We start from the raw sequence: 61,101 nt of genomic DNA, 5'->3' as shown, positions 1-61,101 counted from the left end.
TAATTATATAAATTGTTAAAACAAAAAACAAAAATACATTTAAGACTTTAAAAAATGGGAAAACCATAAATTAACTTTTTACTTAACCTTAATTAATCTGGCTGGCGAGGTCGTGGCTAGCGAGGATGCTGGCGAGGCGAGGCGAGGACACCGGCGAGGCGAGGCGAGGACGCGAGCTGGAAACTGGCCAAGTGAAGGCCGAGCGAGCTGGAAGCTGCCAACCGCAATAATTGACCACATGAAGGAGCAGCAGAAAGGCTAAAAGAACAGTGTTGAGCGAAGGAGCAGTGCCGAGGGACGTGATTCCGATGAAGAGATCTGTGCACTTTGGATGATAATGGAGATGCCGCCACTACACAAACTCTCTCAATGCTATGATGGTGAATCTCATGATCGGAACTTGCAAGGCGTCGAGCTTAGCTCAAGGCGATCCAGCTGAGGTTGACCTTCAGGTTGCAGCTTGACATGGTTACTTGACACGTGGCAACCCACAAATAAAGAAGATAGAGATGGTTGTAATCATCAATGTTTGGCTTTATTGTCACAATTGTTGGTAGCCCTCCACCTCAACTTGATTTGGATGGATTTGACCCATTTAAAAGGAGGTTTCTCCTTCCTTCATAAAAACAATTCATATCACCATAACTAGTTCTTTGGTCTCAACGTGCTACGAAAAAGGATTGAAATTAGTTCAAATGCTAGACTATGCATGGGGTGGTAAATTTTTATCTTACATAAAAATTTCTTTGGAAAAACTTGTGGGACTCTATTCCAACTTGGAAAAAAATCATGGTAAAGTATATTGCTGATACCCCTTGTTTAGGATGTAAATCATTTGAAGAGCCATTACTTCATTTATTCTCAAAATGCCCCATCATTGGTGGATAATATAAGCTTATATTATCAACCAATATTATAAGCTTATATGCATGCAGATGAGCTAAGATGTTTGTGGGGCTTGTGTAAATAAAGAATACAACATGTTGGGTGGGAGATAAATTCTCTTTGATACTCAAAACCTAATTGAAATTATTATTAGACAATGTTTGCATTACGCCATGTCTCTTTGTAACTTCAACCCTTGCAAAGAGAGGTTGTGGAAGTCACTCACAATGTCAAAATAAGGCTATTGACTTCCATCTCAATTTTGTATGTTCAAATTCAATAGGCTGAGCAGGACCCACTTAATATAAATCATTAAAGTTTGCATTTTGATTGTGTAGAGCTACACGACAAGAGGCCCTTGCTTCTCTCAACTTTGTTCAGTAGGGAAGTTACAATTCTTGGAGATGAAATACTTGATGAAATATTGTGACTCATTGGGTTTGCGGGGTGGAGGCATGACTAATGTTGCTTTGTGGTTTCTTTTTTGCAATGGCTCTATATTTGCTCACTATAGCTATACTTCTTATACCCTACCTCGATTTGTTTAGGACCTCTGATGGTTCCCATATTGTAGGATTTGTTGGTTACGGCTCTTATTATCTATGTAAATCCTATGCTTCTAGTTTTTTTGGACTCCTTCATCCATGGACTCCAAGTGGAGGAGTTTACATAAAACTTTATACTTTTTTTCCCTCTTAGCAAAAACAAATGTTAACATATTTTCCTTTGGCCATAATTGGCATCATGCAATGTTGTAGGCCTACTTCTCATGCTCATATAGTGCCTTGTTGTGCTTGTTAATGATTTCTTCAATTTCTTCTCCGTACCAAGATGGGCTTGTAGCTTCAGTGGGTTGACTTTACGAAGGGTCAAATTGTGTAGTACCTGTCACCATGCCTTGAATAGGGTCCAATGTGGGGGCTAGCATGGTCACTTTCTCTTTTCCCTTTGCTAGTGCTATAGATTATTACTCTTCTAGATTGGCTTTTATAAAGTTATCATGCTTAAGATTAGCCACCTAGAGTTCTTGTGGTGTCAGTGCAGTGTATTCTGTCCTTGAAGCATTCAAAAGCATTTCGAGCTTCTCTATCCCTTTTGATGCACTGTCCTCCACTTGAGATCTTGCTCTTGTAGCTAAAGTGACACTAGTGGCTCTAGGCCTAGATAACCTTCTATCAATTGATAACTTAATGGTCTGTTTAGTATTCTCTAGTCTCTATTGGGTCAACCCTACAATAACTCCTCCAAGTTCCAACTTTCTACCCTAAGATCTTGAATCTCCTTATCGAGGGCCTTGCAGCTTTCTTCTTTCTCTCAGGCTTCTCTTAAAGAATAGAAATTTCCACCTCCTTAACTTGAAGATTAAGATTGAGTTGCTCAATTTTCTCTTTTAGCTTACTTTCTTTGACTACTACACCTTCCTTGTTGATTCGGATTGTGTCCACTACATCTTTTAATAATTGTTCATGTAGTTCACTCTCTTCCTTGTACCATTCTCCTTCACTTTTGGCCCTCTTTAGATTAGCCTAAAGATGCTCTATTTGCTTGGTGAGGTAGTGTAGTTTCACTTGCTACTCCACCATCGTGGCGCCTTAGCTTGGTCCAAGAGCAAATGTTCCCTTGATCTTGTAGTGTAGCGATTGTTGTTGCCTACGTTAATGCTTTTGCTTCTTTTCTTCAGGGAATCAGTTAGCACTTTAGGGTTTTGGAAATCTTGAGATGGGTTTGGATTGTATCATGCATCAAATTTTAATAATACTCCCTGACTTGCTCATTTAGACACGTTTCTTGTTTTCGCTCATTAAATTGATCATAAAAGGCTTGGTCTCTTCTCCTCTTCTAGCTTCAGAGTGTCTCATCCTCCCAATGGGTCTAAGCACACCTATGGATTTTTGCATCCACCTCAGCTTGATCCTCACCTTCAATTATTATTGGCTTTGTGGAGGGTGTGGCATTGTTCTTGGAGGAGCTCTAGCTTTGCCCAAGGGCTCTTTGCCTTGCCATTCAGGTCTTTCCTTTTCCTCCTAGTAAGACTAAGCTTCTTTGCGTGCTCTTTGTTGCTCTACCTATCTCTTCTAATACTTCCATTCTTATTTCTGATCACTTTTAGTCCATCCTTGCTCATCGGTGAGGCCAAAGGTACACCATGCTAAAAATCATGACAATCATCATCTTCTTCATGATCGGTGTCAGAATGATCTAAAAAGCCTTTTTCTTCTTCTTGGGTGGGTGGAGGCCTTGGTTGACGTGGCTTTTCGCTTGTTCTAGCTTGCCCTTGATCTTCATGGTGATTTGAGGAGCCTAGTTGGTCCATTTAGCCCCTCATCTTGTGGTGTTTCCATGTAGAAAGCTTCTCCTCCTTGGACCTAGATCTCTCCTTCTTCCACTTGTTTGCATGCTTCCATGCTTCTCCCCAAGTCTTGTTGTAAGAGTGTGGCTTTCTCTCCATCGTATCAATATTGGGGACTAGCTCTGGTAGCATATTCATCAATTTCAATGCCTTATATGCAATCCTTGTCACAACAAGAGAGAATCTCCTAGATATTGGTTTGGCTTTTGCTTATCCTTTGACTATTTTTCATTCACTTACTAGCCGCTACCCTTTACATCTCATTCAAAATATAGTTGTCCATATCATACTTCACTAATAACTCATTGTTGTGGGCCATAGTAGAATGTATATCCAATCTAAAAACCCTAGCGTTCTGAAGTTGTGAGAATAAGACATATTAAAGTGTTGCATGTGCAATTGTAGTGCTAGCTTTATATCTTGATATATTTGAGCTACTCAAAACTAGGATTGGCAGAGTAGAGGAAATTGCTCTCATATTCTTGGTGGGTAGTCTGAATGCTTCAAACTCAACTTCTCCATCTCTGATTGCCAAAGCTTCCTTACCATTTGTGGGGTGAATGTCACCTCAACAACCGGATGGCCATCAAATCCAGCTAGCAAGAATTTGTTGTTGTTGTCAACAGAGTGTAGTAGCTCCCATGATTTTTTGATGTCCATTCCTTATGGTGGCAATTCAAAGAAGTCAAGCATGTTTGTTCTTTGGAACAACTCTACCTTGTGGGGGTCCTATATCTGTGTACATTAGGTGTAAGAATCCCTAATTTTAAGGAATTAAGACTAATTTTATTGTGGCATAAGGAGGCACAGCTCATAAAGAAGTGTACTTTCTTGCTAAAAGTAGGGGATCTCTCTAGGCTCCCCCTCTAGGCTCTAGTTTCCCTCTCTAGGATTTTCGTATCTCTTTATCTTTCCACATCATCAATCTCGTCTATTAGTGGGGCCCAAAAATAAGAAAAATCCATTTACATTCAATTCTACCCTTTCAATCTTATTTACTACACTTTAATGACATATTTGAAATTCCCACCAAATTCCACATCAACCTCAAAAACCGTTTTCATTCATTCTCCCAACTTTCCACACCTGCAATACGATTCTCTCTCTTTCTCCCATTCTTGCAGTATCTGAGCCATCTATTTGAGTCTCTCCCAAGCTCTCCTTTTCCATGTGAAGATATTTTTTCTCTCTAGAGGTACCATCTTAGAGTTACTATTTCATCCATACATATTCATAGACCCCCAATTCTTCTTGTTATGGCACTCAGAGAAGTAACAAACACCTCAGATAATCCATCACGAGTGAGGAAGGTAGACTTGCATGTTCGCATATTGAATGAATATGCACCTATCAAAAAAGAACGTCTTAATGAACAAGACAGGCAAGAGAAAGAAGACAACAGGGTCGGAGTAATGTGGATCTTTGGGTTGATGGATATTTATATCCTAATGATCCTTCTTTGAGCTACTCTCCACCTTTCACAGATCTACCATCATTCATTAAATTTGTTGGAGAAGGTGAGAATGGGCTGCTTGGGTACTGTACTGTTGACTTTCTTTTATTTTCCTACAGCACATTCTGTATGCTCATGGTGCATACTTCATGGATGAGTATGGTTCTCTTGACATGTGAGATACCGAAGGAATGGAGAAATCTCACTATTAAGCTAGAGGTGTATATTTTAAAAACACCCGCCGTCACATGGAGGGGGGAAGACTCGTACAAATTACCTCAAGGAGATGTTTAATTGGTTTTTCAAATACACTTTTGGATGGAAAGTATCCATGGAAAGGGCTCGTACAAGAAATTTAGCAAGGGTAGCAAGAAATCATGCCAAATGAGGAGATCATCAAAGTGGAAAGCTAGCACAGGACCATCACGTCATGCGGCATGGAGATCTTCACGAATTCGAGTAGGAAAAATTTGGAAGGTTTCACATACTAAGAACTTGGATTGTAACAGACAGCACTTTGAATACCAACACAAAACATGGAATTTTGTTTATTTAGCCAAAACGTGGTTTTCATTTCATAAAATTAAAAAAATCTGACTACAAAATACAAGATCTACTTGCTTTCCAATCTGTTCTCTTCTTCTTCATCCCCTTTAGGCATTTCTCCTCTATACCATGCAAAAACTTCTCGACTATAACCCTTGAGTGTTTTGACATCTACTCTGGCACCTAGGGCGGCATAGCTAGCATAGCAAAGGAAGTATTCGATTCTAGAAGGCCAAAATCTAGGACCATATCCAAAAATACGAACGGTAGCACATTTCTCTATGAGCATGACCTTATGTGAATTATAAGAGACAAATGCATAACCTGTATATCTAGATAGTGCCTTGAATGCTAGTAAGGGAATTTAGACATCCTTAGAATACTTGCTGTGATAGACAATAAAAATTTCCTTGTCAATAGACGAGATGTAGTGTGCAAAAGCGGAATCTTGTCCCATTCTTCCACGAGCAGCTCCACCACGTCGTCCAAGGAAGCCGTTTGCATCATCAAGCTGTATCTACATTGACATAAAAGGCTTGACAACATGAACTCTTGGAAACATAAAAAGATAACATAAAATATCCTAAGCCATAATTAAGCTCAATCTGCATTTATATATGGGATTGATTACCTTTTGGTTCTCATTCTCTTCCAACTTGGCCACATCCCAAAGGTTAATGGATCCTTCTTCATTGTCTTGATGATCAAGCTGAGAGGCAAAGACCCTCGACCAAACTGTGTAAGCCCCATCTCCTTTTGAAGACTCTGAAACTCCTCTTCACTAGGAATAGAAGCTTCTCTCTCTTTAGCTTTGTCAAAGCATAAAGACATGGCCTCAGGAGCTTCTATGAAGTTCTCAGTAACCTCTATATATCCAAAGCCAACAAATCCTCTTTATATTCATTCTCTACATCAAGTAATCCTCTGGCAGCTTCACAACCATCTGCTATAACTGCCAGGCAGTAATCTTTCCTAAAATTACAGAGCTTTTGAAAATGGAAAATAAGCAAATAACTCTTCCCATTTATAAGGAAAGAGGGAAGCCCAGGGATGACAAAATTTTACTTTATGCGCTCTCCTTGCATAGAACAACCCTCATCAATGACTGTAGATGCCTTCATCAACGAACACTATGCTTGGAATGCAATCTCATCATTAGATAAAAGGTCCATGACCTCTTCGTCTCACTAGGGGGAATTCGAGCATAAAAAGGGCCCTATAAAAATCCCTAATTTTAAGGAATTGAGACTAATTTTGTTGTGTCATAAGGAGACACAGCTCATAAAGAAGCGTACTTTCTTGCTAAAAGTAGGGGATCTCTCTAGGCTCCCCCTCTAGACTCTAGTTTCCCGCTCTAGGATTTCGTATCTCTTTCTCTTTTCCACATCATCAATCTCCTCCATTAGTGGGCCCTGAAAATAGGAAAAATCTATTTACTTTCAATTCTACCCTTTCAATCTTATTTACTGTACTTTAATGCCATATTTGAAATTCCCACCAAATTTCACATCAACCTCAAAAATTGTTTTCATTCATTCTCCCAACTTTCCATGCCTGCAATACGATTCTCTCTCTTTCTCCCATTCTTGCAATATCTAAGCCATCTATTTGAGTCTCTCCCAAGCTCTCCTTTTTCATGTGAAGATATTTTCTCTCTCTGTAGAGCTACCATCTTAGAGTTACTATTTCATCCATACATATTCATAGACCCCCAATTCTTGTTGTAATGGCACTCAGAGAAGTAACAGACACCTCAGATAATATATCACGAGAAGTGAGGAAGGTAGACTTGCATGTTCGCATATTGAATGAATATGCACCTATCAAAAACGAACTTCTTAATGCACAGGACAAGCAAGAAACAAGACAACAGGGTCGGACTAATGTGGATCTTTGGGTTGATGGATCCTAATGATCCTTCTTCGACAACCTGCTCTCCTCCTTTTCAAAGATCTACCATCATTCATTCAATTTGTTGGAGAACGTGAGAATGGGCTGCTTGGGTACTGTAGTGTTGGCTTTATTTTATTTTCCTACAGCACATTTTGTATGCTCACACTACAAGGGATCGGGCTCATACCCGTGCTCCTAGCCGCTAGAAATGACTTGTGGAAAAAAAGTAACGGGCCCGTGTATCAGCGCGTGTATCATTGCGGCCAGAGACATGCATGTAAAAGCGCGTGTATAGAAATAATCGGACGCGCTTATACACGGCCGTATACACGCGTTCTGTCAGTTTAGCTGCGCTTAGACGCGCTAATAGGAGGGTGTATACACGCATTTTGTCAGTTTAGCTGCGCTTATACACGCGTATTTCATAGATTATCCGCGTATATACACGTGACTTTTCCATATTTGATGCGTCTATACACGCGTATTTCATAGATTATCCGCGTATATACACACGACTTTTTGCAGAGTTGACGCGTCTATACATGCAAACAGAGAGCAAAAAAAATAATCCAGAGAGTGCTATTTGGTACCTGAATGCTGTTCCAGCATTCCAGCACCCAATAACACTCTCTGGATTTTTTTTTTGGTGCATTGCACCATCCACGAGAAAGATTTAAGACAAGAACGACATGAATGCATACATTGTCAATACACGATTCAAGACAGACACGAATGCAATACTATCGGTTCACGATTCAATATTACTATCAAAATTTTATGTGTACACATATATACAAGGGAGTCCATATGTCGAAGTAGCCCATGGCTTCAGTTACAAAAATATATATACAACCACATTCTCAATATGGAATGTGATACTATAAGTCTGAGTACTACTCAGACCTAGATGATGACTCGCTACTCCCTCCATGATCAGATGAGCTCACATCGGTCGGAATGTCCGATGAGTAGTGCTCACGTCCACCCTCTGCAGTGGCGGCGGGTGGATCATCAGCAGCTTGTGCCTGTTCAAGTAATATATAGTATATAAGTATATATATATGTAATTCAATAAACCAAAATCATTCGTTTAGAGTTTTCAAGTACCTGTCGACCATATGGTCTCATGGCCATCTCAAACTGCGCGTCCGTAATACGTCCCTCGGCTCTGAAGAGGGCCCATGTGTCACGTCTGCTATGCCGGCGAGCATACCCAGTATCGTGGGTTGTGGGCTTCCTCCTCGCCGTAACCCGTCGCTGTATCATAATCAACACAATTTGTAAGATTAAAACAATCATAGAATCAATGAATTAAGTAAACAATCAAATAAAGTGGCAAGATACTTACGAACTCTGCCTCCCATGACTCGACGCCGCCAGATCCGAAATGCGAAGATCCAATGGTCTCCATCTGGATCCGTCGTACCTCCACATGTTGCCTGCTCTTCACGCCACCTCTGCTCGTTTCTTTGCCTCCTTCCACTCGCGTTTGTGTGCGAGTGGTAGGTTTCTCGGCAGGATAGCCACCCGCAGCTACATGTAGCCCATCATCGTACACGTGAGTTTCTTAAGGTGAGACCTTTTATTACTTAAGATCTCCCTTATTCGCGTCCTTCCCCATACATCCGAGAATGTCGCATGTGGGAGATTGGGTTACCGACTATGTACAGCATCTATCACCTCCCCAACTAATCGACTATTTTGATATTTGAATCTAATAAAATAATTTCTATACAAGTTTGATACTACTCCACGCATGTACTCCATTACCTCTTTCCCCCTCGCATCCATCACTATCTCGCCCCTATCCGTCACATCATAGCAAATCACTCCCTCCACCTCTCTCATCTCCTCCTCATCCTCATTGTTTCCTCTAATGCTTCTCCCTCTATCTCCTCTCTCACCGCGTGCCCTACTACCTCCCCCACCAAAGCACCCGCCGCATCCTCCACTCCCACTCTGCGTACTGATGCGGGTGGAGTCACGACTGAGGGATTGTCTACGTGACGGTGGCTGTGAGCCCTGACGTGACAGTGGCTCTGAGAGGGAGTACGTGATGGTGGCTATGAGTCTTGACGTGACGGTGCCTGGGAGGGTGTGCGTGAGCGGGGTATGTCTCCTCGATGGGTGTGGAAGAGGAGAAGCTGCATGCCGTCTCATCGGACTCGCAGGCATAGACGGCAGTGGGTGACCTGGATACTCGAGGGCGGGGTATAGATACCAGGCATGGAAGGAGGGGGATGGGCATACATGTACTCTGTAAGCTCAACTGGACCAGGATGGCACCCAAAATGATTTAACATCTCCATCATCCAATTGCTGTATGCAACTGGATCGGATGAAGAACCTAGATCCATAAAGAATCTGCAAAAATAAAAGTATATACATGATTGCATCAAAGCATAAATGCAAGCTAGCACATATGATTTTGTGAAGGCAAGCCATATGCAGATGGGATCATCTCTCTGAAGAACCTGGATCGCAAGCATGGGTGAAACACAGTCGCGTGTATACACCCGTCCAAAAACGCATGTATATGCGCGTGAACGTCTGTGCAGACAGGATACACGCAGACATACACGCATTCTTACACGTGGCCTGCGAAAAAAAAATTTGAAAGTGACCGACCTCCGACAAATCGTCCTTATAAAAAGCTCAGTGTCGCCCACTGTCACAATCGTTCACCAAATGGCAACCAGAGAAGGAGAAGGACGGAGACAAACACATAAAGGAAAGAGACAATAGCATAAACAAATGGAAGGAAAGAGACAAGACAAAGGAAAACTAACTCACCTCTGAAAAAGTGAGTCTTCTTTTTGGCTGGTTTCCTTCACCCGTGTGTGCTCCGTGTCTGCTCCTTGCACTTAGGTTTAGTGCTCTGTTGGAAGAGGCGGCGACGAAAGAGAGCAAATCTTTAGTTTGAAAATGTTTATTTAGAGAAGGCGGGTTATTTTTAGGTATGGAAAGGTCGTCGCATGTAAAAGCGCGTGTATTTTTGCGTTTATAATAAATCAGCCGCATTTATACATGTAATTTTTAGGATGTAGCCGTGTTTATACACGCAATTTTTAGGATATAGCCGCGTTTATACACGTGATTTTTAGGATTTAGCCGCGTTTATACACGCTATTTTTAGGATGTAGCCGCATTTATACATGCGATTTTCAGATGTAGCCGCGTTTATACACGCTATTTTTATACTTTCATTAAAATTTGATTATGATTTTGTGTTTACTCTTTTGTACATAGGATGTCATCAACCTCCTCAAGCAGTTCTGGTGAGGATGAGACAATGCGTCATCGTAATCGCGATGTGTGGTTGGGACAAAGGATCAAGTGTATGTGTAATCGATGCCAAGGATGCATTGTACGAGCGCGTCAAATTACCTTGAATCACATCTCCATGTATGGAGAATGGAATGAAACAGGTTTAGAGGTGAGTAGATGTAAATTGATAGTATTCAAATGACTCGTGGTATCCAAATTAAATTAATGGAGTTGTAATATATATACTCTAATTGAAGCAGGATGCAGTACCACACCCTAACATGGTGCCCTACGCGCGGTGAGAGCACGCAAAGCGTCGACGAGATGATGCTGGATCTTCGGGATCTATTGTCAAAGATGAGTGGAAAAGGGATGACAATAGTCCTGCACCCCACGAAGTTGTGGAAGAGGAAGTGTTTGATGATATGGTGCGGTATCTTTTTAGGGATGATCCCAAAGGTATGGACGACGATGATATGGAGCAAGAGTATCTTTACAAGGCTTCATCGACACCAATTTTTGAAGGGTGCACATTCTCTATTTTACGTGCTTCACTTGAACTACTCAATATACAAACAGTTTATAGATGGAGCAATGCATGTCTTGACGCATTATTGAAGTAAGCATTCTAACTTGCAAATTTGAATTAGTGGTTTAGGGTTTAGGATTTAGGACTAATTGATGATATTGGATGCAGGCTATTATTAAACATGCTTCCAAAGAGAAATAGACTACCCACCTCAAGAGACATAGCGAGGCGCTATGTGACATCTGTTGGAGGATTGGATTATGATCGCATACATGCATGCGGCAATGATTGCATTCTCTTTTGTGGGATGCATAAGGAGGCTCGACATTGTCCCACTTGTGGTGAAGCAAGGTATAGAACAGATGTGAAGAGTTTTGATGTACCTCGTAAAGTCTTGCGACACTTTCCTATAATTTCTCGCATCAAACACATGTTCAAGTGCAAATCCATAGCAGAGCTCATGTCATGGCATTCCTCACATCGATCGGATGATGGCATGTGGAGAATTCTCGCAGACACTCCTGCTTGGAAGCATATTGAAGATGAGTGGCCCAGCTTTAAAACAGAGCCCAGAAACTTGAGACTTGGTCTAGGTATGGATGGAGTGAATCCATTTGGTTTCAAAAGCACCGCATACAGCGTGTGGCTAGTTGTGTTGTGAATTACAACCTTCCACCATCAATGGCGATCAAGAAGGGACATCTTATGTTATCCCTTCTAATTCCAAGGAAACATAAAGTCAAGCATATAGATGTTTATCTCGAACCGTTGATTGATGAGTTGGAGGAACTATGGAGAGGTGTTACGGTGGTGGACAATGCATGACTTTCCAGGATACAGCGATTGTTCCAAGGAAACATAAAGTCAAGCATATAGATGTTTATCTCGAACCGTTGATTGATGAGTTGGAGGAACTAGGGGGAGGTGTTACGGTGGTGGACATTAGTAGGCCTCCCTCCTCTCGACACTTCGACTTAAAAGCAGTGTTGATGTGGACAATGCATGACTTTCCAGGATACAGCGATTGTTCTGGTAAGAATTCTAATTACCTCCCTACTCTAATACTATTGGCTATATTAATTATAACTATTGACTTTATTATTCTAACTTATATTTATATTTTAACAGGTTTGAAAATATCGGGTAAACATGCATGTCCTGTTTGTGGCCCTTCGTTAGTACATGAGTATGCTGACGGTTTGTGTAAGACCATATTCGATAATCATTCATCGATTTCTCCCATCAGATCATCCTAAATATGTTGCTAGTAAGAGTAACATTCCTCCACAAACACTTCGTGCAAAAGATTGGAAGCGTATTTGGAAGTCTACAAATATTCTTCCTCCAGATGGCATGAACAGGTATAGTAATGTTTTTCAATCTTGTTTTGTGTAGTCTCTAATTGGATTAAAGATCACATAGAGCAATCCCTTGTGTAGGTACTCCATTTTTTTTTTGGCTACCATATTCGACCCATCTTAAGATCAACCATCTTCTTGATCCCATGCACATCTTCAAGAATGTGGGATGTGGTATTTGGGAACATGTTATGCGGGTCGCAGGACGTATGCGTCAAGCTTGGCCACGAGAGGAGGGTGGGCACGTTCGTCTTTCGCCTGCACCATGGATTATATCAAAGAAAGAGGAGAAGCAGGTAAAGCAGGCCATCACCACTTTGCGTACTCCCACACTGGATGCATGAGATTATTGAAGGGAGCCTTTACAGCCACTAAGAAAAGAGGCGTTGAGCAACTATATGGGTTAAAGTCCCACGATTGGCACAAGATGCTCCAAGTAAGTGTTTTCCAAGTCTTGTACGTTGAAATTAAATTTTGTAATGCCATAAACCATACATACATGTGCTCTTATGTGCGCAGTTCATACTACCTACTAGCATCGACCATTGTGCAAATAAGAATTTGAAAAAATATATTTATAAGATGGGCGAGCTTGTGAGGTATGTAAAACCCATGTCAGATCACCCTTCATTATACCTTGCAAAATGAACGTGCATGAGGTATAACGTACTATTCATTTATTATTTAGATATGTTAGTTCCAAAGCAATTGATCCAGCCACGTTGGATGATGCGCGTGTTATGGCAGTGGAGGTGGTTTGTTTGGTAGAGGATACTTTTCCGCGAACCATTCTCACAAGTCAACTACATCTCATTGTGCATTTAGTGGACGAAATTGCTTTATGTGGCACTGTGCATGCACGTTGGATGTTCTTCCTAGAGCGCTTCATGAAGACCTTAAAAGACTTTGTGAGGCAAAGTGCAAGGCCTGAAGGAAGCATGGCCTGATACCAAAGTCTCTGGTATATATTTCAAAATTTCTTGGTCAGGTGGACAGCTCTTTGCCACGACTATGGAGCAATGAAGAGGACTTGAGGATGACCTCTAATGTGCCTCAAGAAAAAGGACAGAGTAAAATAATTGACAAAACATTGATTGATGATCTCAGTTTCACTTGCATCCTTAATTGTGATGAGCAGATGGGTTACAAGATATGAGGATGCAAAGATAAAAAGGCAAGTAGAAAGAGCTCTCTTTCGGAGGCAACATGGCTCTCTAAGGCATACCCTAAGCATCTAGCAACACTTCTGAATGATATCCATGTTGATTGGTTACATGAGGAAATGGAAAGAACATGCGCAGAGAGCGACGAGGGGCTGCATATCACGGCAGAAGAATGGGAGTATGCACGAGGATGCATGTTAAAGGTACATAGAAATAATGTTTTGCATTAGTTGTAATGCTTTTAATATTTATTCACATTGCTTACACAAATATTGCTTCTATTTTGGTCCAGTGCACTATGTTCAATGCTATATGGTGTGAAGGCAATCATTTTCGAACACAAAGAATTGATGAAAAGAGGAATACACAAGATTGCGGTGCCATTGGTAGCTTTGAGGGAGCTAATGGAAAAATGGATGATTATTCTGGCACAATCCAAGACATATTTAGGCTTGACTTTCATCGCTTCTTTGTGTATGTTTTGGATGTCAAACGGCAAATGAACGTGGTGGAAAAAGGGCCTAATGCAACGATAAAATGCCATGCAAGTGGCTATGTAACTATTGACTCTACAAAGTTTTGGCAAACAAAGAAAGATAGGCTCGTATTGCCACAACAATGTGAGCAGGTATGCATTTTTTTACTAATGTGTTTCATGTACATATATATCTAAGCTCGCGTACCCCTTGACTTTTGATATGCTAATTAATTACTGCAGTATGTGTATTTGAGTAGGTTATCTATCTGCCAATGGTGCATGACATCAAATGGTGGTACGTCATCCCTATTGCACCACGTTCCAAAGTGATGTATAATACATTCACTGATATGGAGCATATGGAGGATGTAAAAGCAATTTAGCAAGGGCAGCACAAAATCATGCCAAAATGAGGAGATCATCGAAGTGGAAAGCTGGCACACGACCAGCACGTCACCTTTTGGATGATGTTTGTTAATAAATTGGCATTCGCATGCAAGGATCCAACTCTTCACATATCCGATTGGAATTTCGTGTCTTTGAATATCCATACACCATTCTCTCTTGATCAAATTGATAGTCTCCTTCTCTGCATTGTGCATTCCATCATTTGGATCAACATGGGCTGCTTGCACAATGCATTGCAATCTTTTATGCATGCGATCTTGATGGTTGGGACTATTTTCAAGCATATGCTTTGACCACCACCAATTGTAGGGACAAAGCGACATGTCTTCTTTCATCTTTTTCCATCTCTTCAAATTAAGCAACCCTCGTGCTTCATGGGCCTTGAGTGTTTCGAGGTCATGATAATTTCCCCTCGAAGATCTGCTTCCATTAACTTGTAGGTTGACCATGTCAAAAGGAGAAAAAGTACATGAAACATAAAAATATGCATCCATGAGATCCCTTGATTTAGGACATACACCATGAGTATCATCCAATGCATCAGATACCATGGTGCATAACTTTTCCTTGCCCTCTTGAACAAGCTCATCAATGACCATGTCATTAATCGATGCATCACCACTTAAGGAATCTGAATTCTTTGAGAGCACTTCCAATTTGAACTCTCTTTCTTGTCTATAGGCATCCCAGTCCTATGGCCAAGAAAAGCCTTATTATTCTTGAATAATAACTGAAGGGACCTCGGGGTGTGCATGGATGCTTTGCTGTGCAAGAGAGGAGATGAAGGAGAAGAGGAACACACAGAATGTGGGTGGGGAGACCTCAAAGTGGCAACCCCCTATACACACTATAGTATATATATGTATAAGAAGGTACAATCATCAGTGGGCGCCCGCCGCCCAAGGCATGGGCGGCCAGGCAAAGGCAATGCGCCTCTGACCCCAACAACCTCCCACTCAGAGGCGAATGTGCCGCTGAATAAGAGAACCTATTCTAATGACTAATGTACAAGACTGATGAGTGAGAACCACACTCATCCACCAATGCCCACAGATGGTCTATAATCATGTGCATCTGGCTGTCCTGCTCCCGTGTAAGTCCATACACCACCAGACATACCACACATGTCCTGCAAGTATGTATGCAATACTTGCATAGCTCCCCCATGCGCTATGCCAGCATCAGTTCCCGAAAGACTGATAGAGCAAATGCTCCCACTGCAGCTGCTATATCCAGTCTCGAGATCAACATCTCGTACATGAGACCACCAAATGCTGATGCAACACTAGCTAAATTTGCTAGCCGTACTGAACATGCATCAACATGAATGTCCCTGGCAATAGGCATCTCTGGTTGACTAGGCATGTCAACCCCATGCATCTCCTGAGTGTCTACAAAAGACACATAATCCTGCTCTGCAACCTCAGAGCAAGCCTGCTGCTCTAGGTGTCTAGTCAAAGACGAATCCTGCACAACAAAATCCTCATGCTGCTCACTGTCAACAAACACAGTGAGGAATGACTGCATAATAGCTGAATCTGGGATGGTCATCACCTCCCTGACATCCATCAAGATCCACATGTCCTGAGATAACCTCTAGCATGAGCATATCAAAGTTAGACTGTGTCACAGATGCCGCATCAACATCTATACTAGCAGTCAAGTCAATTCTGTCAATCTATGTTTGCAGGGAGCAGACCCGCTCTACCTCTGTATGCACAAACTCTGACAACTGCTGTGTCTCACTAGAGTAATCTCGCTCTACCTCTGCACCTGCAGATATATTCTACACAGCATCATGCTCAATCATCTCGAGCATCTCAAGAAATGACTACATCATCACAACTAATGTCTCAGCATCCATGTCTGACGTCTCATCCTGCTGTGACTCACTAGAGCTAACCTGCTCTAACTCTCCATGCATAGACTCCTGCACAACTATCTCATGTCTCACTAGAGCTCACCTGCTCTACCTCGGTCTCCACAGAATCTACTGACATGTCCTGCACAGTTACATGCTCTGTCCCCTGAGCATACTGGATCATACTCACAAATGAGACACGTCTCGTCTTTCGCTCCTCACATATCAGTAATGCAATCGAGACTATGTCGTCTCGTACCTGATCCACGTGCATAGGGTAAAGCATGCCAACCCTGGCACCTCTTGCAAAAATGACTAGCGAACCCAAATGCATCATAGAAGATCGCTCTCGAAGCGAAATCTGGCATCCACAATCTCTGAGCTGACCAACTGAGATCAAACTCACTCTCAAGCTTGGTACATATCGCACATATCGCAGCAAATATGATGCACCACTGGACAATGATAGTCTCACGTCTCCTGCACCAACTATTTCATGCACTGAACCATCAGACAAGTGCACACTGCCAAGCATTCTGCTAGAATAGCTACAAAACCACTCATGACATGACGTGACATGAAACATAGCATCCGCATCTAGCAACCAGTGCGAAGGAAGTGCACGATCCTCATGCATAACAACATCTAGTGCATAACTCGAAGCAAATGTGACATCGCCGTCACTCGTGTACTCAGACACTGCATCTGCTCCGTCAACAACATCTAGTGCATAACTCGAAGCAAATGTGACATCGTCGTCACTCCTGTACTCAGACACTGCATCTCCTCCCTCAACTGTCAAATCAACTGAGCTAACTGCGTCTCCGAGATAACCATGTCTCCTGTGCTGTCGCATACGACAAAAACAACGCCGTCAAATGTGCCCTGAATGACCACAATGCCATGTAACCTGTCGATGTATACGTGAATGCCTCTGTCTCACATGAGTCCTGAATGACTCAGATCCATCATACATCTCATGTAATCTCTGCCACAATGCTCTCGTAGTCGTCTCATGCATAACAAGAGCAAAAAATAGACTCCACAAAAGGAACAAGTGGATCGTAGATAATGCCAGCTTATCTAGCTCCTGCTGCCCGTCAGACATACTAGAAGGTCTACCTGCATCACCACTCAATGGTCCATGCAACCCTCGCTGTGTCAAAGCATCAAGCATACACTCTCGCCATGCCACAAAGTCTAACCCATCAAACATGCGCATCTGTGAGAGGTCACAATCTGATCGATCACCTGTCTCTGCTATGAGCACAACGTAGCAAACTAGAAGGCCAAATCGCTGTCCAAAAGCACCTGCCAATTGTCTACAAATATGGCAAAATCGAGATGCGAATCTGTGAGACAATCGCTATGAAATCCTGTAATCCTGTGAGAGAATCGCCACGCTCACTCGTGAGCTAATCGCCAAGCTCACAATGTGCGGTATCGATGCATACACGCACTAATCTCCCACTTGCAGAGAGAACACCGCACATAAACCCTGAGTGCTATCGCAATCGCAACCTCAATCGCATCAACGAGGCACATAAAACTCCTGGGAAAATTTCACCAGAGTTCCGACAGCAAAACGGCTATAAACCCAATAACCAAGTAACTGCCTGCTGTAAGCTCAAAACCATGAGCATACAAAATTCGCACTCAAACATGCACAAAACTCTGCAAATCTCTGTCCAGAACTGAGCTAAACCAAGCTCACATAGTACCTGTCTCTGAGCGTAACTCAAGCTCATGCGCATAGATATCCACAGTCACATACATGCGAGCAACAAAGCTCAAAATGTCTGCCAATCCGGTGATAAAAAACAGAAGCAGGAGAGAGCACACACAAGAGAAGCAAACCCTAATCCATATCCATCAATCATAAAGAAGGAGAGAAGCCATAGTCATCATCTCTCTCTCACACACAAAGGAGAACACTACATAGTGTTATGTCCACACTACAAAGTAAACCTAATGTAATGTCCACACCACACATGACCAGCTGGACGCGGTCATAAACACACCACACGATATCTATCTACCATACTGTCACTCTGTCAGCACCCATGTACTATCCTCCAGCTGTATACGAGCTTGACATTTCAACACTCCCCCTCAAGCTCGACATGTCCATCTCTAGGACTCCCAATCTAGTACGGAAATACTCGAACTTATCCTTACCAAGTGCTTTGGTAAAGATATCTGCAACCTGCTCATCTGTCTGCACATATGTCAAATCAACATGCCCATCTAGCACCTTCTCTCTGATGAAATGATAGTGGACCTCAATATGTTTGGTCCTGGCATGATAAACTGGGTTGCTAGCAAGCTGAATACTACTCATGTTGTCACAATGAATGACAACTCTCATATCACTCTGTAACCTGACATCATCTAGCAACTTCTTCAACCACATAGCCTCACATGCAGCTATGGCTGCTCCACGATACTCTGCCTCTGTGGTAGATAAAGCAACTGTAGGTTGCTTTTTACTGCTCCAACTCACAGCTCCACTACCAAGGCTGAAAACATAGCCACTGGTAGACCGCCTATCATATGCACTACCGGCCCAATCTGCATCTGTATATCCATAGACATGCATGTCTTTTCTTGCCTCATAGAAAAGACCATAATGCACGGTAGTTTTGACGTATCTCAGAATACGTCTCACAACATCCAAGTGAGGTTTACGAGGACTTTGCATAAACTGACTCACCAAACCAACTGCATAACTGAGATCTGGCCTCGTAATGGTCATGTAGATAAGGCTACCAACCATTTTCCTGTACATGGTGATATCATCAAGCTCATCACCCAAATCAGCCCTAAGCTTCATGTTTTGCTCTAATGGTGTCAACATTGGTTTGCATGCTGTCATACCATACTTTGCCAGCATGTCAAGTGCATATTGCCTTTGCACCAGCCATATACCTTTGCTTGTTCTTATCACCTCAATGCCAAGAAAGAACCTTAAATCACCAAGGTCTTTCATATCAAACTCTTTGCATGAAGAGGCCTTAACCTCATCAATTCCTTTCCCACAATCACCTGTGATAATCAAATCATCAACATAAATGACTATCATCACGATACCATCATGTGTCTTCTTCACATAAAGTGAAGAGTCTGCATTTCCAACCACAAATCCAATACTGACAAGATATCTGCTGATCTTGTCACTCCAAGCACAAGGTGCTTGCTTCAAACCATAGATTGCTTTCTTTAACCTGCAAACAAAAGTCGGATATTTTGGATGTACATATCCTTCTGGCTGTTCCATGTACACCTCTTCTTGTAGTTCACCATTCAAGAAAGCATTTTTTACATCCATTTGATATAAATCCCAACCTTTTTGTGCTGCTAGTGCAATGATAGACCTCACTGAAGCCATCTTAGCCACTGGGCTGAAAGTTTCTGTAAGATCCCTGTTCCCACCGAGAAACGGATTCGGGGTACTGGCAGCGGAAGTAGCGCTTCTCGCGCGGGACAGGGGTCCCACACTCGGGGCCTCGCCCACGGATATCCGGATAAGAGACTAATCTGTCGGTTGTTCCAAAACCGAACCCGAAAAAACTTCCTTTACCGGAAAGCACGGACGATTCCACCAGGATAACTTTTTACTCTAACGTAGTCAAGATCATTTCTGATCGAGATGATCCGATTACATCTAAAAGATACTTAGTCAGTTCAAGGAAGAAACTTGCACTTGGATCATTGGGATCAACGCTTTTTTCCCCATTCAAGAGGCACAGCCGTTGATTCCTATCCATAGAACAGTTTCTGTCCGGGATTTATTTTTTTTTTCTATCGTAAAAACAAAAGTTTGAGTCTCGATTTACGGATCCATCAGTCCAGCCTAACCCCATCCAATCCCATGGGTTAGCCAACCGCCCAACCACTGTAGTGATGGGATCCAATTAAAAATTTGGTTAGGTTTTGTCCCGGGTACCAAGGAAAAGAGTTCCAAGGCCCCCTAGCCGGATGTTCATGCAAAATAAAACTAGTCACACCACTCACACACCCAATATGAAATTGCCTTTTTCAACCAGATTCAACCAATTTAAAACAATCCTTTAATAAAACCATAGTATCATTGATCACCATCTTCCAATTTATCCAATTGATTCTTAATTTCCCATCATTCCTTCATCAGAGTATCTATGGCATCATTGGCAACTAGAACGCTCAGGAGCCGTTTCGATAGTTCCTAGCCCATAATACTTGGCAATATAATCACTTAACAAGATGGACTCTCGTTGAAGATCAGCAAGATCAACCAACAGATCCATATAAGGAGCCATGGACTCATCCATTAAAGACCAGCAAGGTCAATCAACCAGATCCATGCTCGATTTCAGAAAACAACTCCAACTCTATTCCAATATCTTCCTCGATGCACGCGTGGGTATCCTAGGCAACCCAGAGCCCGAGCACCGTATGGTCAGCACCCTCTAGGATCCTTCGCAGGTAACCTAGCGCTTCACGCATAGGCCGCTTCCTTGGCCCCTCATCCACCGTACCGGAAGCTCACCATTTTAATCGCACCGAGGCTGGTCAAGACCTCGGCCGACCTTGCTACGCGAGACGTCCTTCATTGACTCCCCGTCAGCAGTTGCAACTTTACCATCACGACTTTAATCACAAGACGGTCAAAATGCTCCCCCCAGCATTCTTGACATAAAACAATCATTTACAAACAGCATTTACAAACAGTATTTACAAACAGTGTACAACACAATTTCTATTTTAACTTTCATTTTTCTACATTATCCTTCATCAATCTACATTACTTATTCCATATTCCATTTATATGTATACTCATCCCATCACATCATTTCTATCTCATCACTTCAGATTCTCTCACATCGCATATCGTATATTCACATCCATACATCCACATCTATATGCGTACATTCACATCTACATGCATACATCTACATCTCTATGCATACATCCACATCCACATTCACATTCACCTCCATACATCTACATCTACATGCATACATCCACATCTCCATTCACATCTACATCTATACATCTACATCTACATGCATCCATCCACCTCCACATCCACATCTACATCTATACATCTACATCTACATGCATACATCCATATCTCCATTCCCATCTACATCTATACATCTACATCTACATGCATCCATCTACCTCCACATCCACATCTACATCTATACATCTACATCTACATGTATACATCCACCTCCACATCCACATCCGTATCTATACATCTACATCTACATGTATACATCCACATCCTCATCTATACATCTACATCTACATGCATACATCCACATCTCCATTCACATCTACATCTATACATCTACATCTACATGCATCCATCCACCTCCACATCCACATCTACATCTATACATCTACATCTACATGCAAACATCCACATCTCCATGCATAATAAAATTCTTTTAATTAATCTAGGATGATAGTTCCTAGAATATGGTAGGAAGTCCTCTTTTTATGCTTTGAATGAATTTATTTTATGCGTAATTTCTATAAAAATTTTGCCATAGCTCCGCTACTATGACTGATAAATCTCAATTTTTTTCTAAGGGATAAAGATCATTATTAAAGAAATAATTAGAATGGTTTCTAATTGGATCATCAATCCATAATGGTCTCTAATTGGATCATTAAGAAAACAATTAGAATGGTCTCTAATTGGATCATCAATCCATAATGGTCTCTAATTGGATCATTAAGAAAACAATTAGAATGGTCTCTAATTGGATCATCAATCCATAATGGTCTCTAATTGGATCATTAAGAAAACAATTAGAATGGTCTCTAATTGGGTCATCAATCCATAATGGATTGAATCATCAATGTGCATAAACTAAAAGCATAGCAAAAGCCATTAATTTGGCCTCAAGCATAGCTTAATCTTGGATTAAGGAAAAGCTTTATGAAAAGCTTCATTTGGATTGAGAATGGGTCATGAGTATGACCATTTCTTGAGTGAGAGAGAGAATTTATAAAAACCATTAGAATTTAAATATAAGTGGAAATTAACTTCTATAGCATTTATTAAATTATGTAACTCTTCACTACTATTCACCAATTAACTTCAATAGCATTTAAAAAAACCATATCAATTAAACTTCTCAAGCTTGAGAGGGGTTGAGAAGAGAGAATCATTGAGTAATTATAGAAAAGATCAAAATTCAATATACTTACCTTATAATTTGCTTGATTCTTTATTCACGGTAGAGGCCCCCAACCAATCAATTGGTTTAGTATGTTGATGGAGCCACCAATGGGGATTGAAGAAAGAGAGAAGTATCAAAAACTAGTGAATTATTAAAGAATTCACAGTTTTTGGCTTAGGTGGAGTAGAGTAACAAGCATAAGACACTATATATTTTGGCTTAGGTGGAGTAGAGTAACAAAGCATAAGACACTATATATTTTGGCTTAGGTGGAGTAGAGTAACAAAGCATAAGACACTATATATTTTGGCTTAGGTGGAGTAGAGTAACAAAGCATAAGACACTATATATTTTGGCTTAGGTGGAGTAGAGTAACAAAGCATAAGACACTATGTTTTTTTCAACAAGGGAAGGCTTCTATTTATAGGAAAATTTGAGCTCCTAACCAAACAAACTGATTCTAGAATTTTCCAAGTCAGTTTGGTCACTTTTTGACCATTTTTAGGTCAATTAAGGTAACTTTTTGGAACTAGACTTGAATGAGGAGAGAGGAGAGATGAAATATCTTAATTTTTATGAGTTTAAAACTCATTCAAGCATGTGAAATATGCACCTCCTTTAAAGAATTCCCCTTCCTTACATATGTGTCAAAATTGTATTGCTCATAGTTTTTTACTAATAAACCTTGTACATTTTCAACTCTTCATCTTATGTGAAATATGCACCTCCTTTAAAGAACTCCTCTTCCTTACATATGTGTCATAGTTTTTTTTACTAATAAGCCTTGTACATTTTCAACTCTTCATCTTATGTGAAATATGCACCTCCTTTAAAGAACTCTCCTTCCTTACATATGTGTTTATTTACTAATAAACCTTGTACATTTTCAACTCTTCATCTTATGTGAAATATGCACCTCCTTTAAAGAACTCCCCTTCCTTACATATGTGTCATAATGGAATCATTTTAATATTGCTCATAGTTTTTTACTAATAAACCTTGTACATTTTCAACTCTTCATCTTATGTGAGCATTTAAGGGACTCCCCTTCCTTACATATGTGTCATAATAAAATCATTATTCCCAAAATATCTCATATTTTTAATATTGCTCATAGTTTTTTACTAATAAACCTTGTACATTTTCAACTCTTCACCTCATGTGAGCATTTACTCATTTTTGGGTATTTTCTTTTTACAATTTGGATTTATCTCCTCCCTACACATGGATTGATGCTATTGGCCCATAGAAACCTTAATTGGACCATAGTCTAAAGATTTCTGAAAATCTAGACCTTTAGGCTAAGGTTCTTTATACCTATTTCCAATTAATTCCAATTGCACATTGGAAAATTCTTTTTAAATTTCTGCTTCAAGAAAACTCATCTGAATTATAAGAGATATTTTTCTATCCAAAAATATTCAAAATCTGAATATTCTCTCTCTAGAATATTTTCTCTCTCTAGGTTAAAACAGTCACAAACAAGATCTCTTATATTTCAGAAAAGGAATTGATTACAGGAGAATATACTAGACATCAAAAAGGGGTTGGGGGAGGAATCTTACATTCTACCCCACTTAAAAAACGCGAGATGTCCTCATCTCGCAACTTGGAATAATTTCGCAAGATGCACGAATATGAGACTTAGAGAAAAATTTTAATCACGATTAACCCCAAGAAAAGTCTTAAAGAGAGCAAGATTCAAAATAAGAACAAGATTTAAACTTTATTCATTCTCGGAACTTATACAGTAAGGATAGAGAAACTCTTTACACTTCCATAAGCCCGTCCATCATATGGTCACAAAAGCAGTCCTCACAAGCTGCACAAGTATAGGGTAACTCATCTATGGGAATGATTCTGCTGGTTATTGCCGCACTTATCTCAGTGGTATCAGGTGATCTAACAAAAGGACCTCTGAGAGGCAAGCCAAAAACGGGGTAAAGGCATATCTTCTCATGAGGAAGAAAACACGCCAGTAAGAAGACCCGCTCAGAAAACCCAAGATGTCTTGATCTCATGACGCAGTAGTATCGGGGACCCAAACCCAAAGCTTCAATAACCATGGCCAAGCGGACATTGTTACGAAAGTGTTGCTGACCCCAGGGTGTTACCCTAGTTATGTTTTGATAGGTCCGCCATTTGGTCTGCGCTACAGAAGTTCCTAGGTGAGGAAAAAGTGAGCGCTCATACTGTTCTATAAAGTCTTTCTTCACAGACTCTCTTGCGTCTTGAAGGTGAGAAATCATCAGGGATAAAACTAATTCCTGTTGCCAAGCCATGAAGGAGATTAAGAAAGAAAGGAGATTGATGGGAGTAAGATTACTGTGAGCGACAAGTAAAAGTTACGACTTATATAAAGGAAGGAGCTAGCGTAACCTAGACGCCAACGGTAACTTACCACTGAAGTTTTACCGTCTTTCCATGATTTGTTTTTGACACATTTTTCTATAGAAGGCATTAAGAATTTTGAGATGAGGAGATAAAAGAAACTTGTAGGCTAAGTCACCTACTTTCATTGAATTCAGATATAAGGATCACAATATCTGGGGGTAACTTCTTATACTCCCCAAGAGATAAAGAACTTCTTTTGGGCCATACTCGAATGAAAACCAAAACCTTGGTATCCAAAACACCGATTCTCACTTCTAAACTCATTGTTCTAAATCCTTAAAATAGGCGTGACTCCTTAGAAGTATTTTAGGAAAAGGGTATTCCTTTTTTAAACAGAAACTTTCTTTTATTTTAGAGAGGGAATAATTATAAGATCCGAAAGGGAGATTCTTACTCCTATATACCTCGAAGGCTGGGGAGCAATCTTACATCCTACCCCACTTAAAAAGTGCAAGATGTCCTCATCTCGCAGGGTAGAGGACAGCTCTTATTCTTAAGATCCAATTTTATTCTGGGGTTCCTTATATTCTGGTCAACCCAACAGAACACTGGGATAAATATCCCTTATATAGAACTCATCATTAAATAACAATTCATTCAGATTTTATCATTCATATCTTTAACATGATAATGGTCCATTAGACCGAAAAGTTTCCTTCGGAACATTCCTCCACACGGAAATTTCAGTCAAGCAAGTTCTCAATTTGACATCCCTTAACTTGATCTACCGGTCAAGTATTAACAGTAGCAATCTGACAGCACAACCCACTAATCTCATAGTGATTTGCTGAATTCGTTATCATCATTCTAGTTATGAATATCATCACAGGGACTCGTCCCATTCCCCCTCATTGTGGTTTCATTATATTTCAACTAATTTTTAAAAATCAACATTTTTTTTTCAATCAGCATTTTCAATCAGCATTTTCAATCAGAATCCAAATCAATTCATCAATTCTCAAACAGAATTAAAAATCATATCAATCACATTCGAAATCATCATCTGGATAGCATTAACGCTTATAATTTCAAGTCTTAGATTTACTCGTATATACTGTCAGTAAAGAGCTGCAGTATACTCTCGGTATATACGTGTAGTCACGGCCCTTGGAATTATAATGTAAATACTATCATGTCTAGGCCTCAAGCAAGTCAGGGATTCTATATAATTGCGGTACTTCCATCTGAAGAACCGATTACCAAATTATGAATTTCAGTTTGAATATCAAATTGTATGAATTATATCACACAATTATAACCTTTTGGTGTTTCTTGATAATTTTTTGCATATTTGTCTTCTCAGTTGATCTTTATTAACCAAATGCTCTGATACCAAATGTAAGATCCCTGTTCCCACCGAGAAACGGATTCGGGGTACTGGCAGCGGAAGTAGCGCTTCTCGCGCGGGACAGGGGTCCCACACTCGGGGCCTCGCCCACGGATATCCGGATAAGAGACTAATCCGTCGGTTGTTCCAAAACCGAACCCGAAAAAACTTCCTTTACCGGAAAGCACGGACGATTCCACCAGGATAACTTTTTACTCTAACGTAGTCAAGATCATTTCTGATCGAGATGATCCGATTACATCTAAAAGATACTTAGTCAGTTCAAGGAAGAAACTTGCACTTGGATCATTGGGATCAACGCTTTTTTCCCCATTCAAGAGGCACAGACGTTGATTCCTATCCATAGAACAGTTTCTGTCCGGGATTTATTTTTTTTTTCTATCGTAAAAATAAAAGTTTGAGTCTCGATTTACGGATCCATCAGTCCAGCCTAACCCCATCCAATCCCATGGGTTAGCCAACCGCCCAACCACTGTAGTGATGGGATCCAATTAAAAATTTGGTTAGGTTTTGTCCCGGGTACCAAGGAAAAGAGTTCCAAGGCCCCCTAGCCGGATGTTCATGCAAAATAAAACTAGTCACACCACTCACACACCCAATATGAAATTGCCTTTTTCAACCAGATTCAACCAATTTAAAACAATCCTTTAATAAAACCATAGTATCATTGATCACCATCTTCCAATTTATCCAATTGATTCTTAATTTCCCATCATTCCTTCATCAGAGTATCTATGGCATCATTGGCAACTAGAACGCTCAGGAGCCGTTTCGATAGTTCCTAGCCCATAATACTTGGCAATATAATCACTTAACAAGATGGACTCTCGTTGAAGATCAGCAAGATCAACCAACAGATCCATATAAGGAGCCATGGACTCATCCATTGAAGACCAGCAAGGTCAATCAACCAGATCCATGCTCGATTTCAGAAAACAACTCCAACTCTATTCCAATATCTTCCTCGACGCACGCATGGGTATCCTAGGCAACCCAGAGCCCGAGCACCGTATGGTCAGCACCCTCTAGGATCCTTCGCAGGTAACCTAGCGCTTCACGCATAGGCCGCTTCCTTGGCCCCTCATCCACCGTACCGGAAGCTCACCATTTTAATCGCACCGAGGCTGGTCAAGACCTCGGCCGACCTTGCTACGCGAGACGTCCTTCATTGACTCCCCGTCAGCAGTTGCAACTTTACCATCACGACTTTAATCACAAGACGGTAAAAATGCTCCCCCCAGCATTCTTGACATAAAACAATCATTTACAAACAGGATTTACAAACAGTTTACAACACAATTTCTATTTTAACTTTCATTTTTCTACATTATCCTTCATCAATCTACATTACTTATTCCATATTCCATTTATATGTATACTCATCCCATCACATCATTTCTATCTCATCACTTCAGATTCCCTCACATCGCATATCGTATATTCACATCCATACATCCACATCTATATGCGTACATTCACATCTACATGCATACATCTACATCTCTATGCATACATCCACATCCACATTCACATTCACCTCCATACATCTACATCTACATGCATACATCCACATCTCCATTCACATCTACATCTATACATCTACATCTACATGCATCCATCCACCTCCACATCCACATCTACATCTATACATCTACATCTACATGCATACATCCATATCTCCATTCCCATCTACATCTATACATCTACATCTACATGCATCCATCTACCTCCACATCCACATCTACATCTATACATCTACATCTACATGTATACATCCACCTCCACATCCACATCCGTATCTATACATCTACATCTACATGTATACATCCACATCCTCATCTATACATCTACATCTACATGCATACATCCACATCTCCATTCACATCTACATCTATACATCTACATCTACATGCATCCATCCACCTCCACATCCACATCTACATCTATACATCTACATCTACATGCAAACATCCACATCTCCATGCATAATAAAATTCTTTTAATTAATCTAGGATGATAGTTCCTAGAATATGGTAGGAAGTCCTCTTTTTATGCTTTGAATGAATTTATTTTATGCGTAATTTCTATAAACATTTTGCCATAGCTCCGCTACTATGACTGATAAATCTCAATTTTTTTCTAAGGGATAAAGCTCATTATTAAAGAAATAATTAGAATGGTCTCTAATTGGATCATCAATCCATAATGGTCTCTAATTGGATCATTAAGAAAACAATCAGAATGGTCTCTAATTGGATCATCAATCCATAATGGTCTCTAATTGGATCATTAAGAAAACAATTAGAATGGTCTCTAATTGGATCATCAATCCATAATGGTCTCTAATTGGATCATTAAGAAAACAATTAGAATGGTCTCTAATTGGGTCATCAATCCATAATGGATTGAATCATCAATGTGCATAAACTAAAAGCATAGCAAAAGCCATTAATTTGGCCTCAAGCATAGCTTAATCTTGGATTAAGGAAAAGCTTTATGAAAAGCTTCATTTGGATTGAGAATGGGTCATGAGTATGACCATTTCTTGAGTGAGAGAGAGAATTTATAAAAACCATTAGAATTTAAATATAAGTGGAAATTAACTTCTATAGCATTTATTAAATTATGTAACTCTTCACTACTATTCACCAATTAACTTCAATAGCATTTAAAAAAACCATATCAATTAAACTTCTCAAGCTTGAGAGGGGTTGAGAAGAGAGAATCATTGAGTAATTATAGAAAAGATCAAAATTCAATATACTTACCTTATAATTTGCTTGATTCTTTATTCACGGTAGAGGCCCCCAACCAATCAATTGGTTTAGTATGTTGATGGAGCCACCAATGGGGATTGAAGAAAGAGAGAAGTATCAAAAACTAGTGAATTATTAAAGAATTCACAGTTTGTGGCTTAGGTGGAGTAGAGTAACAAGCATAAGACACTATATATTTTGGCTTAGGTGGAGTAGAGTAACAAAGCATAAGACACTATATATTTTGGCTTAGGTGGAGTAGAGTAACAAAGCATAAGACACTATATATTTTGGCTTAGGTGGAGTAGAGTAACAAAGCATAAGACACTATATATTTTGGCTTAGGTGGAGTAGAGTAACAAAGCATAAGACACTATGTTTTTTTCAACAAGGGAAGGCTTCTATTTATAGGAAAATTTGAGCTCCTAACCAAACAAACTGATTCTAGAATTTTCCAAGTCAGTTTGGTCACTTTTTGACCATTTTTAGGTCAATTAAGGTAACTTTTTGGAACTAGACTTGAATGAGGAGAGAGGAGAGATGAAATATCTTAATTTTTATGAGTTTAAAACTCATTCAAGCATGTGAAATATGTACCTCCTTTAAAGAATTCCCCTTCCTTACATATGTGTCAAAATTGTATTGCTCATAGTTTTTTACTAATAAACCTTGTACATTTTCAACTCTTCATCTTATGTGAAATATGCACCTCCTTTAAAGAACTCCTCTTCCTTACATATGTGTCATAGTTTTTTTTACTAATAAGCCTTGTACATTTTCAACTCTTCATCTTATGTGAAATATGCACCTCCTTTAAAGAACTCTCCTTCCTTACATATGTGTTTATTTACTAATAAACCTTGTACATTTTCAACGCTTCATCTTATGTGAAATATGCACCTCCTTTAAAGAACTCCCCTTCCTTACATATGTGTCATAATGGAATCATTTTAATATTGCTCATAGTTTTTTACTAATAAACCTTGTACATTTTCAACTCTTCATCTTATGTGAGCATTTAAGGGACTCCCCTTCCTTACATATGTGTCATAATAAAATCATTATTCCCAAAATATCTCATATTTTTAATATTGCTCATAGTTTTTTACTAATAAACCTTGTACATTTTCAACTCTTCACCTCATGTGAGCATTTACTCATTTTTGGGTATTTTCTTTTTACAATTTGGATTTATCTCCTCCCTACACATGGATTGATGCTATTGGCCCATAGAAACCTTAATTGGACCATAGTCTAAAGATTTCTGAAAATCTAGACCCTTAGGCTAAGGTTCTTTATACCTATTTCCAATTAATTCCAATTGCACATTGGAAAATTCTTTTTAAATTTCTGCTTCAAGGAAACTCATCTGAATTATAAGAGATATTTTTCTATCCAAAAATATTCAAAATCTGAATATTCTCTCTCTAGAATATTTTCTCTCTCTAGGTTAAAACAGTCACAAACAAGATCTCTTATATTTCAGAAAAGGAATTGATTACAGGAGAATATACTAGACATCAAAAAGGGGTTGGGGGAGGAATTTATAGTTTCATCATAATCAAGACCATAAGTTTGTGCATATCCTTTAGCGACCAGCCTTGCCTTATGTCTCTCTAGGCTGCCATCTGACTTGCACTTTACCTTATACACCCATTTGCAACCAATTGCATTCTTTCCTTGAGGTAACTCAGCCAATTCCCATGTATCATTTTTGTCCAAAGCATCCATCTCTTCATCCATGGCTTTCTCCCATACATGCTCTCCAATAGCCTCTGTATAGCATGTAGGTTCCACATGCTTTACCATAGATGTCATGTATGCATAGTGCATAGCAAAATCTCTATATGTCAATCTTTCAACTGGATATCTGACTCTCTGGGATCTCCGCAATGCATGCGGGTCACTCTGTACACCTGTAACTCTAGCATGTGGTGGCTGATTCCAATTCCTTCGACTTTCTTCTTGCCTTTATCCATAGCACTACTCCCAGTGCTCACACTCTCATGCCTCAAACGTCCTGACCATGGACGTACACTGCTACTCTCAGCTTCTGCTGCTGCTGGCCCAGACATAGTAGTAGAACTAGAACTTGCTTGTGATGGCAAGTTCACAGGCACATTAGCCTCAAGTAAGTCAATGACTCCCTCATCTTTTGCTTTGTACCAACTAGCAAGCTCATCAAACACCACATCACGTGAGATGACTACTTGTCTAGTTTGAGGGTTATAACATTTGTAGGCCTTTCGATCCTGTGCATATCCAACAAATACACATTTCTCTGCCTTAGGATCCAACTTCCGTCTTCTTTCATCAGGCACATGGACATAAGCTACACATCCAAAGACTTTGAGATGTCCAATGTCTGGCCTGTAACCTGTAAGCCGCATCTCTGGCGTGCTTCCATGAATGGCTGCTGTAGGTGTTTTGTTTAGGATATACACTGCAGTAGCACATGCTTCTGCCCAATAGTAATCTGGCATGCTCTTTTCATTGAGCATTGCCCTTGCCACTTCACATATGACTCGATTCTTTCTCTTAGCCACACCATTCCGCTGAGGTGTATACCTGCATGTCAACTGTCTTCTTATCCCATGCTTCCGCAAGAAATTCTCAAAAGCTTTTGAGGTGTATTCACCACCTCCATCTGTTCTCAAACATTTAATCCAACAGCCATATTGCTTTTCTACAAGAGCTTTGAAATCCATGAACTTTTCCATCACTTCACTCTTCTCTTTCAAAAAGTATATCCATGTCATCCTGCTGAAGTCATCTATAAATGTCACATAGTATAGACTTCCTTTGATAGATGGATTTTGTGCAGGGCCCCATACATCACTGTGTACTATCTCAAGTGGCCTATTACTCATATTTCCTTCTCTAGGAAACCTCAACCTTGCCTGCTTTCCAAACTGACAGGCTTCACAAACATGCATATGTCCATCATATTTGAATCGAGGCAATCCACTGACAATGCCTCTTGTTTGCATGTTCTTTAATCTCTGTATATTGACATGTCCAATCCTCTTGTGCCACATGTCAATGTCCTGCACAATCCCATTGCTCTTTGAAAACATGGCTGAGCTCAATTCTGGTATTCCTGCATCTAATTTGAACAACCTTCCTTCCTTCTTGCCCTTGGCAATCAATCTACAGCCATGCTTAAAGTCTTCCACAAAATCGCCATTCTCATTGAATCTTACTTGTAATCCCTGCTCAACCATTTGGCCTACTGATGCCAAATTCTTTGTGATGGATGGTACATATAACACTTCTAACATATTCTTCACATTTCCATCATGCATCCTCAAAGGCACACTGCCAACATGTGTTATAAGATGCTGAGTATCATCTCCTGTGACCACATAACCATTTGTATCCAATGGTTGCATCTTCTCAAACCACTCACCATGATATGTCATGTGGTTTGAGGCACCTGAATCCATATACCATGACTCATCTCCAGCATTCTGAGAATCCATTGTCCCCATAATGTGCTTCATCGCAAAAAGATGATTTGAACTCCCATCATTGTTGCTGGTAGATGCATAATTTCCATGTTGTGGTCTTCCATTCCTCACATCATTCTGCTTTTTGTAACAATCTTTTGCCATATGTCCAAGTTTGCCACAATAGTGGCATTCAATCCCATTCAAATTTTGTTGAGGACCTTGCCATCGTCCTCTACCACGAGCACCTGTTCCGAATCTCCCCCTATGGGATTGAAATCCATGACCTCCACGTGATCCAAATGATGACTGTGAATTTTGAAAATTCTGATTTGATTATGGTTGAGTAGTCCTGTCATTCCAACCACGTCCTCCACGGCCTCGAGGGGTAAATCTCCCCCTGCCTCGAAAGCCTCTAGATGAGTAAAAAGCCTGATTCCTTGCATGCTCATCATTGCTTGACGAGGATGCACCACCTGTAATACTCATACCACCAAGGCCAAGCTTCAATTCTTCCACAATGAGGAATGACACAAGCTCATTAAAATCTGGCATTCCTCCCAACCTTACTGAGATGGAAGTGTCAAAAGATTTGTATTCTTTGCCTAAACCACGCAATGTGAGAGCAACCAAATCATCATCATCCATTGGGGCATGGATTGATGACAAGGAATCTGCATAACCCTTGATTTCCTGAACATACTCATGTATACTCCTATTCCTTCGTGTTACACTGTGAATCTGTTGCTTTAGTTGTATCTTCCTTGCACCAGTGTCTATCTCATACATTCGGCACAATATACCCCATGCTTCTTTCGGTGTATCTGCATCTTGGATGTGAATAAGCAAGGCATCTGTTACACATATTGAAAAATAATGCAACACTTTCGAAGACCGCTCTACCCATTGCTTGTGAGCCACCAACTGAGCATTATTTGGTTGAGGAGGTAGGTATGGCTCCGGGTCTTCATCCGAGACAAGACTCCATAAACCTTTGCCTTTCAAAAAACTCTTCATTTGAAACTTCCACACTTGAAAGTTAGTGCGGTCAAGCTTCTCTCCAACAATCTGTATCGGACCATCTCCCATTGTTGCAAAGATATAGTAGATGTACCCCTTTGACAAATTGTATACAGGACTTGTAAAGCTTCAAATCTCTCCAAATCACATCAAATGCTTGCAAATTGTGTGCATTAACATCCCACAATGATGCATCAACAATGTACACTCGATCAAAGTTGAAACCAAATGATACTCCTTCACAAAAAAATTTCTGGTTTTTTTTCTCGCCAGTAACCAGTCAAGATTATGCTCTAAATCCTTCAAATCTTGTCCAAATTCAATGATTCAACTTGCATTGGCTTCCTAACACATTGCTCCAACATATCCTAGAAGGGTTTGATCAAATTCTTCAAGGTGAATGAGAACCACCAATTTTTGTAGCTTCCTGGTTTGCTTTTTTCTGCATCTGTCAGGTACCACCTCTCACTAAAAGTGCTCTATCTCCTTCAAATCTTATCCAAATTCAAAACTTTTTGAATCAAAATTTTAGCAACTCATAGGACTCTACTTGTACCAAAGGAATTAGGCCAATTTGATATAGACAAGGATTAATGCCTTGATTAATAATGCTCTGTTTCTGGACAAACTTTCTGCAAACCTGCAAACCTCTGCTAATTGAGTTCAATGAGCTCCAAATACATCAAGTGAGCTGCCCCAAATGTTATCTTGCTCTCAATAACACTTTTGCTAAGTACTCCAAGCTTTAAAGCATCCAATTTGGTATCCAAATGAGGGAATTAGACCATAATCATTGAAACCTGTCCAAGAATCTGCTCCAAGATGCGCTGCCTGCTCTTGGGGGCTGTAGAAGAAGGGCAAATTCTCATTGACATCATCAGCACCTTAGCAATGACCTAAACTAACATGTGCTTGAAGGGTTTAGCTCAATTCTTCCTCTAGCTTCCGCAATCGATCCTCCACCGGGCATATGTTCTCTGTTTTTGTAGAGTCTAAAAAACCAAAATTTTTTCCTTCACAAATTGCCTGTAATGCATCAATTTTCCATGCAATGACTTGCCCCAAAGTTGCTAATACATGTGTTCATTCAAAATACATGAGAGCCTCAGTGTTTGCTTTGCATTTGATCCAATACATTTGCCAAGACACACTCCTTCATAAGCTTTCCATTAAAGCTTCAAAACAGAATTTTTCTGCTTGCTTTTGCACCTTTAATCTTCTCTTACACTTGCTCTTGATACCTGCAATCCGCAGAGGGGGTCTTGCTACACTTACCAAGACCTACAAATGCTCACAAAAAAGCAATGTGAACCACAATCATATACATGAGTCGAAGCCTGTAGAGAAAATCTGTAACTAGAGAGAACACGCACATACGCTCAATGCATATACCCCATCAAGCAAGATCAGTGACAAACCCTGTCAGTCATGCGTACCACATGAACATACATGTGACTGCTCAATGCATGCCAATTAGCATAGCCGCCGAATGGCTACACTCGCCTTGCAACTTGGAAGAGCAGAAATTAGGTATAATGCAAGGCCGGAGCCGTGTACCTGCTGGTGCCTGGACTGAAATTAATTAAGCAAGAAAGCTGCTGCTGCTGCCTGCAGACAAAAATGCATGGAGCTCTCTCTCTTTCTCTCCCTTGCTCTGTATGGTATGACACCAGCTCTCTCTCTCTCTCTCTCCCACTTGCTCTGTATGGTATGACACCAGCTCTCTCTCCCACTTGCTCTGTATGGTATGACACCAGCTCTCTCTCTCTCTCCCACTTGCTCTGTATGGTATGACACCAGCTCTCTCTCTCTCTCCCACTTGCTCTGTATGCTGGAGAGAAGCAGGTTCTCTCTCTCTCTCTCTCTCTCTCTCTCTCTCTCCCACGGCTGAAAACGCTGATTGGAGCGCTGATAGCTGAGCATTTCTCTCATGCTAATGCCCGTCGATTGCGTGTGTGTGTTGAGTGCTTACACAAGCTCTTTGCTCTCTCTCTACAACAAGAGCTACAGCCCATAAGCAAGGCCTTCACCTGCACGTAGCTCACGACTGAAAACGGTAGCTCTTTCTCTCTCTCACGGCTGCTCTCTCTCTCTCTCTCTCTCTTTCTCTCCCTTGCTCTGTATGGTATGACACCAGCTCTCTCTCTCTCTCCCACTTGCTCTGTATGCTGGAGAGAAGCAGGTTCTCTCTCTCTCTCTCTCTCTCTCTCTCTCTCTCCCACGGCTGAAAACGCTGATTGGAGCGCTGATAGCTGAGCATTTCTCTCATGCTAATGCCCGTCTCGATTGCGTGTGTGTGTTGAGTGCTTACACAAGCTCTCTGCTCTCTCTCTACAACAAGAGCTACAGCCCATAAGCAAGGCCTTCACCTGCACGTAGCTCACGACTGAAAACGGTAGCTCTTTCTCTCTCTCACGGCTGCTCTCTCTCTCTCTCTCTCTCTTTCTCTCCCTTGCTCTGTATGGTATGACACCAGCTCTCTCTCTCTCTCCCACTTGCTCTGTATGCTGGAGAGAAGCAGGTTCTCTCTCTCTCTCTCTCTCTCTCTCTCCCACGGCTGAAAACGCTGATTGGAGCGCTGATAGCTGAGCATTTCTCTCATGCTAATGCCCGTCTCGATTGCGTGTGTGTGTTGAGTGCTTACACAAGCTCTCTGCTCTCTCTCTACAACAAGAGCTACAGCCCATAAGCAAGGCCTTCACCTGCACGTAGCTCACGACTGAAAACGGTAGCTCTTTCTCTCTCTCACGGCTGAAAACAAGCGCTGATCTATGTAACCCACAGTTCAAAACATCAACTCCTTCCACCTATACACGCTTGCTCACGACTTCAGAGCTCCTCTCTAATGGATAAGCCTCACCATAAATTGCATTCCCATGCCGGCTATGCCACAAGCGTCGCCAAGGCTCCCAGCTCGCAGATCTGTCTCCGCTCTTGTAGATTTGCACTCGCAAAACAGCACCACAGCTCTTGAAGCTCCGCTGCGAGCTCCGTCCGTCGCCGCCGTGACCACGCACACGTGCATTGCGCACACGCCGCACTCGACGCTGCTCTGATACCAGTTGAAGGGACCTCGGGGTGTGCACGGATGCTATGCTATGTGAGAGAGGAGATGAAGGAGAAGAGGAACACACAGAATGTGGGTGGGGAGACCTCAAAGTGGCAACCCCCTATACACACTATAGTATATATATGTATAAGGTGGGCGCCCGGCCCAAGGCATGGGCGACCGGGCAAAGGCAATGCGCCTCAATAACATGGATATGGATATGTATCTTGCCAAGTAAAAGGATGGCCAACAAAATACAGAGAGAGACACAGAGATAGAAAGAGGGGGAGGGAGAAAAAAGGGAGGGATTGCCTAATTAAGATCAGGAATCCCATAAGAGCTAGATGCCTCAAACCAACTCATCATGAATGCTATTGCGCATCACATTACATTTTCTGAACTGGGTCATCCCCACTAAGCCTTGGAGTGAGGTTGGTGAGCTACACAAAATCCTATTCAAAACCTTGCACAAGGATAGGAGTGAGAGGTGAAGTTATGGCAGCTACAAGGGTGGAGAGACTACGCGTACTGGTTTCATGAGCCACTCCAATTCGAAAGTTTAAAGCTACGCACGTACGCCATCCACGTTGAGACTTGTGGTGCCACGTCGTCAGGGGCACAGTGCATGTTGGAACTTGCGCGCCACGTCAGAGCAACCTGCACTGCCCCACATGCCATGCTAGATTAATGGCCTAGTTTCTTTTCGTCGTCTCGTGAACGGCCGAGATCAACAAGCCCGATAATCGCGCCCCACTTCCGCACCGTGGATTCCTTCTCCCCAACTTATTAAAGGCACTCTGCCTTTAAGTGAGGAGGGTTGTTACAAGATCCAGGTGTCCAGTTTTGTCCATCTTATGCTGGACTGGGACAATTTTTGGAAAGAAAATTTGGGGAAGCAAGGTACTTCAAATGAGATCAAGCAACTAATAGAAAATACACATGCACACAAATTAACCCAATAGAGATCAAGCAACTAATAGAAAATACACATGCACACAAATTAACCCAATATAACTTAAATTAATATAAATTATTCTAATTAATCAAAAAAAATATGAAATGGTTTAAAAATGATCTTTCCATACTTAGAGTGATCCACTTTTTTTCCATAGATACATCATTACAAGTACACTGGTCCCTATAGGTTTTAGATACTTTATATAAAAATGTAATTTTACTAATTAGATTACTAATATTTGCACGCTTTTTGATAGCCTCGAAGAATTTTAGAAAAGAGAACATCAAAAATCCAACCATTGGATTTGCAATTTTGACTAACCACCACATCCTAATAATGTCTCACTATCTACCAGTCTTTTGATCTACAAGATTGAGCCTTAAAATGGTAGTTATTGTGGGTACAAAAAATAGCATATATTATAACACTTTAAAGACCTTGAAATATTTAAAGAAAATAGACAAATAGCTTAAAATTTTCTCAAAAAATCAAGTTAAGCTCTATATTATGTGAAGATCTAAGGTCCAAAGTGGGAATCTCATATGAGTTTATATGTAAACGATATTAGCATTTTATAGAATCAATCCAAATTTGGGACAGGGTGTATACATTAACTTTGTACCTAAGGAAATGAGTACTTTGGACTATCTAATGATTAATCAGATTATGCAACTATATTCCAAACTTTTCATGTGATGTTCTAACAAAATAACTTGAAAGGAAATTCCTTCATTATTATCTAGCAGAGAGTAGCCACTAAAGGTAAATAAATGCTTGTTTTTTCATTGTTTGCAGGGTGCCTGATCCCGCAACTACCTGGAGGATCTACAATCGTGTGTCTGTAGTTGCACCTGGATTCGTGCTATAGTGCACACATGCCACACTGGTGCTATAGTGCACCCACATCCATGCAATAGCACTCACACTATCCGTGCCGTCATGTATTCATGTTGTGTCCCTGCCATAGTGCACCTATACACATGCTTGATCCGTGCCATAGTGCACATGCACACATGCCCATGCTACCTAGCACACCCCCATTTGCAATCGTGTGTCCATACTCGCACTTGGATTCGTGCTGTAGTACACACATGCCACACTTGTTCTATAGTGTACCCACATCCATGCAATAGTAAACTCACGACGTTCATGTTGTCATGTACACATGCTATGTCCATACTAGAGTGCACCTGTATACATGCTTGATTTGTGTCGTATTGCACATGCACGAATACCCATGTTGTAGTGCACATGCACGAATACCCATGTCATAGTGCACTTGCACTTGCATTCATATCCACATGCAGCACTGCCACAATGCACCCATTTATGAGACGGTCGACCATGCCATAATGTACTTGTCCCCCACAGGTGTGTCGTAGAAGGGAGGTTGTAGGGCACCCCCACTCACATACTTTTTTGGGATGTAGATGTGCATTCGTGCGCTTATGAGACCACACCACACACATGCTTGAGCAGTACCATAGAGCGCACTGCACGCGTGTCACAACACACTCGCAACGCATTTCTATAGTAACACACCCGTGCATGTTGTGCTGCACCCAGACTCACACTTGGTTAATGCCTAGAGCATTTGTACATTTGCATATGCATTGTAACTGCATTCCCAATGCACTACTTATGCCCACACCAACAAAATATCCCAAGGATGCATGGGATACGTTGGTAAATCTGTTTGATACAGATACTAGTGCTTTGTCAGTCTCAATTGAGACAACAGATTTAGAATGTGAAGCAAAAAAGAAGGAGTATTCATGATTATGTACAAGAGATAAAGACGTATGCAGATGCATTGGCAACTATCAATGCCCCCATTCTTGATGATGATTTGGTAGACATTACCTTGCGTGGTCTTGGCAAGGAGTATAAGTCTTTTGATACATCTATCTCTGTTTCGGAGTACAGGTTTACCAGATTTTGATGAGTTGGTTTCACTCTTGCTTGTTGAGGAAATCAAACTCAGTGACTCTTTTCATGATGCATCTACTAGCCCCGTGATGATAATGGCAGGAATCAGGCTTTCTATTCACAAAGGGGATTTAGAGGCAGGGGGAGATTTGCATCACGAGGTCATGGTATTGGTCGTGGATTGCAGGATAGGTCACCACAACAGAATTTTCAGCCTACATATGGTGCTAGAGGTGGTCGTGGTGGTGGATATACACCTCAGAGAGAGGCAGAGGTAATCCTCGTGGAAGAGGATGTTGGCAAGGCCAACATGCATCTATGCAAAATGTGGAATGCCATTACTATGCAAAGCTTGGTCATATGGCACGTGATTGTTACCGTGCAAACAAAATGATTTGAGAGGGGATAGAGCACAACATGGTGGATATTATACACAACATGGTGAAAATTATGCAAATGGTGGAAATTTTACATCAAGCAGTAATGATGGCAGCGCAAATCACTTGTTTGCCACATGAAATATGTCGTGGGATCTATGATGACAAATGGTGACAATGAGATGACACTTGGTATATGGACTCTGAAGCATCAAACCATATGACTTATCATGGTGAATGGTTTGAACATATGAAGCCAATGGATGTGAAAGGCTATGTGGAAACAGGTGATGATTCCCAACATGCTATCACTCATGTTGGAAGTACACCATTGGTGATGATTCCCAACATGCTATCACTCATGTTGGAAGTACACCATTGGTGATGCACAATGGTGAAACAAAGTCTATGGTAGATGTCTTGTATGTGCCTTCTTCTATTACAAAAAGTTTGGCCTCAGTTGGTCTAATGGTTGAACAAGGTTTACAGGTTCATCTCAATGAGCATGGTTGCTTTGTTGAGGATTTCAAAAATGGATGTAGAGTCATTGCCAAAGGCAAGAAAGAAGGCAGGTTATTTAAGGTGGATGCTAGGATTCCTGAGTTGAAATCGGCCATGTTCTCTAAAAACCGAAATGTGGTACAGGACATTGACATGTGGCATAAAAGGATTGGACATGTGAACATAAAAGGATTGGACATGTGAACATAAAAGGTTAAAGAACATGCAGGCAAGAGGCATTGTTAGTGGGCTGCCTAGATTCAAGTATGATGGGAATATGCATGTCTCTGATGCTTATCAGTTTGGAAAGCAAGCAAGGTTACCATTTCCTAAAGAAGGCAACATAAGTAGCAGGCCACTTGGGATAGTTCATAGTGATGTATGGGGTCCTGCTCAAAACCCATCCATTAAAGAAGGCAGCTTGTATTATGTGACATTCATTGATGATTTCAGCAGAATGACATTCATTGATGATTTCAGCAGAATGACTTGGATTTACTTTTCTCAGAGAGAAAAGTGAAGTGTTGGGAAAGTTTATGGACTTCAAAGCTTTTGCAAAGAAGCAATATGGCTCTTGGATAAAATGTTTGAGGACAGATGGAGGTGGTGAATACACCTCACATGCTTGTGAGACTTAATAAGACACCCACAGTAGCCATACATGGAAGTACGTGAGAGATGCGTCTTCTTACAGGTTTTAGGCCAGACATTGGACACCTCAAAGTGTTTCATAGCATAGCTTATGTGCATGTGCCGGATGAGAAAAGGAACATTAGCCAAAAATACCCCTCTTCAAACTCATAGGTAGTGATCAATAATGTTACATTCCCGTAACACCGCTACGGGCATTACCACAAGAGGGGACGGCCTCTGGGGCTCACCACCCAGCCATAGAGAAAGAATGAGGATTGCCCCTCATCCCCCAGGCTATATAGTGTGTGGCCTGCCGACCACACTAGCCTGGCCGCCCATGACTCCGCATGGGCGTCCTCTCCCACTGAACCCCGGATATAGCCATCCGGTCTGCCGTCGGTCACACAGGCGTTACAGCCTACGTGACATTAGGCGTTACAGCCTGAGTGACATTATCCCCCCCTTAAGAAGAGTTTTCGTCCTCGAAAACAAACTGGGGAAACCTTTTGGAAATTGCACTACGGCATTTCCAGGTAGCTACCTCCTCATCCCTATCTATCCATTTAACAAGTACCTCCTGGTACTCTTTATGTCGGGTTTGTCTCTCACGATACCCAAGAATCCTTTCCGGTTCATGTGGTATCTTTGGTGGAGTGATCAATTCCACCAAAATATCTAGAGAAACTACGTTCTCTAACCCGTGAACTGATTTCTTCAGTTTACTAACATGGAGGACAGGATGAACTTGAGAACTCTCCGGTAACTCAAGTTCGTAGGCTACGTCCCCAATCTTCTTAAGGACCTTGAAAGGACCGCAATATCTAGGAGAAAGTTTATCACACTTTCCCGTTTGCATGGTTGCTGACTGCGCAGGAACCTTTAAAAATACAAAGTCACCTTCTGCAAAGGTCACTTGTCTGCGTCCTTTATCGGCAAATGTATTAGCGCGATCCTGTGCGCTACGGATGCTCTCGCGTGCAGCTTTGAGCATATCATTTATCAAGGAACTCCTTGACAGATTGAATCTTCTCCTTTTCCAGGCCTACAGCCATCGGAGATCTCGGCTGGAATCCATACATTAACGTGCAGCTTTGAGCATATCATTCATTTATCAAGGAACTCCTTGACAGATTGAATCTTCTCCTTTTCCAGGCCTACAGCCATCGGAGATCTCGGCTGGAATCCATACATTAACATGAATGGTGTAAATCCAATCGCTGAATGCTTGGAGTTGTTATAAGCAAACTCCAATATGGGCAAATATTCTTCCCAATTTGATTGCTTCTTACTTACATAAGAACGCAACATATCCTCGAGTATTGGTTAACCCTTTCTGTTTAACCATCAGACTCCGGATGATCTGCCGTACTCATACTCAGAGTAGTATCCAACTTTTTGAAGTTTCCCTCAAAAAATGACTGTTGAACTTTCTATCTCTATCCGACACTATATCTGCAGGCAGGCCATATAGCTTGTAGAGATGTTCAATAAAGAGTTTTGCCAAGTCTGGCGTTTTTACAGTTTTCTTCGTGGCAATAAACTTTGCCATTTTAGTTAACCTGTCCACTACAACCCACCACACCGAGTCATTCCCTTGACTCGTTTTGGGTAAACCGGTAATGAAATCCATGGAAATGCTTTCCCATTTCCCTTGAGGAATCTCCAGCGGATGGAGTAGTTCTCCAACCTTAAGACGTTCATGTTTATTGACCTGGCACTTACTGCATTTCAGCACATAAGTTTGGACATTCTTAAACAAACTAGGCCAATAAAACTGTCTTTTTACTAGTGCATAGGTCTTCTGAATCCCAGGATGACCCGCACTTGGACTATCAAAACTATACCCCGAAGACTCGGCTAGCCTGTCAGGACTAACCCTCGCCTCGCTACCCACCGCACCTACGGCCAGTTTTTTCGGACTAGCATTACGTGCCGGCGAGGAAGGTGGGTGCAGCTGTGACAAAGTGCGTACGCGTACAGCACGCCAGACCTCTGTAAAGACAGGATCATGCTCACACAAGCCATGATTTGGTATTTCAACCAAAACCTTAAGGCAAATTTCATGCCTTATTTTGCATCATGTCATTAGCACAGAAGCTAATGTACTGGAGAGCACTCTAGTAGCGCAAGTTCTTAGACTATGCTACCATGTTGCATCACCATTTGTTAAAACTTCTCCTTGGAAAGTTCTATGGCCATAGGAGAAATAAACTAGAGCCAGTCTAATCATGCATCACAAGGATTAGTTCCAAAGCTGAGAGATACTTTCTCTCTTAGAGTAACATCTTTGCACAAGCATATGCTCTAGAATCTTATTGAGTTTATAACTACCATCAATCTACGGATGGTTAAACTCTACTCTAACTCAGAGTAAATGTAAGTTTTGAAGATTTCCCTTCAACTATAACAATCAAACTTCCTATCTCTTATGCCATACTATATATGCGAGCAGACTATATAGTATGTGGAGATGTTTGATAAAGATTCTTGCACCACTACGGGTGTCTGGAGTTACATCTAATCACTTACAACTCTGTGTTGCTATTACCAGACACATCCCTTCCAGTATTGTCTGGACTCACACAACTATTCCAGTTTATGTGATATTTGAGGATATCCCTCCTTTTCCTCAAGAAAGGTTTTTGTCCTCAAAAACTGTACTCTGAAGCGGACTACGCGCTAGTGTCATAGGTCCAAGAACAAATCTAGACCATGTTTAATACATATGTTATATTCTTGAGTCCTTCCAAGAAACTTTTAAACATCTTGCAACGAAGATGTGGTATAGTGTCTACGCACATATGGTGGTACTATTGATAAATTGCTTTGCAACAGATCAGTGGTTTCACACTTGTAACAAAGTGCTTCATTGTTGCATATTATTACCCTTCATAAGTGGTTACACACTTATGAATTATTTGGGTGGGTTGTACCATTTATCAAGAAAATTCCAAACTACTAATAACCACATTATAAATCCACAGATAATGACTGAGCTTGCTGCAAAGCCATAGGTTGCTAGATAATTGATGGTAATTACACAAGTCCAATGTCTCATTACATCATACATTCAATATAAATGCAAACATCACAGTACTTCGTGATGATGAATTTAGGAATTTCATCCTATCCCTGTTTGGTGTTGGTATGAAGTATAACTATGAGAACATTATTTCCTGCCTCCTCATTATAGCGGCAAAGCTACCTACCCATCACAGGTGGCAATCTCTACCAAGCTATAACCAATGACAAGCAAATAAACGAGTACTCTTGTAAGATCTTCATAACCATATCTCACACCAAACTCATAATCACTACGGATTAAATGCCAGGGCTTTCAAAATTGAATGTTATCTGATAGGTAGAAGGGATCATGAAACTACGGATGACCTCGACAACGCACTAGCACTAGTGATGTGTAACTTTTAAGTAACTCCACTCTCCTTGCTTATTCCATACCATCGAACAAATCGGTCCCTCGATTTGAGCAACGTCAACATATTTATGAGTACCTTGATACTCATGGATTATGGTTCGGTAATTTAAAATGTTGATCTAGAGTACCTTTCACTCGAGGATCTTAATTTTATTAGCAGTTATGTATTAGTAGTGAGTAACTACGTACCCACTATCATCACACTAGTAGCTCCATACTAGTCTGTGAGTAACTCCGTACCCAATGGCGTACCTCCCCCGAGTGGGAGTACCATATACAACCATCTATAACAAGATGATTAAGTCACTTGCTGCTCAGAAGTGACTACACAAAGTGACCCCTCCATTGCACATTGCAGTACAATTTCTGGTATTACAACACGAATTTTTGGACGTCCTTATCATAGAGGTCAACTTAAAAACTAGTGCATAGGTCTTGTGGAGTCTCGGCCGACCTAACCACACCATTGGTGACTTCCTACAAAAAATGTGGCGCCGAAGTCACCACCTATGTACTTTAACTCCGTAAAGTACATGGTCTTCATCTATCATCTATGGAAAGTTGTAAAACATTCCTGCGATGGATTTTTATCACCCTAAAATTATTGTGCACTATTTTAGTGTGAAGAGCTTTTTTCCTGGGTACCATGGTTCACCCCAAGCTCATCTTTTGCTAAATTCTCCGATTTAACAAAAGATATGTCTGCCTCCGAACACTCCGGTTCAGCCCCAGACTCTGAGTTTACTTCTTAACACTCCGGTTAAGTCAAAACTCACCAGATACAGTAGGATTTACCACTAATCTCTCCGGCTTAGCCTTCTATCCTAACTCAGCCCAAGTTTATGTACACTTCATATGTCGGATCCGATTAAAACAACCAGGCTCATCTGGAGTGAGATACTACTCACTATTGCCATGTAAACCTTATTAAATCCTAGAAATGCTCCACTCATTTCCCAGGTGTCATACGACTTATAGGGTTTACACGCACATGAACTTTGTAAGCAACATAGCCTGTCATGCAATATTACAATTGCTTATGTAGGAAAGTAATATATTTTCCAAATTCATATGGTAGCAACTAAAATGTGCTCACACAATCGCACACTTATGTTGAACATAGGCAAGACTACACTTGCAAAATGCTATAGGGCGTCCCCCATGCATGAAACTGTCCAACCAAACTAGTCTTACTGCTAACCTCTAGATTTAGATCACTCCGGAACTAAATCACTCTGTTAGCACTAGTACACCATCATGGTCTTGCTACCTAGAGCTTCTCCGAACTCGTAACTGGGTTTTATCCCATCTTATGGCTATATTTGGTAATTTTCAAAGTTCAAATTTTATCTTGCACACTTTATCACTACAGACAAGTGTACATACAACCTGCCAAAGAGTCAATTTACATGCACAAGCCTTGGCATCCCATTCCACCAAGACTACAATCGATTCTGTGAGAATTTGATGTCCCTACCATCAAATTACCACCCAACCAACTGATGTGACATATAAAAAGGCTCTTTCCCCCCTCGAAAGATCACCACAAACTCTCGAGCAGTGGGATGTCAACGCATGGCAATAAAAAGAACAGAAAAACATGCTTGTAAGTTTAAGAACAGTTCTCTTCGATCAAATTGTATAAGGGCATTGAGCATTACATCTCAAGACTATACCCTTTTAGATTTATCTTTGATTTGTACAAATCAATCCTAAATCTGCTATTATTATCTAGGCGTACGCTAATCCTTCAGATTAATACTCCTAGATAAACCAAATTGAGTACTGCTAGCAACACTGCTAGCCCCTTTATCCCAAGTGATATACACCTCAGGGATTACTTTTACTAGGCAATCACGTGACTAAATCAAACTAGTCACCAATCTCTAGGCCCAAGTAGTGACACTATTTTGTTACTACCAACAAGGGCCAGCTTGCCTCTACGGGCCAAAGCCTTTTGTTGCTACAAACAGTTAGCAACATGTTTGGACACAAGTCATAACCACATCAAGACTACGCTTGTACATGGTTCTCATTTGCCAAAGATTAGCACAATCTTCTAGCATCTGTTAAAAGATTGTGAAGGGTTATGAGCACTACGGCTCAATTAGGCTTACCTTGATTTCTCGTGATAAGCACTTCGTCTAATTTGGGCACAACTGACGCCATTGCCGGTCCTCTTAGCCCAAGTAAAACACACCTCAGTTTTTGATTTACACTAGTCAAACTACGTGACTTTGATGGTCAACACTAAGTCTATGCTCAGCTTAAATTTAGTTCTCTGAACCAAATGTGTGATCACCACATGTGCTACTTTTGAGGTGCTACGGTCATAGACGTGTTCACTAGGCACAACGGCCATAGAACGGCTTTGTCTCGAAGGACTCGATGAACGACCGTGGGTTTTGTCTCTCTCTTAGCACGCGGTGCTACGGCCGTATGCGGTGGGTCTCTCTCGTTGAAAACAGGCACTACGGCCACACGGCACGACGGCCGTGTGGGTTGGTTTCGTGGGGTGTGCCGTTGTTTTGTGTTTTTTTTAATTAAAAAATAAATAAATAAATAACGGGCCAGGCCGGCCCTCGCCGCTTCGGACGGGGCCGCCCGCCCGTGGGGAGTGCTTAGGGCCAAGTCTGGCGGCTTGCTGGGCTGGCCGCCCGCGTCATTTTTAATAAATTAAAAATGAACAATTTATTTTTCTTTAAAAAAAAAATAATGGGCCGGGCCGGCCATTGCCGCTTTTGCCCGCCCATGGGGAGCGCGCCTAAGGGTTGGCCGCTCGCTATTTTCATTATTCATAAAAATAAATAATGAAAGTATATTTAAAAAAATAAATTGTTTTTTTTTAACCCCCTTTTTTTTTTCCTTCTTCGCCTGCAGCGCTGGGGTGGCTGGGCTGCTTTGGCCGCCATCGCCGCCTGGCCGGCCGCCCTTGGCTGGCCGCCGTCGCCGCCTGGGCTGGCCGCCGCCTGGGTGCCTAAGGCTGGCCTGGCCCTGGTTTGACGCCACCGACGCCCTCCATCAACGAGCCGACACGTACGCCTCCGCAAGCTCACGTAGATTTCGCCCACACAAAAGCTTGGGCTCTACGCCCCTCAGATGTGCTCTTCGTCTGCTGCAAGCTCACGCAGATTTTGCCCACACAGTCATTTTCACCTGCAGGTAAAAGCGTGGGCTATGGGGCTGCTACTCTTGCCTTGGGGTTGGTGTCGCCCCCCACACGCAAGTCAACGGGCAGATAGCGCAGTTCTTCCCCTCCATTCGGCCATTCAACAGCAGCAACACACAGTCTAGGGTTTCCAAGGCAAGCCCCCCCCCCTTGTGAGGTACGGGGCTGCTGTTTGCCTTCCCCCACACTCAACGCCATTCACAGACAGCGGGGCTGTGCCGCCCTTTCCACACAGAAAACGAATTTTTTTTTTAAATTCTTTTGCACACAAGCTTCAACGCAGCAAAATACACAAATTGCTTACTTGATTTTCCTTGCTGTGTGTGATGGGGAGAGAGAGAGAGATAGAGTCCTTCCCCTCCATTCTTCCATGGCTGCCTCCTTCCACACCCTCCATTCCAGATAAGGATAAGGAGACGAATGGTCGAAAACCATCGAGTGGGCTCGGTCCCCCGTTCACGCGCGGACTCTCACGATTCCCTCGAACCACGCTCTGATACCAGTGTTACATTCCCGTAACGCCGCTACGGGCATTACCACAAGAGGGGACGGCCTCTGGCTCACCACCCAGCCATAGAGGAAGAATGAGGATTGCCCCTCATCCCCCAGGCTATATAGTGTGTGGCCTGCCGTCCACACTAGCCTGGCCGCCCATGACTCCGCATGGGCGTTCTCTCCCACTGAACCCCGGATATAGCCATCCGCCGGTCTGCCGTCGGTCACACAGGCGTTACAGCCTACGTGACATTAGGCGTTATAGCCTACGTGACAAATAATAATGCCCCCACATTGGAACACACAAATGACCTTTTCTAATATTATATTTTTGCATGCATTCTCTTAACACCTTATCGCCATCAATGAAAGCATTCAATACCATCTCCTTTGCAATAATCATTTGGACATTCCTTTGCCTTGCATTATGGTCCATGAAACCAACATGGGAAACTATATTCCTCAATGAAGCTCTACACATTCAAATGAGAACATTATGAGTAAGCCTACCATGATTTATAAATAGCTTGTATGCTCAAAGTATCTTGGAATAAATTAATAAATTCTCATCACAAAGGCTGCTACACATAGGGGAGCTTGATTAGATGAGAAACATACTAAGTTGCCATAGCTACCTATTTTTTCATGCACCCAACCTTATGGACCATTAAAAGTTTCTCATTTCAATGGACCCTAGTGGGTGTGCTTGAGCAAGACCTAAATGAGCACCTTTTTTCATGCACACTAAAAGGAGCATCTACAATGTGCACATCCAAGTGCACTAAGCACACTTGAAAGTGTAGTCTCTAAGTTGGGATTGAACCCTCAAAATGTATAGAAATTCTCTTTAAGAATCATGAAGATTTTAGAAGCTATAAACATCTTGAAAACTCATGAACTTTTTTTATGATCAGAATTTCATAGTTTGGACATAAAAAATGAGCTTAGAAGGCCCAAAAGCCTTAGAAACCACTCTAAACATGCCTACCTTTGATCATGATTACAACTCTCATATGGCCATAGTTATAGACTATTAACCCTAGTAGCGTGTGTGAGTTGGGGTCGAGGTGCTTGTTAAGATGTAAATGTTTATTAATTTTGTCGTATGAATTTCTCATCTTATGTGTGATTTTAGGGTTGTGAGATTGGGACTATATATTGTTCTTATCTCACCAGAGACCATTATGGTGCTCTAGCTCTTTTGTTTTGTGTTTATGCAAATGGTAGCCATCAATTTTGGGGCTATGACTCGAGCATCTCATCATAGTCCCACTCCCTTTTATGGTTCTTCTCTCATGGAGGAGTGGGTGGATGATGGTGTGGTAAGCCCTTTAAGGCTAGGGCTTCCATGAGAGAGGGGCTCCATACATATGGTGGATGATGGTGTGGTCAGCCCTTTAAGGCTAGGGCTTCCATGAGAGAGGGACTCCATACATATGGTGGTTTATTGTCCTTCCTTAGTTTTGGTTTTCATGTCTATACATTCTTTTTCTTGTATGGGTTCTTCTCTTTGTTTATTGTCCTTCTTCCTTAGTTTTGGTTTTCATAAGAAAAGATAAAATTTAAACACAACTACAGATAAACAAAAAATAAATTAAAAAAATTGTCTACTGCATATTAAAAGTAAATGAAAAAGCATGACTTCATTTAAATAAGTCAGACGGCCTCCTAGCAGACAAAGTCATCAGAACATAAAGTTTTGCATGCATGCGATCAGTGGATTTAAAAACATCCTAAAATTTGTTGGAGTGCATAATATATATTTTTGCTAACTAAAATTTGAGTTATAAGTGTAATTATAACCCTAACAAATATGTGCTAAGCTAATAGCAGCAATTGTAGAAAAAAGAAGATGCCAGCCCAAGCGTGTATATCTACTACCCCCAATCCCCCTTTGTCCCTGGGAAGGCAGCAAAATTCCCATCTAACTTTGGCAGCTCCTCTCCTGAAAGGGTCTCCTGTCCATAGGAAGTTTCTACATAATTTTTCAATTTCCTTTAGATGAGTGTCTCTGGGGGTCTCCAACAGGTGAGGAAGAAGAGGACGTAAGTAGCTAGAAAGTGATTGATTACGAACACTCTGCCCGCTAACGATAGCTGCATACCTAGCCACCTATTCAGCTTGCCCCTGAACTTATCAACTACCCAGTCCCACCTTTGTTTCAGGGTGGCTCTGAAACCCATAGGTATGCCTAGCAGCCGAAATATTTCACCAGACCGAATACTCTGGCAGCCCTGCTATACCAACCAAATGGGGAGATTTCCTTCAGCGGAGAATATTCCGGTTTTTTTTGTGATTAACCCTAGAGCCAGATGCTAGACAAAATGTGTCCAACACCTTCCAGAAAGTCAAGAGAGAATTCTGGTCATTGATGAGCAACACGTTGGTGTCATCCGCAAACTGAGAAAGAATCTGCACACCATTTGAGTTAGGCAAGGGAATACCTTTAATTAGCCCCAAACCCTCGGATCTTTGCACCATACAATTCAAACTATCCACAGATAACACAAACAGCAGTGGAGCAAGAGGACATCCCTGTCTGACCGACCTGGCCAGGGGGAAAGAATCTGACATTGAGTTATTTAGCGCCACTCTAGCTGAAGCATTGTCGAAGAGGGTTTTTACAAACTGGATCAAACTCGGGCCATACCCCATCTTCTCCAAACTGAGCAGTACAAAGCTCCACTCTAGCCTGTCTCATAGGCTTGGTCAAAATCAACTTTGGCAAAGATAAAGTCAATCCCTTTTTCCTGAGCATACTCTACTCCTTCCCAAATTGCAATAACAGCTTCAATGAGTCTTCTTCCACGAATAAAACCTTTCTGCTCTGCTGAGATGTGCCTCATTAAGCTGGGTGTGATCCTAAAGGCTATTACTTTGGCTAACACTTTGTATACAGAATTCAGCATCGTCAGTGGCCTCCAGTTCTCTAGGAGCTCCTTAGGCCCTCGTTTGTGGATCAGTTTTATCACTCCCGCATTAATATTGGTGGGCAAAGCAGAATACTTCACAGATTCTTCCCAAACCCTCTGGATGAAAGGGGCAATCCAGTCTTTAAAGGCAAGGAAAAACTCACCCGACATTCCATCCAAGCCCAGAGTTTTGTTTGGTTCCAAGCTCTCAATGGCCATCTTAATTTCTGAGATTGAGATAGGTACATCAAGCTGCCTTGCTAGCTCTGCTGAGATGACATTAGATCTAGCCTCCCAGACCGAATCGCGGGCCTTAGCCTTCATCTCACTGGACTGCTCCGGTGTACTGAATAGCTTTTGAAAATGATTGCGAACCAGCACACAGTTTTCCTCCTTAGTTCTGGCCGTGCCATCACTGGTGGTCAGCAGAGGTACTAGATCCCTTACTTGTTTCTTCCTAAGAATCTTGAACATTTCTTTAGATGGGCGATTGATCCTGCCAGCCCACCATTCTCTGAAGAAAACCGTGGCATGTTTGAAGGCCAGCTCCTCGTCAGATCTAATATGGGCCCTTAACCTGGTAATCTTCTCTTGGTCCTCAGCTACAGCATTGTTCTTGGCTTCAAGTTCCATAAGCTGGAGATAGGTAGCTTCTCTTCTTTTCCTTCTTATGATAGTCACCTCCTTCCTAAAACCAGTGAGAGCTTTTTGGGACTCCCTCAGAGCTTGAGACCAAGCCGCGGCCGGGGAGTGAGCCTTACTGAATGCATTCAGCCAAATCTTCTTGAGTTCTTTTTGCACCACCTTTAGCTGGAAGAGGGAAGCGTCAGTGTGGAACCAAGAGTTTTTGACCTTGGTGGCTTTGTCATCCAAGGTGACTATCAGAGGATAATGATTCGACAAACAGGAGGAGTATTTAGGTTTTGACTTAACCTTGGAGTAGATATTGACTAATTCCGAAGAAATGTAACATCTATCTAATCTAGCCTTCCTGGTGTTATCACCAGAGGAGTAGTTCTGCCAAGTGAACTCAGCTTCCTCACCTAAATCCCACAAAGAAAAGAGTTCTTTGACTTGAGCCCAACTCTCTTTCTCTAAACCCTTGATTACCTGGCCGAGGCCTTTGTATCTATCCGTTAAGGACTCCACCATGTTGAAATCTCCTACGATAACTACTGGGCCATCCATCGCCTTGAGCTCACTCCACAAATTGGCTCTGTCAGCAGTAGAACCCCCTGCATAGACGGAACAAATCTGCATTTTGACTGGCTTATCTAACTTGGCTGAAATCCAATTCATACCCCCAACAACCGAGTTAGGGGAAACACCCCAATTGACAGGAACTCCCAGAACAGCTCCTCCAGAACCCCTAGAATGAAACGAAAGAACCATCTATGATCTTCTGAGACCTCCTTAAGACGGCTAAAAAGGACGTTGCCAGTTGCTTTGACCTTCTGAAGAGCTATTATCTCCGATTTGTTAATGCGAAACCATTGTTTCAACTTCCTAGCCTTATTGGGGTCTGACAGACCCTTGATATTCCAAGAAACAATCCTCATTTATGGGACTTCTTGATGGATTTCTTGGCCTGATCTCTCATGGGCGATGCTTGAGAAGCAGCTTGCATTGGTCTTTTGTGGTCTTTGTGGATCTCCATAGGAGTGGAAAGCCCATCCCCCTCCAACTGCACTTCCTTGCCTTTATAAGCAGAGGTGTCTCCCGCCAGAGCATTTACATTCAGTTCTCGCATTGTAGTTTGGTCATTTTCATTGACCTAGTCTTCCAACCATTTACCCACCTCGGCTTCTTCATGAGAGCCAGAGAGAAGAGACTCTTCAACCTCAGAATCCACCCACTCTGGCAATGAAGCTAGGAGGGCAAATTTATTGACAGATTTCGTCCTCGTCTTAGAAAGATCCTGCCAGGTCTCTTTGGCCGCCCTCTTAGGGGGGTGACTATTTCTACTTTAGGGGCTTGCTGAAGAGGGGTGGCATCTGGAGAAGCTGGGGAAGGGGCGTTGTTCAAGGCACGTCGAGGGCAGTTTCTGATGAAGTGCCCATTGGCACCACAGTGAAAGCAGGCGTTGTTCGAGGCACGTCGAGGGCAGTTTCTGATGAAGTGCCCATTGGCACCACAGTGAAAGCAGGGCGGATGGAAGGTATTTGTAAACTATGGCTTGCTCAAGGTGTTCACCATCGTCAAGCTGAGGGGAGATCCATAGAGATGTCCATTTCTATGAGAACTTGAGGGTGCCATGAAGGCACATAATCAGAGCGGGGTTTACCTCCCAGAACTTTCCCCACAATGACTCCAAGGTGATTATGGTAGTGGAGGGGTAGATTAGGAAACTCTACCCAGACAGGGTAGTTTACCAAGGCAGAGGCTTCGGGATTGAAGTCTTTGTTCCAGCGAAATAGGCTGAGGGGGGAATTACGGATGAGCCACTGGCCTTTGCTGAGGACATCAAACACCATTTGCGGGAGCTTGAAAACAAACAGATAATGGTTTTTAGGGAGAGCCTGGATGGTCTCCACTTCAGCACCAATCGCACCCCACTCGAGTTGAATCCAGCTTCTGATAGCCTCTGCAGGGGGTCTAGGACCCGCCAGCAGTCCGATAAGAGCCCTGTTTTCTAGATCATGCTGAATCCTTCTGATTTGGGAAGAAGGAAGAGTGACTGAGGGCTTACCTCCAACTTGTGAGTCTCCTGCGCCTGCTCCAGCAACACCAAGGCTACCGCTATAGAGACGATCAGAGGAAGGAGGTCCGTGGGCGCCCGTCAGGGTAGGAGGGAGATTCTAGGCTGGACTAGAGACAGAACCATGTATCTTGAGAGTAGCTTCCTTGGGAAGGCCATGGAAGGCTTCGATAACTGCAGGAGGAGGAGAGGGAAAGCTCGAAGGAGAAGGAGCAAAGCCATTGAGGTCGACCGGACGAATCGGTGCGTTGAATTGAAGCAAAGAGAAATTGTGACTCTATGATGTCAAATCACTGTGAAAGAGAGAGCTCTTATTTTAAATTACTCTCAATTGTGTGAAAGAGAGAGCTCTTATTTTAAATTACTCTCAATTTTGTGAAAGAGAGGTTTTTTTTAAATTCCTCTCAAGAATTATGTGTGTTTCAACAATTTCTTTAAGCAAGATGCATGAGAGAGAGAGAGAGAGAGAGAGAGAGAGAGAGAGAGAGAGAGAGAGAGAGAGAGAGTGACACAACTATGATCATTGTAGCATTGTCACAAGGTTTCCAATCACTGTGAAAGAGATTTTTTATTTTAAATTCCAATAAAATTTTATTTGTGAAAGAGAGATTGTTTTTTCAATTCCTCGCAAGAATTATGTGTGTTGCAACTATTTTTTTAAACCAAGATGCATGAGAGGGATCACAATGATCATTGTAGAATTGTGACATGGTTGCCAATCACTAGAAAAGAGAGGGTATATTTTAAATTCTTATAAAGAATTATTTTGTGAAATAGGTTTTTTTCAATTCCTCACAATAATTATTGTGTTGGCACAATTGTTTTAAGCAAGATGCATGAGAGAGAGAGAGAGAGAGAGAGAGAGAGAGAGAGAGAGAGATGAACATCTACGATGACATAGAAATTTCTAGACAAAGTAAACCAATGAGAAGGATAATAAGAGAGACATATTTGAAAGGTTGCATTATTCCATTATTTCAACAAGAGGCTAAAAAACCTATTGCAAAAGAAAGTACGACAATTACAATAGTTCAAAATTAAAGACAATTACGTTAGTTCAATCTTGAAGACAATTATATTAGTTCAAACTTGAGGCTATAAACCCTATACATGACATTGATAAAATCAAACTTAATATCTACTTCTCTTACTCATTGTCCTAATCCACCTCCAGCTCATCCTCTTCGGCTTTTGTTTCTAGAATTGATCCTACTCAAAACTCCACGTGTTCAGTCTAAGCACGGAGGAGCACGTCTGAATCACATTTTAATACATACCCCATGTCCTAGCAACATTGGATGGTTGAGTAAGCTAATGTAGCAAAATCACCAATATCTATGGGTTAATGCAAAATACCACTCTCAATGCAATCTAGCATGGAGGCCAAGGCTTCAATTCCATTGTTGGCGGCTTGGGTGTGTTGAATGTAGTGGTCTAGCATGGAGGCCAAGGCTTCAATTCCATTGTTGGCAGCTTGGGTGTGTTGAATGTAGTGGTTGATGCACTCCTAAGTTTTTTAGAACTAAGAGAATCATTAGGGGTGGAATCCTATTACATGGAACTCTCAAATTATTAGAGTCTGTGCTCTCAACCATGCTAGTGTTAATAATATGGTATGAGGAAAAGAGTAAGGGCTTGCTATTTTAAAGAGCTATAAGGAAAAGATTAATTGCTTGCTATTTAAGAGAGTATGTCTTATTATTGGGTATTTATAGGAGAGAAATGATCTACTCACCGAAACAACATAGCGGATTAAAAATATTATATTTGAAGATAGAATATATATACTATTTAAAGGTACATTGAAAAATGTTGCAATGTCATTCATGTTAACCAAAAAACCACCATAGATGAAAAATCATATTGAGGTTTAAATATATACATATTTTAGTGCATAGTCTATTTATGGTTACACTAGTATGTTATGTTATAGGGTGTTTTATGTCAATCTAATACACTACTTGAAGAAAATAATAATATATAGAAGATTGGATATGCATAGTATATTGAATGTACACTTACTTTATCACATGCTACTCAACCTCTAGGACTAAACAATCATATTCGAACTATGTTATTGCTTACCCTATTAATTGGTAGAGTAGAGTAGTGAGCTATATTGCACATTGCAAAACTACTAATGTCACATGTTACTATGATATAAAAATTTAATATCAATTATATAATATATCATTCACGATTCACATGGAAAAAAAGGCAAAAGATTCCATGTGTGTGAAATGGTTAAGATAAAAGTTGATGACATGTAATAATAACTAACATGGATAATTTCATCCACGTGGTTGCCATATAGGATGAAGCTTACTAGAGGGGAAAAAAGCCTTGCCAAATTGGCAAAACTAATACTTCTGGTGAGCTTTTACAGAAGCTCGCTAAAAATAAAAACACTCATCGCAACAAAAAAACACACTTTATATCACTCTCAACTCTGTCTACCTCATCTCTCTTCGTCGTGGCTTGTTTCTCTTCCTCTTTAATCTCTCCATCAGTGCCTCCGCTTTGCCCCTCTCCATCAGTGCCTCCGCTTTGCCCCTCACTCTCTCTCTCTCTCTAAATGTTTACATCCGCATTATCCCCCCCACCCCCCTCTCTTTCTCTATAAGAAATGTCTAATTAAATATTAGCAAAATCCCTTTTCAATAACCTATTCTTAACTAATAACTTAGTTTTTAAAATCCATAAAACTTTAAATTAATTGCGGCATAATAAGAACACTATCTGTGGAGAATGCAACTATAGACTACTGAACACTATCTGTGGAGAATGCAACTATAGACTACTAGCAATTGCTAATAGGAGACATCACGTGTCAAAAATATATATCACAAGTAAGAGTTTTCTAATTAATGTTTTTATTAATTTGTAATTTTTACAAAGTAATCATCATTATTTAAGAGTTCATGCATCGAATAGATATTTATTATTAAAATAATAAAATGTCTAATTTGATAATTTTAAACAAAATTAAATTAACTAAATACTAATGAATTAAATTAGGCACTAATTAGTATTTAATTCATTATTTATTTAGTTATACATTATTACTGAGTGCTTCCTTTGTAAAATCAATCGCTATTATCTCTATATATTTCTAATTTTCTAGTGAAAGATATAAGCTTATTATACAATTTAATAATTAAATCAAGCTTTTCAAAGCTCAAACTAAACACCTTTCTGAAAACTACTCTAGTGTAGTGTTTTAAATAAAAGTTTTGCTTTATGTGCCTCCCAAAAACCATTTAAGAAGGTCTTTGAAAGGCTTGAGACATGTCCTCATGGTGGGGGCTTCTCAAAGATTTGGTTTTGCATCCAAATCTCACATTCTCATGATGTTTTACTCTTTAAAAATGTCCTTCAAAGCATTGATGAGGGATGATATCCTTATGAGAGACTTCAAAAAGATTTGGTTTTACATTCAAATTTTTCTTCCTAGGAGGACCCGTATACTTTCCAAAAGACTATTGATCAACATTAGAAAGGACCTTAGCATTTGAAGAGGTACTAAAGATTTAGTTTTGTGATGGAAACCTCTTTCTTGTGATTCAGTTTTGAATTGGAAGTTCTTTTTTGTGATGATAACAATAGATGGGCTAGCTTGGTGCTAAATAAAAATGAAAGAAAGCATCTAGATTAACCCAGATTTAACCTAATTAGCCTTAGATTAGCTTAGATTAGGATGATTAGCCTAGGTTCAGAGAGAGAAGAGAGAGTAAGTGACTTGTATATTGATGATTATCAAAAAGGTACCCAAAATATAGTGTATGTGACCTATATACATGACCCCCCTTTCATATTATCATAAGTGTTATCCATGGACATGGTCGATTGGCCTTGGGCCCATTATTCATATGAGACTATTTCACTATTCTACAAATCATCCCCATCCAAAAGGTTTGGTCCTCGAAACCATTGATATGTACAATTACAATCCTCATCGATGGAGTATATGTCAATGGACTCATGTCAAACTTGAAGCTCATGCTCACACCATGTATGGGAGACCAAAATCACATGTATATAGCTATAAACTACTCAAAAAGCCCTCAAAACAAGCCATAACTTCTTCCCCATAATGGCATAAGAACCTGGAGTAGCTTCCAATCATTATGCATTCACTTTCCAAGGGTATAGGGCTGTCCTCCATAGTGATCATTATACACTCTATGATCACTTTTTACAAAGAAACGACTCCTATACAAGTAACGATGCCACTTCTTTATTGAAGTATTGCGATCATAGATATGCATAACCATTTGTAAGATTCCTCCCTCCAACTTTTGAGATGTAAAGGTGTAAGAACCTCCCCTTCAATCTCTGTAATCATCCCCTAATTCAAAATGCAAGAAAACATTGTTTTCCCTTGTTTTTAGCCTAGAGAGAGAAAATATTCTGGAGAGAGGTAATATAGTTTTGAGATATTTTTGGATATAAAGTTATCCCTTTTATTTAAGATGAATTCCACTGAAACAGAAGTTCAAAAAGAGTTTTCTAATATGCATTAGAAATTAATTGAAATGTACATTAGACACCTTCGCCTAAGGGTCCACATTTTTAGAAAATTATGGATTAAGGTCCAAAGAGTGTTCTAAAGGGCCAATGGGGTTAATCCAAGTGTTGGGATGAGAAAAATACAAGAATAAAAGAAAATCTCTCAAAAAGGAGTAAATTCTCACATAAGATGAAGAGTTGACTAGTATAGGACTTGATAGTTTAAAAATGGAAATTTATTAGTAAAAAAATAAATTTTTGACACCTCAGAAGGGGGGAGTGGAGCTCATGAAGGAGGCGCCTAGAAATCACATCAAAGGGGTATTTTTTTATTCAAAAAAATCATAAAGTGGCTAGATATTTTATCTCTCATCAAACTGGATCAAAAAATGGGTTTAACTAGTCCAAAACTTGTCCAAATTGGATCAAACTGAAGCTGGAAGCCTCTAGATCCCAGTTGGACTTGGTTGGTGGCCTCCCTCACCTATAAATAGACCCCCAATTGTTTGTATTTTTATACTACAGTAACTCTATGCTAGTGTAATTTTCAGTTTGGTGTATTTCCATTATCTCTCTACCTTGCCTCTCCATTGTGAAGCTTTGGAGATTCACTAATCCTCTTCTTCTCTTGGAGATTACCCTCTTCTACTTGGTGGCCAAGCTTCTTCTTGTGGGCTTCACTTCTCTCTAAAGAATCAAGCCAAAAACTAAGGGTAAGCCTAAAACAATGGTGTTTTACTCTCTTCTTCAATGGTAATCTTCTTCCCAACCTCCCTCATGCTTGGGAAGCATTTTATTTTGTGATTTTTCTCTTAAAACCATGCTTTTCTTAATTTATGATGAATTGAAGTTTATGTTTTAGCTTTGTTTTATGCATAAACTAACTTTTATATTAAAAATGGATTTTTGAGAATTTTCAATTCATAGAAAATGCGGGGAAGTTATGGCAAAATTTTATCAGTAGAAAACGAAGGTTTATGCATAATAAATTTTATTCTAAAAGTGTAATTTTGGGCATTCTCAATTCATAGAAAATGCAGGGAAACTATGGCAAAATTTTATCATTAGGAAATGAAGGATTTGCATAAACTAATTTTTATATTAAAAGTGAACTTTTGGGCACTCTCAATTCATAGAAAATGTGGGAAAACTATGGCAAAATTTTATCATTAGAAAATGAAGGATTTTCATTAACTAATTTTTATATTAAAAGTGAACTTTTGGGCATTCTCATTTCATAGAAAATGCAGGGAAACTATGGCAGAATTTTTATCAATAAAAATAAATAAATTTTATGCATAATTAATTTTTATGCTAAAAGTGGAATTTTAAGCATTCTCGTTTTATAGAAAATATGGAAAAGTTATGGTAAAATCTTTATCATTAGAAAAATAAAATTTATGCATAAATAATTTTTATATTAAAAGTGAAATTTTGAGTACTATCATTTCATAGGAAATGTGGGGAGCTATGGAAAAATTTATATCATTAGAGAATGAATTTATGCATAATTAATTTTATGCTAAAAGTGGAGTTTTGAGCATTATTCATTTGCTAGAAAAATAAAGAAGATTATGCACAAATTTCTAGATTCATTCAATTTATGAGAATTATGGAAATGATTCATTTAGATAAAAATGAATTAGTGTTTAAGCTGAAAGAGAAAATATGGGTATAATTGATTTTGTAAATCCCATGAGGTCATATGCATAAATCTTTTATTCAAAAAAAAGAATAGTGAGCATATTTTATTTTGAGAAATTTGAGAAAGAATGTGAAAATATTCATAGGAATGCATCGAAGAAAACATAGATAAATTTTAATCAGAAAGAAGAATCCCAAACATATTTAACTTTTGGGAAAATGAAGTATACGTCTAGATTCCTGAAAATAGAATCTTGAGTATATTCTGAACGGAAAAAGGATTTCCCAGAAAAATACCACAAACACGCTTAGTTGGATGAACGTGAATACTTGTGACTGACTTATTCCTAGATTCCCTAGGAAAGGAATCTGGAATACTTGAAAGGATCGAGGATCCAAAAGTGAACGAAAACTTAGATTTAATGGAATTGAGTCGAGAAAAAGTTGCATTTAACTAAGCCAATTAATGGCCGAAAGTTAGGAAGTTCTATCAGTATGAAAAGTAGAGTAACTATACTTTTAACCTTGTTGATTCTGATAACTAGATCAAGAAAAGTTGATAATCAAACCTTTATTAAAAAAGTGACTGCCCATGCATGGGCGCCCCCTTTACATACCGCTCTTCCTCAATGTGCATCTCAACTTTAGCATGTTAACCTGCGTATACATACAACATGTAAAGAGCCTTAGTCATTGCATGCCTACTCCCAATCTGGTGCTCAACACATACGATACAAGTGCAAGTGCAAGTGCTCTTACTGTCTTACTATAATTTGGAAGAATGAATTGCTAATCAATGATCACTTACCCGTAACTTACAAGATGCTCTCAAACTTCATCAATACCATGCAAAATCAATTTCCATCCATACAAATAGAGAGTTGGGGACTTGAACCCCATCACCACAGTGACTGTGGCTACACCTTGCTCTCCTCGAGAGGAGGGGAGGGGATGAACTACATTTATCTTACCCCCTCCCCTCCTCCCATCTACAAAAAAGAATGAGAATCAATAGGCCATGCATAGAACCTATCTAACCAATGTCATAATCCCAAACCAAGCAGTTAGAAGCAAAGGTCATCTGCAAAATTATAGAATGAAACCCCTTCCGATTAAAGTAGTCCTCATGGTGCACATAAGGGGCAATAATTGGAACATGGCTACCATCCACTGCACCAATAACAAACGGAATTCCATGTATTTCCTGAAATCCTTCAGCCATGATACGCATTCTATAAGAAGAAGGCCATTTAATGCACAGGTCATGAAGACGTGATGTGGAGATTGCATCACAAATCTCCAGAATGATCTTATGAAGATGTGGAAATTACCCCATACAAATCTACTATTACCCATCGTAAGTTTGATCCTGTAGTTAGACGATGCAAAGCCACACATACACGCTTCTCCACAGTAATTGCCTTTCGATAGTTAGTGTTAGACCGTTTTTGCAAGCG

The 61,101-nt window shown here is 40.7% G+C and overlaps 1 pseudogene; it reads right to left on the bottom strand.

The window, feature by feature from the left end:
* Positions 1-15,363: 15,363 nt before the first annotated feature.
* On the bottom strand, positions 15,364-36,359 carry LOC147628075 (uncharacterized; annotated as a pseudogene).
* Between the last annotated feature and the right edge of the window lie 24,742 nt (positions 36,360-61,101).

Source organism: Cibotium barometz, chromosome 20 (genome assembly GCF_041138505.1).
Source record: "Cibotium barometz isolate CiBa-2024 chromosome 20, ASM4113850v1, whole genome shotgun sequence".
Taxonomy (NCBI): domain Eukaryota; kingdom Viridiplantae; phylum Streptophyta; class Polypodiopsida; order Cyatheales; family Cibotiaceae; genus Cibotium; species Cibotium barometz.
Note: the sequence above shows the minus strand (reverse complement) of the source record. Positions and strands in the feature narration are given on the sequence as shown.